Source organism: Dromaius novaehollandiae, chromosome 4, assembly GCF_036370855.1.
Source record: "Dromaius novaehollandiae isolate bDroNov1 chromosome 4, bDroNov1.hap1, whole genome shotgun sequence".
Taxonomy (NCBI): Eukaryota; Metazoa; Chordata; class Aves; order Casuariiformes; family Dromaiidae; genus Dromaius; species Dromaius novaehollandiae.
Genome location: NC_088101.1, coordinates 76,974,895 through 77,046,983, shown reverse-complemented (window position 1 = coordinate 77,046,983; position 72,089 = coordinate 76,974,895). Strand labels below are relative to the sequence as shown.

Sequence of the window (72,089 nt, the reverse complement as noted above, 5' to 3'; positions counted from 1 at the left end):
TAGAATAGGATAAAAGGGACTGAAATCCTGTGTGTGATAAATTCATGTGAAAATCAACAGCAAAAAACCCAACCAGAAAACCTTAACCAAAACAGGCAATACGCTCTAAGAGCTTATTGTAACACCTATAATAAAAGAGGTAAAACAGTATGAATTTAATGCATTTCACCAGTCTGACTACAGACCTGAAGCATGGAAGTCAGTCTCTTATAGCCTTGTTTTGCTTTTGCTGTCATTACATTAAACATAACTAAGCAAATTTTCAAGTATTTGCCACAAAACAGATACAGCAGATACAATATTTCTGCAGGATCAAACCAGCTCTTTGACAAAATATTCAAGCTCTACAGAGAATGGAATAAATTTATTTGAAAAAAAAAGAAAAAAAATTGATACCAGAAGTCCACTGTTTGTTCCTTAGTATTTTAACAATTTTGTTTTCTGCAATTCCAGTCATGGTCACTTAAGAGTTTGTTTTAATGACATGCCACAAGTATCTGATAGTTGAATTCAATAATTTACAAGCACCCATAGGCTGTAATTTGCTTGCTTGAACTATTTCATGAATTACTTATGAATAATGAATAAATTTAGGAGAAAAAAGTATCTAATATATTTATCAATTCCTCTATCTTCAAGCACTGCAATATTCAATCATTCTTAAATAGATCACAGTCTTTAAAAGTTTGCTAGATTAAGTAAAGATGTAACAAATAATCCAGTTATCTCTACCTGTAAACGATCGTTACAAGTTACTAAATAAAGGGCAAAAAACAATGTAATTGTTCTTTAATGTTACTGAAGTACTTTGGGCAAACTCTTGAAATTGAATGCACAGTCAGAATTTTCTGGGAGGCTGAATGCAACCTGTTCACTTAAAAGTAAGAGCTGATCAAATAGCAACTTCACCATCAGCAGCACTTCAATAGCCTGTTGCACAAAGATGACATACTGCACAGCTTCCCATAGACATGAGTAATGCCTGTGCTAAGTCAGTCTGGATATGGAAAAACATGACTAGCCAGTGACTAACCATAGTTTTTGTTACTGTGAATATAGTGAGGCAGAGTTTTATATCAAGTAGACGAATGTGAATCTAGATCATGTGACAAAAAACAGAGGCAGGGAGTGAAAATGGGAGCTCCCTGCTAGCTGTGATGCCAAGCAATTACATCTGCCACATGCCTCGGCCTGGATCCAGATACAAAAAGTCATGGCAACAATAAAATGACTTGTTCAGGGAAAGCTCTCTTTTTCAGCCAACTGAATGCTTAGAGAATGTGCCAGAATGACAATAACCGAAATGACTTATTTTTCTCCCAAAACAGATGTATGACAGCTCTCACACAGTGCAAGCTTACTCCCACCACCCTCCCAAGGCCTTTCAGATGGTGATGAGAAAGCTGTTACAACTAAGCAAACCAGTGACCCACCAACTTCTCTGTTCAACACCCTTTCCAGAGTCTTTGTTCAGCTGTACAAACAAGCTCAGCTCAAACGTAGTTTTGGACACTGCGAAACATTTGGCTCTGGTTGTTCCCACTCTCAGTTCACACATTTGTACATACAGACACACACAATTCTGACTGGGACCAAGTTACCTGAAATAGGAGAAGAGGTATTTCTACCACCACATAAAACTGCAGCTAGCTCTGAAGGACTGTGGGTGTCTTTTCTCTTAAGATATAAAACCTAGGTTTTAAGACAGTTTGAGAAGGTTTCTGATAAGCATCCAAACCTTGAAAGCTTATTCAAGCCCATTCTGAATCTAAGCTTACACTGCAGTATGGCAGTCTTCATGCTGGCTCACATCACTTAAACCCTGCTTTGCGACAGCAAAATATAAAAGGAGTCTAGTTGCAAGCTTTCCTTTGAAAGGACAGGCACAAAGATTTAAGACTTGGGCACTATTTAATTTTACATATTCTTTAGGAACAGCAATTCAACAGCCCACTGAGGTGAAATGAGATCTTCCTCATGCTGGATTAGTTGACAGTGTCAGATGCCACATTATTTCAATCCCTAAGTATGAGGGAATGAGCCATTCTGACACCACCATTACCGATGAAGTGCAGCCATGTGGTCTCACGCTGTCAGAGAATGAGAACTTGGGAGAATTTCTCTTCACACAAAGTAGCTGTATGAACAATTTTCCTTCTGCTTTCTGCTATGTCTGATGTATCTTTTAAAAAAATGACAAGTTCAGATAATAGATTACAAAACACATCAGATCTCTGCCTTGCTGAATATGACTTTAACACAAATATGTAGCATTTATGTCTGCATTAGTAACATCAGTAAATATCATTCTCCTAGATGGCAGTTATGCTGTTATTAATGAATAATATCTAGGAAGGAAAAAGCTCACTTTCAGGTTTTCAGAAGGTATTTAACTCCTCTTCACAATCCTCACATCACATTTGCTGAACAAAAAAGAAACAAAAAAAGATTATGAATGTTATTCTGGAATGCTTAACCTATAATTATGTTCCTGCTTCAATGGCATCTCCTCTAAGGTAGGCTCACTGAGATGTTAAACGAACCTCTTTCTTATTTAAATTTCACTCATCTACATCCCGATGACTGACTCTAATTCACAGAATTTATTCCCAGCCAGCCCATGTTTCCCCCCTTCCCCTTAAAAAAAACAGGTGATTAGAAACAAATATACAACTACTGTACTCCTGTTTTGGGGAAGCATAGGAGTTTTATTTTGTTGGTTCTTTTTTTAAATTTATAATATTTTCATTTGCAATGTGAAGAATCTTTTGTTAACAAAGACTTGCTGAATTCAGGAGAAATCGGAACAGCCTCTAATTACAGAAGAGCAGAAATAAGAACTAACAGCAAGAAGAGAGCTGGCATATCCTGGCCATTGCATATCTTGCTCCTTAGAGACCAGCTAAAACCAAGAACAAGGCCTTATCCATGTGGGTATACAAAGTCTGGTCTTAAGACTAGCATAGATGTAGTAACACTAGCTTTTTAAAGGTTTGGATCTCAAAGCATGTCTCGCATACTCACATTACAATGTGCATTCTTACCACAGCATACTTCAGAATTTAAATTCCACCTCTACTACTATTTTTTATTTCTACATCACACTCACTTTCTTGCTGTCCAGCCTACCAAGTTCTAGGAACAGCTGTAAACATCACAAAAACACCTAGGAAAACTTAATATTCTCAATTATTTAGACTTAATACCCTGGGGGAGTTCTGAAGGATCACAAATAATCTCAATAAATGCAGCAACTGAACCTTTGCACTCACAAAAACATCTAGTTTAATTTAGGTTCTTACCTTTCTTACTTCTCTGGCACCATGTTTTCAGCACTAACCACTATCAAAAGTTTAAGGCGATGTGTAAGAAACAGAATTAACAGAGTGCTCCTTTCTCTATTCTTTCCTGCTCTAGCAACAAGCAGCTTAAAAACCTCCTCGGAGGTAGCATCTCAACCCCTAAGCTAGTCACTACCATTGGATCTATTTCTTTAACTCCATTTTTAACCTAATTTTAGTTTTGGCCTCCAACAGTGCAGAATAAAAAAATAAAAGAAAGAAAATACGTATTTGCTATTGACTAAAAAGATATTTGAAGGACTCCTCTAGAACATGCTCCATCCTCTTGGCCTTTAATTCAAAAGACTTGAACTCTTCACTGAATAGAAGTGTATATTTGGGATTTATAAACACAGTATTATTTCAGTTTCACAAAATATGCAGAAATGCGTGCCCTAAATATTTGCGTGACAAGCCAATGGTAAGCAAGCCCTGTCCTTGCCTGCCATTGACTCACACCAATGCTGTGCTTCTCTGGAAGCTACAAATTATACTGTAGAAAGAACATGTTGAAAGACAGAATCAAGAGACCTCAGAATAGGCTTCAATTTTGTCCTTCTGTAAAATAAACACATGCTCCTTTACTGAAAAATTGCAGGGGCCTTTGTCTCTGAGTATATCCTTAACACGTTACATTGATGCTATACAGCACTAATGAATTAATAAGTGTAAGCAGTGTGAAAAGAAAAACATAAATAAAAGGAATAAAAAGAGCTTATTTAGGGGAGTGTCAATAAAAGGTTAGTTTTGACTCTGAGAGACACTCTACAATACACCACAAAACAGTACATAGTAAGTAGTCAGATCATGTTCTCAGCTATTTAATGATGATAGACACAGTGAGACTGGAAAAAAATCATGAGCATTAACCTGGGAAAAGGAGCACATAATGAGCACACTGCCATCATGTGCTATTTGAGTTGTTTTTAACACACTACATAACAGTGCTTCGCTGTTGGATTTGGCATCACTAACCTGACCTAGAAAATATGCTAGTGATTTCTTGGAAAAATAATGAAAGCATCTCCAATTGCTTTATTTCCCTCAGCCAAAACTCTGATAGCTAATACTGATTGAGCCAGTCTTCCAACAGTTTTGCTAATTTTTTGCTGCTAAATACAGATAACTGTTCTCTAGCACATCTATTGCTCAATAAACAATTATTTGGATTAGGACAAAAGAATTCTTACTTTCTTTAATTTCCAACCCATTTTAACATCTGCTTTAATTCAGAACAGGATATGGTGAGGGCTGGTCTTTGCACATACTGCAGGAACAAAAACTTTGTCAGGGCAGACAGAGGGAGACATCTACCCAGAGGGGAGTGGAAGGGCAAATGGCACAGCAGTAAATGCCAGATTGTGCAAATGAAGAGCAGGCAGGCAGAGGAAAGGGGAAAGGAGAGAGAGATTAGCCAAGAAAAAAAAACCCAAACCTTAAGATATACTAGTTGAATTTTTATTCTTCATCTTTCCAATTATATCACTGCATCTGAATGCTGATATGGGGACAGCGGGCAGCTAATATATGTAGTGCTCGCTCATGCTAAGGTTCTTCTATATTCCAACAGCTTGCAATGACAAAGTGCTGTAAAAAGTACTTGTGATATCAATTATCTCCACTTCAAGGTTTCTATCCACCTAGATTGAATCAAAAAGCCCTACTGTAGATCAGAATCAATATTCTGATATAGTCATTTAGCTGTTAATACTTTGTTAAGCACTTCAAAGATTAAAAGCACTGTGTAAGTGATAGGGCTACTAATGTTATTCCATAAAGGATGTTCTACTGATAGTTCAGCTTTGGGATTGTTGTTTTTCTATTCCTAATTTAAAGATTGTCCCTTAGCTAGGAAATTATCCTTGTCGATATAAACAGATTACCCTTGGAAGGCAATCCATATAACAGGGAAGTGAAGCCAATGGTTTCAGCCTGGCTGTGTGTACCACAAAGCTCATCAGTGGAGATGTCAGCCCTTGAGCATTCTGAAGTTTGTTCTTGGTTTAGAAGTACTCAGCCCCCCTTGTCATCAGGAATTACTTTTGGCTCAGTCTCTTCCAGCTTTGAAAATTTTAGAGACCTGTGAATGCAATTGTAGGCTCTGGATTATCTCTTTACTTCTCAAATAAAATAAGAATGTTCTTCAACATACTGTGAAAAGGTGGGAAGAGGAACACTGCAGAGAACCATAGGAGTGTACTACAGTGCCATTAAACCTTAAAAAGGGTGGTACAAAACACAGGCATCACATGTTTTGATGCTAATGAAAGAAACTTTTGAAAGCAAAGGAAAGCACATTGAGATCACTAGGAGTCAGGGCCATTTAGGTGCACTTTTGACTTTACATAGTCTCATGAAATCCTACAAAGACTGTTAAGCACCAATAGAACATTGCAAAAGCATCTACCTGGCTTGAAATTGCCCTGTCTGACCTTCTGCTTCCTACAAGTGATACAATTTCACCCTAAGTTTTCTACACAAGATCAAAAGTCTAGAAATAGAAAAAAAAACCAAAAAACAAAAAACAAAAAAACTAGGAATGTTGTCTTCCCCCTCAAAAGGGCAACATGCAGATCAGCTGAAGAGCATTTATACCAGAACAAAGTGAGACTGACAAAGAGGGAGTCAAAGCATGTGCTGATGTATGGAAGTGAACTGAGAAATCAAAGCATGTCTGAGGGGGCCTCCCTTTATCAGCAGAGCCTAGTGCTGTGCATATACCGTGTCACCTGAAGCCGAGAAGATGGGAGAGTCACCCATCAGCATCACAGCTGCTTCCAGGCTTGATAACAAGGCACTCAAATCCCATCTATTTTGTAATGAAGCAGGGGAGTTCTTACATTGACTTTAAAAGTGAACCGGATCAGACACTTGAAAGGCAAAAATATTACCAACTGTTCTTGAAGCCTTTGTCCATGAAATGCAAGTAATTGAGGTGGGGAAAAAAGAAAACTCTTTGCTCTCCAACCATTTCTGGCCGATACCAGCCTCTCCTCTCTGATTGCTGAAGTAGCAGCAGTAGCACTGCAGTAACTGGCAGCAGTAAAGACCCTGGCTCAGCAGAATAGCCTTCCTGTATCAGGCACGTATATGCATGTACTTGTAGATAGGTCCCATCCCTAACTGCTTTTAATTTATATTTACAAGAGGCAAACCTGGGCTAAAACACTCACAAACATAGGCAGCTGTGGAAGCAGTGGTGTAACAAACAGCAGTGATAGGGTTACCCTTTTCTTGCTATATACATATAACACTATATAATACAAAAAATATTTAATACTTTTTGAAAGTTATGTTTCAGCTCATGTTCCCTTTTCTTCAGCTTGTTTGCACTCATGGTCCAAACTGGTGAAACTATGAAGTTTCACAAGAGCTGGGTGGTCTCACAATACTGGGCTCCAAATCAGGTGTCAGAATGCCTGCTGCACTGTTATTTTGGGCAAACCCAGAATGTTGTGGGTAGCTGTTTGAGCTAATGCAGTTTTCCTGGTGTTTTAAGGCAGAATACAGGTCTACCCTTTTCACTGTTACATACTGCACAGCTTTACTGTTTTCCCCCCAGTGTTCAAGCTACTCCCTTTTAGCCAAATTTCCTTTTTGCAGAGATCACAGGTTTAAGTGTTGTCCTAGCACCCCTGTAGGACATGCACAGCCTGTGGACAGTCTGCACAGCAATATTCTCTACTTGTTTTCATTGATTCACACTTGCTTTTATATTTCAGAGCCAAACAGCTCAGAGCAGTAATTCAGGATGTACAAGTGTGATAAAATAACTACACATGCAAAATAAACCAGAGCAGTCAAAATCAGAAATGCAAAAACATCTTCTCTTCAGCCCTCTGCATCCCCCCACCCTTCTTTTCTGTAAATGTTTTGTGACAGTAACAAACATTCTCTCATTCTGAAAAATATCAGATCCATTATGGAATTTGAGCCTGTGGTGCTGGCTCTCAGCACTTTTTCTATTTTAAGCTTTCATAGAGGCACCTGTGCTTTGTCTTGCCAAGCATCAGAGACATTTATGAAGCATCTATAGGAGATTCTGCACACGCCAGGAGCAACGCAGGAAGCCTGGCAGAGGGCAGGCCAGCTCTCACACAGACAGGTGAAGTCAGTAGCTAAGACAGTGTCTTTGTCTTCTTTCCGTAGCATTCATCGTAGTGGGTTGCAGAATGGCCTTTAAGGGACTGTATCATGTATGGGCTACTAAGGGTGGCAGTTGGTGGTCAGCGACTATTGAATGTCTGCTGCCAAGCTCAGCCTTGCTGTTTCATTGCATTCAGACAAATAGAGAAATGCAACTGTTACCTCCTGTGTTTACACAGCCAATTCTGTGAGAGAAAGTAAGGGTCTTTTTGTTCTGTGTGTAGATAGCACAGTATACTAGGGACTGGTTCAATTTTTATTTCTTAGTAACCTTTCAAAGACGGCCTCAAATCACATACTTATTTTCCAGTGTGCTCTAAAGAAAGATGAAAATGAGCAATGGAACATTTTTACATTTCATTTGAAGTTCCAATCTTGCAGTCTGCAAAAAAGCTGGTAGTTTGACACTGCAGACTGCAATGAATAAGTACTTCCTTGTAATGAGAACTGATTTTCTTTAGTTTCGTTAGTGTCTCAGAAGTCCTGCAAATACTTATCTGGCACCAGACAGAGAGGATGTTGCTTTTCCCATTTTTCTGAAGCACGTGGCACCTGCCTGCTGCATCACCTGGACGTCTCTCTCCCACTCAGTTCCCTAAGCTTCTGATAACTCTGCTGCTTAACAGCACCAGGAATCAATAAGCCTTTGGTTCAGCTGTAATAATCTAAGGCTATAATGCAGGTAAGACTCAAAGGAGGTTTTTCTTCTTTTTTTTTTTTTTAACGAGACCAACCATTCTAGCCAAAGGCGAACAATATAATAAACAATAAAACAAGACTTTCAATCACACAAGCTTTTCTTCAGGCCTGAAGCAGCAGTCTTCTGGCTAAATACAAGCTAAGAACTACTGGTCTGAGTACCTGTTTACCTGTTAATACTGTTTCTTAAAGAAAGAAAGGATTCTGTTAAAAAGAACTGCTGGGGTGCTGAGGGAACTTAATCTGGAGTAATGAACAGATAAAACAGAGGAACTAGTAAAACTCTTGGCCTTACAGGCTGTAAAACATGACAGAAAATCCTAGAAGAACAAGCCAATTTTTTATTACCATATAAACAAATTCAAGACTACTCTATGAAAAAGAGACCCCTAATTAACAAAAGCAAAAAAAAAAAAAAAAAAAAAAAAAGACAAAAAGCAGATTTTTCCTCCTCCATGTTGTTGTAGGAGAGATTGACAACACCATCATAGCAAGCCTCAGGATTGGTAGTTTAGACATAGAAAAAAAAAAAAAACAGATATATTTCTGGGTCTGATTCAAGAGCTAAGAAAGAAGATAGTCTTGTATACTCATATTAACCTTACTTTTTTATAGGGAAGAAAGATGGTTTTACACCTCATTTTGTGGTTAAAATGTGTCTTCTAAACTTTTATATTCTTACCTATCCAAAGTCATGTGCAACACTGGTGCACATGCACCAACAGCAGAAAGTATATTTAAGAAGAAAGAAAAAACAACTTACATATTCATATGAGTACTATTCTCAGCCAGCAAAGACAGCAGTTACTGAATTTTGGTGGCAGCATTAAGAGCCATGGCTTTTGTAGGGATTGGCTGTGCAAGGATATTACTATATGTAAGCAAGGGTGTGAATCTATAAAGCCCCTGTTTTTTTGCCTCAGTGCCAAATACAGATAAGCCTAGGATGCATTAAGAATGACTCCAAACAAGAGAGCTCATTCCGCTTTGAAAATGAGGTAAGTGCAGACTAAATGCAAGATTGCCAAGGCCTTTAATGGGGAGAAGTTAAAGAGAAGCACCTGCGTGTTACAAAATCAGCGTGCTTGTCAAGTTTCATACGGACCCAGTGTCTAAGAGTATAAGGATGAGAAAATGGAAAAGATATAGGGGCTTAGAGTCAACTCTAGAGCCTTTCTTTGGCCTTATGGAGACTTACTCAAACTTTTCACTCCCGCTACCACAACGTCAAGAAGGGAATGCTGTTTGCATGCATCATCAGGGGCTCTAGAGACTGGTGTTCAAAATCCGTGTCCTGATGCAGGCTTCTCCAGAACAAAATAGTTACGGCTAGACTCACAAAAGTACATCCTCCATCAAGATGCTAAGAGATCACAGACAAATGGGGAGCTAGAGATTGCAGTAAGAACACCCATACCTTATCTGTGTTTTCAGAGTAGGCAGGTGCCTGTCATTCTGTTGCAGACTATGTCCTCCTGCACCTCAGTCCATGGCTGCACAGCTCACCACTTGCCCTGCGCTATGTCGGGATACTCCACCAACAGTTCCTCCATGTGTTTCATCCCAAATGCATGACTTAGTAGATGTTGTGCCAACAGACTTAAACGATCTGACTATGGAAGATGACATCTGTCTTCCCCCCAAAAGGCATGAACCCAAGTGTAGTTTGGTGGATAAATTCCTTCTTTAACTGATGAATATTCAAGGCCATGTCTGTCTTACTGAGGACATCCTAAACACTATAGTGAGAGGTTCTCTCAGTCCTTCCCTTCAAGTTTTTTTACTTTGGGTAAAAAACTAGTGGAGCCAAGCAACCACTCCTCACAGTCAGAACATACAGTCTGGGAAAGAAGTAGGAAAGGGTGGGGGGGGGGGGGGGAAGAAAAAACACTCAAGCATAGGAATTCCTATCTGACTGCAGCAAAACATTCAGCAGTAACATTAAGAACAAATTGTTCTTGTTCAGCCCTCAATTGGTGTTTCAAAAGCTGCACTAATCTAAATCCCAAAGTGTAGAACTCCCAACCAGAGGGGTATTTAAGATGGGATGTAGCCCAAGTAGCACACAATACAAAATGCTAAGGCTGGGCAACTTTGGCTCTGTTTGGCAACAGTGGATGTACTGTGTTACAGTTTCTATTATTACTGATACATCAAAGCCTCTTCTTGTGCAACAGAAAACACAATGTGGTATAAATTTACTCTGCTGGCAATAAATTTGCCCACAGTATTTGACAGGAAACTTGCCACTACAAACCTAGCATGTCAGATCTGGTGCCATGTGTCTTCCTGCTGTCAGCATGAAGCCAGCTCTGGGCTCTGGCTAATTTGATGGTCATTCTGTATTCTGAGGTCTGGGCACATAATTACTAGGATAACTCATGGACCTCAGGAAGTCTCTAGTCCAGTCTCCTGCTCAAAGCAGGATCAGCTACGAAATCAGACTGGGTTGCTCAGTGCTTTGGCCTGCTGGGGCTTGGAAGGAAATTTCCATGGAAGGAAACTGCGCAGCTTTTCTGCGCAACCTGTTCCAGACTGTCCTCACGGTGAAAAAGTTTCTGTATACTTCTGTCTACTGTCTCTCATCCTCCTGCCATGCACTGCTCTAAAGAACCTGGCTCCATCTTCTCAATAACCTCCTCATTGGAAGCCTATTATTATTTTCCCCAAAGCCTTCTCTTCTGCAGGCTGAACAAACCTAGCTCCCTCAGCCTCAAAGATCAAAGATGCTAAACATGACAGGTGGCAGGACAGACCCCTGTTGGGGTCTAAAGTCAAGGTGAGTGACATCACTGCCCTCTCCTGATCCATGCACCTAGTCATTTTGTTATAGAAGGCCATCAGGTTCGTCAGGCATGGTTTAATCTTGGTGAACGCATTCTGACTGTTCTCAATCACTTTCTCCTTGTCTCAATAACATTCGTAGCAGAAGACCCAGTGGTACAGAGATCTGGCAATGCTGATCACCGAGTTGTAATAAACAGCACTCTGCTCAGGTCATAGCCATTCTCAATTCCACCCCAAAAATTTCTAGCATTTCAAAGAAATATGACCCCTACCTCAAAGCTGTGGAGCCTACTATGCTGATTATGCCTTAGGGCATCTGGACCCTTAGTCTCTCTTTGCCTCAGTTCTCCATCCAGCGGCATTTCAGAACAGCCCATAAAGATGGACCGATGTATTCAAGGCTCTGAGGCTATCTGTTTGCAGGAGTAGTAGCCATATAAACAAGCAGAATCTTACTTCTCCCCCTCTTCCCTAACTGTAAGTGAAGACAACAATACTAAATATTTAAGTCCACTTAATTTTTAAATCCATCCATTTCACTTTCTGTTTTGGTCCCTATACACAGTTATTAATTTCTTAAATACCTAATTCTGCTTATCTTTGAAATGTATTTATTTGATAATTATTTTTATCTTCACTACAAGCCCTTGTTCAGTCACCAAAAAAACCAAAAACCAAAAAACAAAAACCATGACCAATACAAACCAAAGCAGGTAAGCTACCTGCTTGAGACTTTTGCTCTCCATTTGTCTTAAATTATTAGAAACTACGCTTCTACATGTTTGGACTTTATAAATTAGGTGACCTTTTTTCATGGATCAATCTTCAATTCCTTCATGTGGTAACTAAAAAATTAGATGAACAACAAATAAAGGGCATCAGAATATGAAAACAATTCTTTGTAGATGAAAGAAAGCAGAACATATCTTTGCAAAAGTACTTTCTGTCTATGTGGATAATGTTTAAGAATTCTTAATGCATCATATTACTCAGGAAATTAAAAAAAAAATTCAAAGCTTAAAAGTGTAAATTGGAAAATGGGAACCTCAAAGGTTTGAGAATTCCACCTGAAGCGCAGGGTGGCACCTGAAGCACACAACTGGCAGAGGGGGAGAACAGAGAAAGGCCATGAAAATACACCAGTGATTCCCAGTCCCTGTTTTTACAGAAGTCGGAGTGCATAGCCATGAGGATGTTCCAGAGCAGGGGGGCTTAAAGGCCACCTTAGACTGCAAGCATAAAAGTGTGTGTGTGCACGCACACACACGCACACACACACAAAGCCACAAAGACCTTTAAATAATGGAGTTATTGGAAGAGAAACAGAGACAAAAAAAATATCAAATAAGCTGCCTGATTTAGAGTCTGCTGTAATGTGAAAAGGGCATATGATGGTAAGCAAACAAAGAAGCTATTACAATTGTCCAGACAGGGCATGCACTGAGATTTTAAGTATGGCCTTCATTAGACAAGACTAGGTTTGTGCTATTTAACAGAAGATAAACTCACCATTATTCTCCCTTCATTAAAAAAATAATTATATATACATTTAAAAGGTGTCTACGATCTTGGCCTTCAGCTGCAGAAAAGACAAGGAGAGAGAAAAAGCCACCAAAACTTTCAGAAGCCTATCCTGCTACTGACCCGCAGAGAGCAGACCCTTTTTAATAGTTACAATTGCAACCACACTTCTGTTGCACCTAATTGTCAGATCAGATCACTGTATCTACTCAAATGGCATTAAAATAAGGGGATTTTAAAAAGCTCAGCATCAAATATGTTGTGTAGAATTATGCTTTTGCTAGTATTAACCCCTTCTGCCATTGTGAATTTTAACTTGTGTCACCTGCTTCCTTGTTACAGTTCACAAAAGAAAAACAAAAGCAGCATCCAGCCTAATGAACACTAGCTGCCAGATTATCCAATACAACAGCATGTACATGGCACATATGCTGGGGTCAAGACAGCAGTTGGGCAAAAAGTCTAGATTACATATTTTCTTAGCCAAAATAATTTCAGGCTTTAATACAATTTTTAATATTTTGAAAGCTGAAAGGGGGATCGGAGACAAGAATAACTTTTATGACTTTTTTTTTTTTTACCATAAAAAAAATGGTAAAATCATTGACCCTAAGAAGGGTCAATGGACTATTTACAGGGACAACTGCACTGCCATTTTTAGTGCTTGAACAGTGAACTCTGTACCCTCTTCTGTGAGGGATCCACAGGGGAGCTGAAGTATGAAGTGCTGCATTCTCTGTCCCAGAGCAGTCAGAAGAGCTGAGCTTGTCCTGGAAGGCTCAGGAAACAACTCATCCCTGACCAGAGTCAGCAGCAGAAGAAAGGGAGGAACCAACAAATGTGACTTAAGGGAATGCATTGTAAAGGATAATTTTTAACAAGAGGTTTATTGCTCCAGACTCTTAAAATAGTCAGTAAGGAGAGACTAGTCCCTTAAAGGGTTCAGAGCACTGAAATTACTCTTGTTCTCTGAACCACTACCCAGAGTACGCTCTCCCACCACTGACTCTAGCAAGCAGACAAATCCACAGGCTAATATTTGGATTTGCTGATACCTCTTACTGGGCGCTGTCTCCTAGCACAAGATGAGCACATCATCTACCAAAAATGGTGTGTGGGTGTCTCTACTCTTCCTCTCTCTACCCATCTTTTCTCTCCTCATTCCCAGCCATTCACTGTTGCAACTTACCTTGTGCCAGATCTGAAAACTGCAAAACTGCTGGATCCCCCTGTGAACTGATTCAGCCCAGCAGCCCAGCAGAAAAACCTGAATAATGTTCTGCTGGGTTAGAGAGCTGACCGGGTACATGAGAAGTTGTGACATGTTCTGAGGCCACTGGGAAGAAGGCAGTAGCATCACATAGCTTGAAGCAGGGGAGGCAGGAACAAGTGTTGGCAGTCAGATCAAATCAGCTAGTGGTGAAACTGTTGCCACCGTGTCATTTCCATAGCACACAGTGCAACTAGACTTCGGGAATTTCTTTCTAGGCGAGAAACAATTTAGCTTTATGTGTTTATTTTACTGTAAGCCATGAACCCTCCCTCACAACAAACACTGAGGGGCTTAGAGCAAATCTGCTTCTGCATGTCAAAGCAGAATTTTAGAGTTATTACTTAGAAGCAAGCAAAAGAAGTGCTCAGTTACATATTCCCAGTTATAGGATAGAAACAAATTACCATCTTGCAATCATCTGCAGACTGCCAGTCTTCTTTTAAAGAAACAAAACTGCAGTTGCTGTTGTGCAAAAAACAAGGTAGTCTATATCAAAAAGCACACTTTGTTCATATTTTCTCCTACTGAACTATGACAAAGCCTGTCAGACTGTACTGACAGATGATAATGAAGATAGATAGATACAAACCTTTCCCAAAGATCTCTCTAGCCTTTCATTAAAAGTATAACCTAGTAATAGTTTAACACATTCATAAAAAAAGGAAACTGCTTAAAAATGGAGCATCAACAGCTCCACCCACACCCTTTAGAGTTTTCCAGGCATCACGGCCTAACACCACTGGGAACAAGCACAAAAAAACAGGTTCTCAGAAAGTCCTACTCCTCCTGAGATGCATAAAAGGTGGGAGCAGCATTGGTTGAGTAAAGATGAAGACAAAATTTAAGAGCAGCTTCCTAAGCACTATTTCTGTTCACTACCAAAGCCAGGAAAACACAAGTGTACACACAGTCATGACACACACCGCATTCCAGTATCAAGACTGTGCTTCTTCACGCTCTTCCAGGCATGTAAATAAGAGTTTAAAGCCAATAAAACCAGGACCAAAGGGGAAGGAGTAATGCTTATTTGGGAGGGGATGAGGATGGTAAAGGGAAAATTAGGAAAGGGGAGAAGAGAATATAATGGGAAGCACAACACATGATCAGGAGGTTCTGAGGATCCCTGTGCCTGATCAGCCCAGCTGGGAGCAGGACAATTAGCTCACTGTACTCACATCCGACTTCGGCAGTCAGGAAAGGCCTAGTGTGTTATTTTCTGGAGGGTACCACCACAACATCACATCGCCTTTTCCTCTCCTGTAACAGACGCCACTCCTACAGTTGCCATTCTGGCTGCCATCACTGAAGTCTGAGTCCAGAGCACTGCTGCTAGAGGCTGGCAGCAGAACCAGCCTGTTTTCAAATAGCTGTTTCCTTTGTTTAGAAAGGTCTTCAGTGCACAAGGCTTATATAAAACTCCATTAACAGTCTGCAGGATACCGTTTCCATTATTCAGATAATACAGTCTTCTCATTCTTTCACTCCAGATATATTATCATTATTGCATAAGTGACTAATTCGCTATTGCTACAGGTTGGGAACTATTCCCTTCTCTTCCTGACACTAGTGACTTGCATGCAAACTAATTTCAAATCTCCCTTTTAAAAGAAGGCTGGCAGTCAAATCTCAGGACTGTAGCATCGGTGAACACCCACCTACTACTACTTCCTATCCTTTGAGCTGTATATGGTACTTACAGAATGATCACATTTTGCACCTCTCAAGCTCTGCATTGACTTGGTTAAGAAAGAACATGAGGCAGAGAAGCTGGCAAAATGCTTTACTTTATCACTATTAATAATAATTTTGTGGCTGAACCCAAGCTCATTTGCTCAAAGTCTCATACCAAGTCTGTGTCTAAGCAATGATTCAGGACAGGTTCCTCGCAGACAGGCATGCTCTGCTCTACAGATTCTTTCATGTGGAGCCAAAAGGAACTGATCCCTGGCAGTAATGACTGAGGTGCTGATTATGTGGAAACCAATGATGCTCTCTGATTTCCCAAGTTTTAGATAGGAAATCTCTTAATCTTCACATTCCAAAATAATACAGCTTTCTTTCTTCCATTTTTAAAGTAGAGCTGTGAGAGGAATTTTTACAATTTCAAAGCCAGAAAAGACCACTTCAACCTAGACTGTGTAAATGGACTACAGAAGTCCAAAATACAATATTTTCTGTGGCAGAAGGGGTTCTTTTGCACTTGGCGTTTACTGCATCGGATTTATTCTTACTGCCATATCCAGGTACAACCACAATGCCAGAAACTGTCCAAAGATAGAGAGCAGGGAGAATGCAAAGCATCCTGTGGCTTTATTTTTCCCTCTTGGCTTCATTATAAACATGAATCACAGTTTCGCATTGAGCCTGAAGTTTCTGCCAAAATCTGAGGGGAATTTATAGTCTGAGACCCTACTGGAAAAAACAACCAACAACATAAGAAAGAAGAGAATTATGATTATGTCTTGCAAGTGTTAGCTGTTAACTTTATTTACACAATGCATTAAATAGAAGGAACAATTAGATGGTGAACAGCATAAATATTTCTTGAAAGAGAATTGGTATCTATAACAGAGATATACTACTTACTCCATTTTGCTGTACTACAAATGAGAACTAATTAAACCAATTATTAATAAAACTTAGAGTGCTTAAATCTGTGTTTCCTTATAGGAAACAGATCTGGAAAAAAGATAGTGTTTATACAAATAAAATAAGCACACACTACACAGTAGGAGTTTTACATGCAACACATCTTCCATAACTATTTAGAAGTGCACATAAAATGTTGTGCTAATTTGCAGAGGTTTGTAGGAGAATTAGAACACCAATTACCAGGATTATAATAAACCTAGGGGCCAAAATACTATTCTACAGATAAGTCTTTAAAGCAAGAGCTACCAATAATGTTGCAGCTTAGACAAGGATCCAAAGAGAGAGAATAAAGACCTGAGAGAAGAAAGAAGCTAACCAACTCCCATTCAAGAAGCCAACTTGCCTTCGTAGCTACTGGAGACTCTCCTTCTCCAGCAGAGAGAAACACGAAGAAATTCTTCCATTTCTAGGTAAAGTCAGTAAGACAAGTACTTCAAAAGTTTGTTAAAAACAGCTTGCTTTCTAGTGCACACCAGTAGTTGGTCATGTATGTGTTTTCCTTTGTCACACAAGTTTTTCTAGTCATTCTTTGGAGATAGTCTCTGTGCTACCATCTTTTACATTTGCCCCCTTCTGTTGGTAAGTGCTACAGTTCAGCAGCAACAGGTATCTTGTGCTCACCCCAGAAATGCAACAAAGCATCATATTCAGCTATTCAGTTTATCTACCTGTCCTGCGCAAAGCCCTGCATGTAAAATCCTGATATTCTGTGCTGCTTAGACACAGAAGCAAATGGACACAGCTAGCAAGAGCTGAATTTTCTGCCCTCAAGGGCATACCAGAAGACTATCCCTTTACCTGGTGATAACTATTGGCCAAGTCGTTGAAGTACTGGCCTGACAGTTCTGGGTTAAATATAGGTTTTGCCACAAAACTCTTGAATGACGCAGGCAAGTTAACCTGAAAACCATCTACCTTCACAGTGTGCAAGTTTGGAACCTCTTGTTCTCCACTGACATCCAGGGGAACCCACTGCTTCGGTCCAAAATAAACGACATCAAATCCATCCAGAGCTAAGGAACAGAGCGCCAAAAACTCCTCAGGCAGACACTTGGGCTCCCTACAGGAAACAAAGGCAGAATTAATGCCAGATTGAACAGGACTTAGAAGATACTTATTTTACTTTCTACATCCCTCTAAGGCTCAAACTTATTTCAGACCTATGGAGGGATGCTGCCTTGTATACTTAAGGTGAATGCTGAAATGAATGGTGGTATGTACTTATATCTTTCCTATCAAAAGGAAAAATAAATTAAGATGTGAGACACCATTTCTATACCTCTCAGCCAAATTGGGGATGGGGAGGAAAGAGTCAAGATCTATTGATCCAGACAGCTATTATAAAAGGTAGCACAATTTGTTATTCTGGTGATTTAGAAAACTCCGATAATTGGAAGACATTCTGGGTTACAGCCTCTACTGCAATCATGGTGTCCAAATCTGAAATATAAAAAAGCAAAACAAAACACCAACACATCTAAACAGTCAGTAGCCGATAGGCTCATCTCTGTTATTTGAAATTTCTTCTACTGCTGCCTATAAGTGGTTCATAAACTCCTTACTCCAAATTTCCATCAAGTCCTCAATTCCAAATACTTACTATTTGAGATATGTCTAGCGACTATTAAAAGAACTGACAGTTTTGTAAGAACATGTCACTTTTGACAGCATTTGATGGAGAAACTGAAAGTGATTATAGATGAACTCCATTTTCACTTTTATTGTAATTAGAACTGGTTGGAAATTTTCTGATGAAAGTTTTTTACTACCGCTTGTTAAAGCTGAAATCAGAAATAGGATCCACAGGACCAAAGCCTGTTTCTTCCAGGCAACCCAGCAATGAGTCACTACCAAGCTCAGACCCTGCAAGTTGCAGCAGCCAGGGCTGTGAAGTATCCAGCAAGGCAGAAGGACTAATCCGGAGCTCAGAAATGCATGGAAAGACTGAATTAAACAACAAAAACCAAAACCATTTGGAGTTTAAGGGAAAAGAAAACTTGTAGTTCCTTCATTCCACTGAAGACTTCCAAACTGCAAGTATTCAGATAGGCTTTTGAAGGCTTTAAAAGGCTTTTCAAAATCAGTTTCCAACAGAACAAGATTCTGATCAGCCACAACTGTATTCTGATACCATAAAAATGAAGCTGCTGTTAATTCAGAGTTTTTCCGATAGGAATGCTGAGACACCCTGTTGTCCCAAGTTTTCACAGTTTAAAGGGCTGGAAACTCCAAGCTAAAATGTTGCATAGACACTCACGGACGAAGTGTTTGTTAAGAAAATTAACCAACCTATGGGTATTTTAGCACAGGGTAATGCTAGGGAGTGGAATCAGACTCTTGAACAGGATGGCTGGTTGCTGCCCAGATGGCAACAGGAGTCTCTGTTGCAAGGGTCTTTGACTGGACTGGGTGAGGCTTCCTGAACCACCAACTTCTTATAACCCGGTTGGCCCATTGTCCTATGTGACCCCCGCAGCCAATCTATAAGCAATAGATCCAGCGTAACTGCATGCGAGAGGACTGTTCATTCTACATGACCATTTTTGCATCTGCAGGAAAAGTTTCTGTTGACCATTTACAAACATCTTATAATTTGACCAATTTTGCAGCAGGAACCCCTAGCAGGGTCTCTGGAAGGAAGGGACAGATTCTCCACCTGGGGTGTTAATCAATACTTTTAAGCACAGGAATTGATCTAGGCACAGCTAGCAGGAGCTCCCTGGAAAGAGTCTTCAAGGTGATTTGGAAATTCCCACCTGGAGTGTCTTTGCACCAATTAATCAAACACTGTGTTGAGAAAGTGGCTATCTGTCTAGTCAACTACCTAGTTTTAAGTTGGTCTGTTGTCTCAAACCGCCCTATTATCTCATCTACACTTATAAGAAGCCCGGAGTTTTGGGGCCACCAAAGGAATTAACAACTTAAGTGCACTGAAGATGCACACAGGCACTGCCTTGACACCCAGCTACTCCTCAGTTATAACCAAAAGGCAAACCTGAGCTTTACACTTAAAACTCACTTAAGTTCCCTAGCTCCTGCCACAGAAAGAAATTCCATTTCCTCATGAATCCTGCTATTTAGGCAAGAAGACAATCATGTACCGTTTCTATACCCTACATGGGCTATACAGATCAAAAAGCTTTGCAAACTACTTCTGTTACCACCAAAAATGAATTCTGGTTCATGATCAAAGGCTTATCTCTGCACTTCTGTAAACAACCCAAGAACTGTATTTCTTATCAAGAATCTCTGCTTGCAGTGCATTGAAAGTACTCTAGGAAGGAACTGCAGCCAATTGATACTGGAGGCCAGCTCAACACCTTTCAGATATGTTGTGCACTTTGCCTGGGAACAAACATAATCTCTGGCTTTGAATATTAGCCCTCACATAATATTCTTTTTCATATTTGCGACAAGCAAAAAGTGATGCACACTTAAGAAGAACATTAACCACATGGAAATAATTGACCTAATTGTTTCTATCACACATGCCACACTAATCATGTATTTATTAAAGACTAAAACTATTTTTTTTAACAGGTAAATGCACCTGCTACATCAGCAGCTAGATTAAAATGGACCAGCAGTTAAATGATTTCACAAGACAGGCTAGAGTAATAAATACCTTAGTTCCTGTATATCAAAAGCAAGTTTGACTGTTCCCCATGTACATGACTTGATGAATACCAGGAAATTTCTTTTGAAAGGCTAAGAGTGCTCTAGTTCTAATTACCTGCTGTAATTTTTGCTTGTCACACTCAGAGGTAGCTTCACATTCATTGCCTCATGCAAAAATACAGTGGAGATACAGAACAACAGGCTTCCAGTAGATGCTGCACTTGCCCCCCTCTGATATTGATAACACATGGTAGATATGGCCTTGTGTGGGGCAATTACATCATTTAAACAGAACTGGTCAGAATGATCAGCAGAGCTGTCAGAAAACTAGCTGCAACATGGGTTTGGAATAGTGACGGGGACGCTCTCAGGCACAGGTCACTTGCCTAGACAGACCTTTGACCAGACACACTGATCAATGGCTTAGGACACACCCAGTGTTTACACCAGTCCTCCAAAACCTGGTTGTTCCCCAGTCACCCACTTCTCCTCCCTACTCTCTGCTTCAGAGGCCAGAGCTCTGATTCAAGATGTAGACAAAATGAGTTCAACCTCAGCATCTGCCCAAGGAGATTCAAACTCGTGCTTCCTGCCTTCCAGGAGACTTCCCTAAACATTTGGGTAGAGATTATTCTTGTTACCCTCCATGCAGCTGAAGTTATACTACCGTACAGATAACCAAGTGGGATCCCACACAATCCCAACTACAACCCAGTGAGTGGGGCAATATAGCAGGAGACCTGACTTCTACTCTCTGCTCCAGCCACTAGAGGAAAAATAAATCACCAGAAGTGGGGAAGTGAACTATTTTCCACTACTGGAAGGAAAGTTTTGGCCATCTTCATGCCATGAATTACAAACGGAGGGAGAACCTGGAGGTACAGTTAGATTAGACATCTCAGAGACAGGCTTCAGTCTGTTGCCCTGCCATTAGCACTTGCTACAGGCATGCTAAAATGGCTCCAACCTATTCTGTGCTACCTAACTTTGCTCACATGCTATATTGAGAGTAAAGGCATCAAGCCAGCAATGCCCAAATGCCAAGCGCCTGCATGATCCCAAGGACATACTATGCAAAAAAACAGCAATCCGACAATCTTATTTTGTGCAAGCTGCTCCTCTCTCCAGCTCAGCCACATCTTCTTAGCTTTATATAACACCCGCCAACACCCAAAACCCATGAAGAGGTGGGACATCAGAGTAGCACTCTGTTTTACAGACCTAATTTTGACTGCAGCCCAGGGAGGACTGGATACAGCTGCACCACTGTGGAGGCAATGTGGCCATGGGACTGCTGTTGCATAACAGGCTGCACCCTTTGCAAGGCAGTACTGCTGTAAACCTTCCTGTAAATCCACTCCTCCTCATTTCAGATGGCATAAGTTGCTACTAGAGAAAGTGAGTAGGAAGCCATGCAATTATTTCTCACCCCTAGCACTTTAAAGTCAGAGCTGCAGGATGCAGTAAGCGAAGATCAGTCCTGCTGCTTATGATCAAAGGATGTTTAATCTTTTCTCCAGATGACTGCACGCTCTCTCTTCTTCCTCCCTCCCTTTGAATAGCCAGCCTCATTCCCAAGCTCAAGAGAATCTGAGATAGAAATATTTATGTATTTATATGTCCATTCTGAGTGTGCTTATATGGCTATCTTCCCCAAATATTTAAGTAAGCAAAAAAATCCTGTCTTTTAGGAATACTCACAACAAGCAAAAAAAACCAATAAAAGGCAAATAGCAACATTAAGTCTACAGTGAATCCCATATCACATTAGCTGATTGGCTACCCAGTTATCCACAGGAATTAGGACACTCAGAAACTCACATATTATCATGTTTAATTCACAGTAGTTAAATAAACACTGGTTCAGGTGGCTCTTCATTGCTCCTACTTTATATATATTAATAAGCATGCTCAGATTGTGATGGGTTTGCCATGCAATGAAAGATGGGCTAAATTGACATTCACTGCCTTTTCAGTTTGCATTTCCTATAGTATTCTCCAGTCTTCCTCGAGTTAGCAATAAATCACTAGTCTCATTAAAATGCAGGCCAATTTATTATTAGTTCTAACAGACATTTTATTCATGTGTAAATGACAGGATAATAGAAAAGTTGTTTGACAGCTTGCTGAGAAAATTATAGCTTTCATCATCTTATATGATAAATTTTTCCTAAAATAAAGTGAACACCCATGTAAAAAAACAGGAATTAGGGTTTTAGACAGAGAAAAGAATGTGACAATTATGCTACTTAACTGAGTCAGTTTCTATGATCTCACAAGAGGCAAATATACTTTGGTTCAGAACAAACCAAATTCAGAAATCATTTGCCAAGCTAAATATCAGAAGGGGGCAAAATACTTTGAGAATTTAACAGGAAAAAAAATAATGAACTCATTTTCTTAAAACATTTTTTTACATGACAACAAGCAATCATATACTTTTTTTGTTGTCTGCATGTTTCAGAAATCTGATAGATCTGCTCTTTTTGGCAGCTTGATTGCAAAAACCTATTGAGGCTCTTAAGTGACATCTTGTATTTTTTACAGGATTCCAAGTCTTGAATCTGAGGAGGAATACTTTTTACTTTTTAAGTTATACAGGTGGTTTTAAATATTTTTAATAGAGAGGATGAGGAAATGCCAAGACTTCCCAGAGAATTTGAAAAATAAATTCCTACTCAACATGGGAAGTACAAGCTTCATTTTGTGGAAGCAACATTATTGGCAAGTTCTCTTTTCACATGTCAGTCTTGGCATGGAGAAAAGAAAACAACTATTTTTACAGCTGCCAAAAACAAGTTTAGGACTGAATTATTTTGTTCACAGAAAAAAAAATTGTTTAGTTTGAGCTTAAGTAAATCATTACATTTCAAAACAAATGCTCATTTTGCATTTAAATAGAGTAAGCTATGAGAAAGAATAGAATTTCCCAAGCAGAAGCATTGCTCCAAATCAATATGAGTTCAGCCTGCTCAACTTTTCATTTTGCAGAGGTGTAGCTCAGAATCCTTAAAATACCCAGTGCTTTAACCAGTTTTAGGAACTGAACTGTTGCCAGAAAAATGACAATCAGCTTTTTCTTTCCCCAGGCTTTATCCCCAAATGCTACTATATGGGAAAATGGGAAGTTTCCTAAACTTGGCAAAATTTAAAACTTCTTCAAGATTCATTAAGGGACTAACGTAGACACCAAACACTGAATCTACGGAAGAATATTAAGCAAACTATTTTACAATGATTGTATTTTGGTTTAGCATATTTATTTTGGTTATCATTAATTAAGGAATAATTGTTGATTAAAGAATATTATTTCATAAAAGTTCAGTTCAAATCTAGGACCCCCAAACCCATACTCAGTGGTTGCCTAGCCATCTGCCTTTTTGACTCTCTCAGTTCTCTTGGTGTCTGAATTTCCATATTGGACACTGCCCTGGAGTCGGACCTACTCAGAATCTATGCAGAGGAGGACCTAGGGCATGAGAAAGGTCCCATTTGTCAGACTTGGCACAGAGATAATCAGACCCTTCAGAAAAAGCAGTCACCATTGCTTTCTTTTTAAAACATGAAAATAGGAGGCATCTTCTGTTAATAGTCTGATAAAGAATCCCAGCCATGTCACATAGGAAAAAGGGGTTTTAGACCTGCTTAGTTTAAATGAGATCAAGCTTCCATCATTATATTTTTGCCAGTTGACATCTAGACCAGACTCAAAATTTGATCAAAACACAGAGGTTATCTGAAAAAATATCTCTGTGACATTTTGTATCTGTTGCTGAATTTCAAAGTTTCATTCCAGTTCAGAATTTTGAAGAAGCTGAAGTTTCAGGTTCCCACAGAACAGAAATTCCCAGAGAGCTGTCTGAGAAATAATATAGAACTTTATTAGTAACTTTACCTTCAACACTTTTCTACTTCAAGAAAGAATCAAAAAAAAAAAAAAAAAAGTGGCATTAATCAAGTGAGCAAATTCAGAGAGAATAAACTGATTGGACAATTCTGGCAAAGAATAAGGAATATTTCCCTCCTGCCCCCCCCCCCCCCCAACCACTGGAATTTCCTGTCTTACTTGGGAATGTGAACACATTATCTGTCATGTCCAGTTTTGTTCTTTATCCTGTTGGCTTTGCTAAATAAGAATCTTGCCTATTTTAAACAGTGGTTATTTCTTCAACCTGTTAATTATTTCTGACTTGCAGATGGTCTATTATAGAAGCCAATTTCAGTATCTGCTAATGTTTCAAATTCAGCGCTATAATGAATCTTGTCTGGCAGGCCAAGAGACTTACTGAAATACTGCATGCGTTTGTTTGTTTATTTTAACTATTAACAACCTACCCACTTGTCTTCAAATCTGAAATGTCTCAGCCTAAACACACATTTTGGAAGACATCTCTGTGGTTGTTAAATCACATTCCAAGATGTGAGAGAGTATATTGATGTCTTTTTTCCCCCTGTTGTCCTAGAATTAACAATCCAATTAAAACCATCCCAGAAAATAATGCTGTTGTAGCTGCAGCTTCAACTATGGACAAATGATCTTTCCAAAAGAAACAGCCTGGAGATACAAGATTGGAACTTTTCTCCTCCTACAGTAAACAGGAGCCTTCACCTTGAGCTGACTTGAGAGCTCTCTGAACTGCAAGCTAGGTAACAGTATGACATTGCTACCTGCAGTACAGTAACACTTTGGAACCCTGATAGATTCTATACAGAAAAATATTGAAACAGTCTCCAACCTAATTAATTTTGGAGGCTAAACAAACAGGTCTTACTAAAGACAAAGGGGGTAGATAGTAGCTGAAGGCTGTGACAGTCCTTGGCCATAGAAATCTTAATCACGTAGCTCATTAAAATTAACTGGGATTCAACTCAGATGAAACATATTCAAGTGCAGAAGAACGATATCCAGGTGTGATGGCACGTCACTGCCAAAGGTGCCACTGTCCCAGTCACACGCTATGGTTAACCATGTTGCAGTTTTAATGGAAAATCGGAGGTGCAAACAGCCAAAGGAGACATACTCAAAAATGTAACACACGTTTTTGTTCACTGACTCAAGTGACAAGAGATTCTCCATAATGAGTATTAATACAAGTAGGCCACTGTTCAAAAAGCCTTTTCAAATCAAAGCACAGCTCCAGAACTATTTAACCTCAAAAACTCATAAATAAATTTACTCAGCTACAATCTATTTTCTTTGAACAGGAATTGTGCGAGAGTTTAAGGGACACAGTTACAGACAACTTTGAAATAAAGGTTGCAACCATTTTAATTTAGCAACAGATAAAAGTATTAGCATGAAATCTGGATTAATCTAATTTGAGTTATTTTAGCTCAAAAATAATTAGCTTCCCTCAGAAACTATCAGTAAGAAAATTATGCAATAGCAAGAGAAGAAAAACAATTACTATAGTAGCTGTGACCATTTTGGGGTGGAGTGGGGAAGAGGGGAATCTGCAGATCTGGAGGTCTGAAACAGCACTTCCATAATGGAATTTGGTTTCAAAGGGAAGCTATGACTGGCTCTTTAAGACTTCGAAATGAATTAGCTTACATGATGAGTAGCTCCATTTCAGAAAACAGAGAAGCAAAACAGGAAAAGATATTAATGTATACGTAAAGAAGTGCCCTATGTCTTGACTGAAAAATTTGCTGGGACATGGCAAATACCTGAATTTGAAGTATACTATGCTTGACTCTGATAGTACATCTGAAGCACTGCCACCTCAAAATCATGGCTGATTTACCACAGCAATCCAATATCCTCACTCTTGCCCTATTCCTCCCATACACACAATTATGCCCCAGGTAGGCAATTATTAGGGTGGCCAATTTATTGCCTACCTGGAACATAACTGTGTATATGGAAGGAATAGGGCAAGAGCAATCACATACAGTTATATGTGATCACTCTGATCACACAAGGTTATGCTTTAGTGCAAAAGTACACTTTTTTGTTCCTTGTGCTTTCTTAGTACCCACAAAGGCTATCTGTGCACATGTAAACAGAAATGTCACAATGATTAGGAATCTGAAGACAGAGCACCGACATTAACGGCTGGAGGATATCTGTGTGCAAGTCAACAGCAGCCCGAGGAAGAAACTACCTTGATTTGATAGAGTCCTTCAAGATAGGGCAGATGGTGTCCCTCATGGTTGATATCCTTCTCTCTCCCCTAAGAGATACTGTTTGTGCTTTCATGGTCTCAAAATTAGGATCTGAACTATCATGCTAAAGTCACCAGGGCTTACATCTCAGTCTTCTGTTAGGGTCCATTAGTTTGACAGCAGACTTGCTTCTTAGAAGAGGCAATAAATACCAATGTTCACTTACACTGAAAATAAACCTACACTTACACTGTCATTCACCAGCCTTTAAGTGAAATGCCACCTTAGATTATACTAAGTATTTCTTAGATAGTTTCAATACAGTATTTTCAATATCATGAAACTTATAGCAATATGGTTAAAAATCTACATGTATGTCACAGAATCACAGGCCAGGAAGGCGAGGTGGTGCAGTTGCTCTTTCTGTGAGAGAGCAACTGCAATGTACTAAGCTCTGCCTAGTGGTGGATGAAGAGCGAATCGAGAACTTATGGGTAAGGATTGAAGGTCAGGAAACATGGGTGACACTGTTGTGGGTGTTTACTACAGGCCACTGTAGTAAAATACTGTCAGTGTAGTAAACCACTGCCAACTCCATACTTTGAAAGGGGGTGGGCAGAGATCCCTAGATCAGTACTACTGGATTTTTTTCCTCCTCCAACTGAATGGCTAAGCAGAGTTCCTTCCACAGCCCTTCTCATCACCAGCTGGTTTGTGATTCCATCTGCCAGATTCAAACAAGTCTTGATAACTCACATTTTATCTCTGAATGAGGACATAAGAAGTTCCTCTGTTTCCCGAATGGGGAGGGGAGAGAGGGGGTACATTACAGAAGGACCAGTTGTCATACAACTGCTACTGTCTCTCGCACATGCAGATGATCAGGCAGACCATGTCAGGGGACTGACAGAAATAAGGCCAAGGCTGAGCAGCTACATGAAGCGCGCAAGGACACAGGTATGATGAAACTTCAAATAAGCGGAAGCTGGGACTGAACTAAGACCATGGGCAAGTCTGAGCAATGTTGTAATAACTCAAACTTGTTATACTTTTGCTATGGGAAACAGTCTAGCTACTTTCCCTGTTTTCTAGCCAAAACTATTAGGGGAGTTTAAGAGAGCATATGGATACTCCAGAGACCCAGAAAAACAGCTGGCTGTCTAGAAAGAAAGCAAAGCAAAAGTGTTGGCAGATTTAAAGAGGCTTCCAGTTCAGAAAGAAGAGAGCATAAGAAAGATTCTGACTCAAGGAGATCAATCACAGAGCAGCATCCAAGATTAAAAAAGCTCCTCCTAAAGAGACAGATGTGCACTGCTGCTTGGCTAGCAGACAGGTGGAATCTTCTTCTTAAGGCTGATATCTAGATAGACTTGCACTGTTCTTTTGATTAAAAATGAGAGGCAGATCAAGAAATACTGCACCAACATGACTGTGGCACTCACTGTCTAGGTCAGTGGGAAAGCCTGACCAGCCTTCCGTGAGAAACAAGCACATGAGAACTATTAATATGCGTAGCCACGTCAGCCTGCAAACACACTGGAGCTTGTCCATCCCCTGATGAACTGCTCTTGTTATAGCATAAACAACTGCTATACAGATTTATCTATTTGTTTATTTTAAAATGAAGACATCATACTGTCTAACTCAGTGACACCGTGGTGGCACAAGAAGTGATGTATGTGTTGACATACACCCCCTACATACACCTTTAAGTATTTGCCAGCAGAGACTACTATGGAAAGATGCTTTTGGAGACACCAGCACTCCCCTTACCAGGCATCTTCAGTGACAGTATCCTTCACATTTACAGCTGAACCTTGAGCTGCAAGCAGGAAATTCTAAAAAAGGTTTTGAGGCTCCCTCATTTCAGAGAGTCAGTTCTGATTTTCTGATAGTACCTGACCCATATGGTTGAGATTCGCTTAAAAGAAACTCCAGAGTATCGTAGCCACTAAAGGCCTGCTCTAGCCAGGAACAGATGCAGAAAGTGTGGTCTAAACACGTGTGAGGTATGTTGAAGTCCTTAGCTCCCCTCCATTATCTACAATCTTACAGTCCATCCCTGTGATGCTGAACTGATGTTATAGCACTCTAAAAACAAAAGTAATAATATGAGTAGAGGCCTAATCATTAGGAATTTGGTTGATTTTGAACCACTATTTGAAATACCCTTAGGAAAAGCTTACTATAATTGCCTTTCCTCCTCCTTCATGAGCTAGGGGATACAACCTAAGGTGAAGACAGTATAAAACCACTGCTGTTCTGACAAAACACAATTGTTATCTGTTAGTTGAACAGAAAGCTAGAGAAGACCCTTTCTATTGAGAACAGTAGGAGATGTTTATACTGACTGTGCGTTGTTCTTCGATAGTATATTTACACAAAGGAAACTACCTGGTGTGCCATGACATACGCAAAATTCTAGTTAGAAGAGTAGCTCAGCCTCTTCCAGAAATTACAATAGCATGTTTATATAAACAAAAAATAAAATGTTTTTTTCTTCCCTACTATCACTGCTATAAAAAAGTCTGACAGAAGTTGGGGAAAATTGAGCTTTCCTGCCTAATAAAAAGATTCTTAGTTTTGCGGATGAGCTGCAAGCATCCATAAAATACTAAGTATCTGAGATACTGTGGTATAAAGAGGCTCCCATTTCAAACTCATAAACAAGCAAACAAAAGCCCTAAAGAACACAGAATCAAGTCTCAGAGCTAGATAGTGATGTTTATATTAAACAAATGTATTATTGAATAATGTACTTTAAAGCAGCTTTGAAGCTTTTCCCAGCCTCTCATCCATCTGAGCAATTCTTCCCATGTCAAAGTATGACTTTAGCCATATAGTTCTTGATCACATACAGTATGCATTTACACTGAAATCACGTAAGTACAAGCCACGCTCTTTAAATGATGCTGTACAGCATACTAAAACCAAAGCTTTTCTTCAAGAGAAAGCCATGGCACATAAGACAGTCTTAAGCAGTCTCCCTCTCTTCTATACTCACCATCAGCTAATAGTTATGTAAGTTTTTGCTTCTGATATATAAAACTGATAAATACCCTGGAAGGGTATCACAATTTAAAATCCCCTGTGCTTTGCAGGTACTTACTGGGTAACAGACACAGTAATTCTGGCTTAAATTCCAGGTTTTCACTAGAGCATGTTTTCTCATTGAAACTCTCCTCCTCTCCTAAATCTCCTTTCCTTCTGTACTCTACCTTTTTCCACTCCATGTTCTCTTTGCTGCATCATTCAAACTGGGGTGGTGCTTTCTCTTTCTTCTCCCCACAAGAGAGGTGACAGGGAGAGAAAACAGTGGTCCTTTTACAGATAAGGAACTTTTCGAAATGTGGCAGTCCCTCCCTGAATACTTTGGTTGACTCCACTCTTCATAACGAACTCTGACTTCTAAAGGTTATCAACATGCTTGCTGTAACTAAGAAGAGCCTTTAACAAGTTCTAGCTCTGTTCTTAGGTAAAAGCTAATGAAATTTCTATGCTCAGTCCTCTGTTCTGGTGCCAAGTGATGGCATTAACAGAAATGAACAATTACAGACCTGTCTGGACCCTATAGACTCAGCTTAAACTATGTAGTCAGGCCAGCCCATGAGAGCTGTATGGAGATAAAGAGATATGCTCAGCTGAGGTTAAATCAATGGATATAAATGCTGCTGCTCTCTACTGACCTGCAGAAACTGTTCTGCTTCTCCTTAAGGAGGGCAAGGCAGCAGCATAAATTCTGTTAACTTGGCCATACTTCAGCAGATTTTCATGAGAAAACAAGAGGTTCGTCTTTGCAACGCCCCCCCATCAAAGTTTCCTGCACCAAGTGATAAAAGAATTAAGCCATCTTAACAAACTGGCAACAATATTTATACTGTGGGATATATTAGCAATGCAGAGCACTCCATCACACCAGCCAAGCAGCACAGAGTAGCTGCACGCTATAGTTGGCCCTTTTCTTGGGTAGGCTGTCTGTAACCACACTATCACACCAGTGTGGAAGAAATCCTAACTGGGAACATAGCCTAGATACTGTTGTACATAACTGTCTGCATGCCAGTCTAGCACAAGATGGACATATCAGGCATAGCACATGTTTTCTGCCTCTCTAAAATTCATGATCATAACCACGCTCAAAAGAAGAGGCCAGGCCTATAATTTCCCCAAGAGAAAGACACAGAAGACTCTCTGAAGCTCTCCAAAGGGAAATGCTGCTCACCACCACCGTCTGGGAATTCAAACTGGTAGAGAAGTTCTCATCTCCCTCTGTTGCCTTGCCATTTGAGTCATCACCAGTCAGTGGACAGCCAAGACTTGTATTAGTCAGATGATGACGGAGGTCTGAGCAGCCAACATTCAAATCATTGTTGTACCACCACTATGCCCCCTTTTCTGTGCGAGTATCAGCTGATCTAAGGCCTGAGAGCTGTTCTGCATTTTACAGATGCCTCTTATCCTGTTGCTAGCATTGGCTGTGCAGCTATATCCAAATAGCCAAAAGCACACAAACATCTTTCAGTCAGATTCTGAATGATTTTGATGGTGCACAGTCAGCCAGCTAACTGGAAGGGGGCAAACAGCAGGAGATGGGCTGCAATGCCAGCATTTCCAATGCTCCCTCCTCTTGCTGGAAGTATAGGCTAGGCCCCAAACTCAGGGATTTGTTATTGGACCGCAGCAGCTTTGCACAACTTCACAGCTGCAAACATGCCAAGCTACACCAGACCTATGCTTGGTATTGCTCAGCTTCAGAGACACAGCCTGTATTTTCTTGCATTTGAAGCAACATTGTTCAGTGTTGCACATTTAAAATGAAAAGCAAAGCCGCCAGGTCACCTTCTGTCAGATTACCTAGCTGGTTTTCACTGATCAAAGTCCATATAGTCCTGAGCGAGGTCCCAGGATAAAGAAATAAGCACATTTTTGGACCTCAGCAGCCAAGAAGCCTGATAGGATAAGAAGATTTTGCTAGGTAGAAGCCAAATTCAGCATTAGCCTATACAGACCAACTCTGTGAAAGGTCTCTAGGGAGGGGGAAAAAAATCACACAAACTACTCCTAGAGTTTCTCTGGGAAAGAAATGCTTGATTTTTTTTTTTTTTTTTTTTCAGCTGGAGTCCAGGAATGACCTGGTATTCAGGCAGCTGGCCTGAAAACCAGACGTAGATACAAATTGGGATTAAACAGGAATGCTGCAGACAATTGACTTTATAGGACTGTATAACATACACTGTTCTGGCCATTTCACAGAACTAGCTAAAAGCTAAAAGTCTCCCTTTCCTTACCTGAACTAGAATTCCGCCAGGAATACTCCCAATATCAGGATAAGAATTCTTGCTCAGCTTGTTAGGAATTTATCCCTTACATGAGCTAACAATATTACAATTGAAATTGGTAGACAACCGGTTCTGCATAAAAAGGATGAAATGCTGGACTAAGCTTCCTTCTTTAGTCTCACCTCTTTTATAACACCTTTAAAGCAGAGATGCCAGAAACTCTTCCACCAGTCCATCACAGTGTTTCAGTGACTTACCAGTAAGCTCAAGAAAGAAAGGAAAGGAAAATACACACTGATCTTTCTTCCTACAATTTGAACCCATTAAAAAAGTTATCTTATGCATTGCAGACATGAACAGATTCACAACATCTATTAGAAGACCTGTTACCTTCAGTACTCTTTAGGAGCAGCCCAATTTCCTTAATTTCTCCTTAAAGGTAAAGTTTTCCAAACCAATGTTCACTCCAGTTTCTTTCCTCTGGAAGCTCTCTATGTAATCCATATTTTCTCTGAAGTATGCCCAAAACCAGGCATATCACTACAGATCAGGCCTTGATAATGCTGAGGAGAATGGAAATACATTCTGTATTTCGCAGGCAATACTGAAGTTTATCTATTGATATGACGTTTGCTTCCTTGCCCTGCCAAAATAAACAAAAAAGTAGCATGATATTTTTGATTCATTTCACATCTCAAAGATTCCCCATGTCCTTTTCCAGGAAGCTTTCTCAGCCACATAGTATTTCCCATCATATATTTGTCCCATTGATTGTCCCATCTGAATTATAACTCCTTAAAGTTTAGCACGTTAGCACCTGACCCCCCAATAAAATCTGCTTTTATATCTTGATTATATCCTGACTTTATCAAGATTGAAGGACTACCTTAGTATTAAAACCAATTTCTTTGCTACCAGCTTGCTGTTAAAACTGTAGATATAGGCTAACTCACTATTCCATCATCCAAACCCTGCAAAACCCTATTTGATATCTTTGTTGGGCTAGATATCAGATTAATTTTCTGGGCTTGATTATCCACTTGTCTGGCATTTCACCCTGCAATTTCATTTACATGCATACTCACAAAAGTATCATGCAAGGCAGTAGCAAAAGTTCTACTGATCCCCAAACATGACATCCAATGCTTCTTTATCCACTGGCAAGTTACTCTGTCGCAGAAGGGAACCAAGTTAAACAAATGAACCATGTTGGCTGCTATTCAGTCTCTTTGAGGATTTTCCAGGAGCTTACAGATGGTTTGATTTTTTTCCTTCCCAGAATTATTTTTCTCATAATTGAAGTTAATCTGACAAGTCAATAATTCCACAAATTCCCTTTCCCCTAAACTTGCCTTTCCTCTCATACTCCAGTTTTATATGCTTTCTCAAAGACATGCATTTAGAGCTCTGAGAATAGAAACTTAGAGAACCAGCTGAAATAAAGATTAAGTTCCTGTGAAACCCTGTGGTCCGTGCCTATATGAGCTGTACATTCCTCTTGGCTCCACAAGGGCTGCTCCAAGAACAGAGCCAGGAGCTACTGTCCTCTTGTCAATAACTGGTGGTTCCTTTCAGTCAGGGAAAGCAAGTGCAGAAACCACCTGTCTCCTTATTGGATTCTGCCATCAGGCCAGGTGGCAGGGTCAGCACTGGTGATTGTCTTCCAGTGGGCTGGTCCAATCCCTCTTTCTGGTCCACTCAGCATATGATGCTGAGATCCAAAATGAGTTTGCCCTTCAGATCCCCCAATATTATAAGGCACCATTATGCACAAAAGGTGCAGTGGAGTCCTTCTGGCCAAATAGCCATGAACTCAGAATAACCTACAGAAGTTTGCGAAGATGAACACAATCAGCAATTGTCATCCCATGTCTAGAGATGTATCACTGAGGAGTGGGTTGCTCATTCCAGCCCTGAGAAGCCCACCAGCTATAAGCGAAGAGGAAGGTACTGGTAGAGACAAAAGTACCCTGGCTCCCGGGTCACTGAGGCTGTCGTGCCTCAATCCTATCCACAGCTCCTAGTTGCATATTAATCTGTTCATATTTGAAACCTATCAAATAGAGGTCTTTGTATGTGGAGTTGCTCTGATCCATCCCCAGCTGTCTGGGCCAGGGCTAGCTCCTACAGGACAGAAGGATGACAGGGATCATGCTAATAAATTGAACAGTACTGATGATTGTGATCCAGTGCTTATACCTGTGTCATGGCCTTGTGTTATTTAGTAGTATAGACATTGCCTGTGAGTGCCTCACTATTCAACAAGACAATACACTACCTAGGAAGCTGTCAATTAGGGGATAGACCGAGTCTTTCTGCCAAAAACAACTTAATTCCAGAAACAGTGAATTATCTTCTGCAGAACAACTTAAGCTGACACTTAGAAAATCAATTTTTGATATTGAAATGATGCACTAGTTTAATTAATAAATCTTATTTAATAGGACACGCATATCAACATCTAAATAGAGATAATTTCCAAAGCAAGAAGAGAAATTTTCTAGCAAATAAAGTGATAAAGTTGGAAAAGCTTTATTTAAAAAAACTGGAAGCGATCAACTATGTTAGACCACATGCAAAAATTCCCAGGTAGAATGTACCAGCAAGCACCATGTTTAAGAGTTCATGGCATAAGTAGAAAAAACAAGGCCATGAAAAGTATTAACTGGACTCTTTTCTTGACTTCCATGCTGAGTCACAACTGTAAATGCTATACCACAGTAATTAAAAAAACTGAATACAGATATGGAAAGTTAGAGTGTAAGCAGTCATGCTTTAACAAGCATATCTGATACACACTGGGCCCACTGACTGTCTGCATACTTATTTCTTATATCATTCACAATCACTGTGTAAACAAAAACAGATACATGGAAGAACTGGAAGAATCTCCATTTCCACAGCACAGGAGATTCCCTGGCAGCATCTTTTCAGTCAAGCCCAAGTTAAACTACTTGAACTGTCAGAAGGTTTTGCATTATCATAACCTGAGTGCCTTGTAAAGCAGAGATCTTGACCATTAACTGTGGAGGACCTTAGTGTCAACAGTATAGAGGTTCTACCCATCAGTTGTAGTACCCATATGGGCAGGGTTCAAGTTATTTTCACTTTCTCTTAATTATTTTTAAAAACCCAAAAGACTTTTATCCACATCAAACTGCTACTAAGTATCAGCTATACAGACTTGCGCATTCTTACTGGTGCTTCTGTGATAGAAGAGACCCATATATTAGTGTCTATTCATAATAAATAATGGAGTTTTTGCCATGGAGACATAAAGAAGGGCTGTTACGGGAACCAAGGAGCCTTTCTACCTGAGCATCTCTTGCAATGAACGGTAACAGCAGTCATTACACCCCTTGGTATAAGCCATCACAGAGCAGGTGTGGCATGCCATAGACTAACAACTGTACGGTCAGACAGAGCATGCTGAGAATCTCCTTTGCCAAACTTTGAGGGACAGTTTATCTAATACAGTCTTTAGCTTAGGTTGTACATTTCCAGCACAGCTAATCCTACGGAATGCTTGAAATGTTGAAATATCTTTGTCAGCTGTTAAACAAGTGAAAAACTTAATGACGGAACTAACTTCACTAAGGGATGAATGCTAAGCTTTCACTATCATTTCCACTAGAGCCAGCAGAAGCACACATTCTTAGTATATGCCTTCCGTTGAACTAAGGCTGAAAGGTGGTCAGTTGTGTGAGAATTTCCATTTTTTCATAGATAATCCAACTAGTGTCATGTTTTAACATTTTTTCAAAATGAAGGGTTCCAGTTTTTTTTCAAAATAAACCTAGTTATTTGTCATTCATCAAAACAATTCTATGCGTAAAATGCATTATTTTCAGTGAGCCAGAAAAAAGCCACACTTAATTGTCCTGCAGAGAATCCTGATGTTTTATTTTTGCTGGGATGCAGAATGAAGCCAAATTTTTCCCTCCCCACCAAAATACATCCAAAAAAATCCATCCAAACAAACTGCCATCCTTTGCAGATCTCCATGCTTGGTGTATGTAGCACTCCTGAGAGTGGCCCGACAGCAGATGGTCTTGTGTGGAAGGACTGAGCACAAAGACAGTCAAATTCCCTAAAAGAGCATGTAGAAAGTACGCTGTTGTGATGAAGCATATACAGACAAAACAAGATTTTTTTCTTTTTGTGGGTGAAGCAGAACTCAAAGTATATTCCTTCCAGGGCCTACTGGTTCTTGAAGGTGCTTGCATGCAGGATATGAGCTCAACCTACTTCATTCCCGATTGAACAGTCTCCCATGGCAGCTCAACCAAGTCTTTCCGTAGCTCACATGCTCCATATGCATGATCTTACAGGGTTGATTTCCATGAAGTGCTCTTTGTAGCTTAGATGGGCAGACTGTCAGACACCTGGGCTTCACTAAAGCTTTTCTAATATTTCCAGGATATCTAAAAAGACTATGAGTTGTTCCACCAGCAGGTGCAATCAAGACTATATGAACATAATATTGCCTGTTCACAAGAACTGCTTCTCAGGAGAAACAGATATTCTCCTTGTAAGACAAAAACTGTCTGAGCTAATTCTTGCCTGAAGACCCCCAGTGGACACTTCACTCTACTAAAATACCTTAAAACCTTTGTAGATGAAGTCATCCTCAGTTAGAGTTGCCTGCAGAGCAATTTTGTTGCTCAGAATTGGCTTGTTTTGAGTGTGATAATCCATTTCCTTTTAAAGCTTCATTCATTTTTACATACACTAAGATTTCATTATGCTCATCAGCTACTTATAATCTAACGGGAAGTCAAAAATATCTTCCTTCCCATACTTCTGCTACTTTCAATAGTGTTAGCTTTTGTAAAAGGCTAAACAAGAAAAAGCAAGTGTTCACGTTTCTAATATGTTCTATCCCAAGAAGGGGAAAACAGAGTGGATGGAATCAAAGACCATTTAGATGCCTACCCATTTTTGTTATATTTGTGGTTTGTTTATTGATATAAATCTTACCAACTCCAGCATCCTAAAGGAAAAAGATTAAGAGCCAAACACAAGAATTCAAATAATTTCTCATTTCTCTCCCCAAAGGGCTTTTGATGCTGAGTAATTTAGCTTTTGGAATAACCTCAGCTTTTTGGTTTTGTGAGAGAGGGGTAAGGTTTGGGTTTTGTTTTCTTTTCTTTTTTGTCTCATAAGAGTCTTGTCTTCTTGGTTCAGCTTTGCAGACACAGCTTGTCAAATTTTTGCTATGCTAGAAGAGCCCTTTAGTGCCAGATATATTCTTTTCATAAAGGCAGTTATACCCAGATCACCTCTTAAGACTGATTAAAACCACAGACAGCACTCCAGTGCTCCTCAAAAGGCCACTTTTTCCAGTCCTTGAAACATTTTATAGTTCTTTTCTGACCTACTCAAATTTCTGACACATTTACAAAGCAGCAAGACCCACAGAGATAATGAAATACTACTTTATACTTCACAAACAGATCTTGTTAGTATTTGAACACTCCTTACCCATTATTTTGGTTCTTAAATACAGGGACAACATAAAAAAAGCTAGCAAGAGTTATAAGGAGCATTCTTTAGCTTTCAATTTGCTATTTTATATTTAGAGGCACTCTTTTTCAGCACTTCTATTTAGGCAATTAATGCTGAGGCTTCCATAATATGAACACAATTTAAGAAGTTTTAATCTTATACTGCAAAGCTTATCAGCAGCGGGAACAGAACTAGAATCTCCCAAACAGCCTTGCATTCTTTTCAATGAGAAAGAAACATAGGATGTATCCTATATTAGAGGGCCAGGCGCAGTATAAGCAGTCAGCTCCTGATATGACATAGACAGTGTTATTTCCTACAGCCAGTTTCCAAAGAGGGAAGCAGGATCTTTTTAGCCTGATCCAAGACTTACTGTTCTGGCTTCATTACTTCCAAGAAAAACAAGGGAAGAATCAGCTACAGAATCCCATCCCAGGCACCAACATACAAAACTGGAGTCTCTCCTCTCAAAGGAAAGTACATATTTTTCTTCTCTTGACAGAGACTTTCCCAGAAACTGGTTGCCTGGTTAAGGTTGAAGGGATATTTATTCTCCTAGCCATCAGGCTTCTTGCTTGCTCCGAGACAAATTATGATGAGGCAAGTTCCCTGAGATTAAAGGTTGTTGTGTCAAGGAGAAGACTACCCATTAGAGCAGTTTTTAAATACTTAAAATATAGACTTTAACCACTATTATGGAAATAGAAATTTACATTTACTGTAATTTATATTTCTGATAAGTGCTACAGAAGTGAAAACACAACTTAAACACTTAAGTCAGTAAAAATAGCAAGGACTCCAAAATGAGTGTTAAATGATAGTTAAAAGTAACTTTCGATGGCAGTGTGGAAGTAAATATTTCTTTAAAGAAGGCTCAAACACCAATTTGAAGTAGTGTTTGTTCCAAACATTAATCTCTTATGCTACCTGTCAGCATTAATACTGGCAAGAAATATACTTCCATATTTTTCATTCCAATTGACTTGAATTCCCACAATGTTCTTTTGAGCTGCAGAATTATTTAAATGAGTGTTCTGCTTCATGAAGATGTAGAAAGTCCATCTGACAAAATAAGCAGGCAAGTTGCTGTGACCACACGAGACATTATCTCCCACTCTTTCTTATCATTTTTGATTTAACTTCAAAGTTCTTAGAACACGAAGTTACAGCAAACAAAATCTGCAGATACTGGCACACCACAACAGATAATTGAAATGGATTGGATTTGAAATTCTAATTCTGCTAAATCATTTGCTGCTTACACCTATTTTATTTAAAATTGAAGCACTTATCCTCCCTTCATTTCTCCTAGCAAATCAATGTAGACAGCTGCTCTTATTATTCCACTGAACATATCAGGCATACAAGAAATATGTGGAGTAAGCATTTTGGAGGATTATACAGGTCAATATATTTTGCCTTTTGCAACATGACTCTGAATCATAGGCAACAGGTTTTAGATTAAGAAATATGCAATGAGTATGCCTCATGCATTTCTGATTAATCCTAGATATCTGTTTATTCAGTTAAGAAGTAATAAAAGCCAAATGATATTTCATAACTTATTTACAGATGCCATAGCTGGAGACTTTTTTGTCTATTAAATTCTTAAAATCAGTAGACTGTAAGAGCTAATGATCAAAGCCAACACAGCATCCCATACTCTAAAGGTTCATTAACTTTGTCATTAGAATCGTTCAGTGTTCCAACTGTGTTTTTTTTTTAAACCCTGTTGCCACAAGAACATACAATAATTTCCCACACATCATTTATATTTAAAGTGATTACCTTACTGGTCAGACAGACAGGATATCAATATTAAGTCTAATTGAACAAGACAAATTATAGGTCAGACCTGCTGACCTTTGTAATCTGATGTTTCTGCTGGCATCTATCTTCGTAAATAGCAAGACATACCAAAACTAGCGAAAAACATCCTGCAAACCAAGGAGGTCTACCTTTCAATCTGCTGGGCCCAGTCTTGAGACAAAGCAGTACAGCAACAAAATACACACATGAAAAAGAGTACTGGAAACAATTTTTAGTCTTACAGAACTCATCTATTAGCACCAGTCTCTTTATGCTTACAACTCTTTACTTAAATAGTTCGAGCCAGTCAATCAGAAGTGATGATGGCACATGGTAACAATGTATGACTGTCAAGAAACCTATGCTGAACTCTCTTTCTCATCTTGAACTACTCACATTTGAGTTGTCTAACTAAACTGGTGTGGTTCATGTCATGTTGCACTGAACTCTTCTTCCACTTGCAAAAGTCTTAGGTTGATCCCAGTGAAGAACAGGATTGTGTTTTCGTTTTAGTATTTAAATTTTAAATGAAAGGAAAATATTCTGCTCAGGTCCTAGAAATAAACAAACAAATAATTTCTACTAAGCCTAGGAGCATAACTCTTGTAGAAGGGGACTGGCATTCAGGTGCAAATAAAAAGCTATAAGAGACAAAGATAAGAGATACAAAGATAAGAGAAAGCTGGACAAGAGGTAGTTCAGAAGTACTTGGCTGTTCACTACTTAGAGCCTGAGGTCACCGAGGGACATATTCTAATATATGGGATATTACCTAAGTAGACCAAGTCAACTCCTTGCTTCAGCATGTATGAAATCAAGGTAGAAACCATGTTGTAGGAACTGGGATACTTTCGCATTGAGGAAGAATAACTGCTAGATTTTTTCAATACCTAATTACATCCAAGTAAACCTAAGTAATTACAAAGGAATGCATCGCTGACCGGATACTGGACTTAATTGAACAGAATTCTGAAGTTATATGTTTCCGGAGTAATGGGGAGTGGAGAAAGTGCAAGATGTACCCTTTTTTGTCAATTGATATGCAGGTTGCCAATTAAAATGTGACTCCATCAAAAAAAAACAAACAAAACAACCAACTCATAATCACCTCATTGCTAATTCATAGCATGCATTCAATAAGTCTGGTGATCTCCCGCAGCAGCCCAGTAGGTATGTGTGCCAGCTGAAATACTGTGACCAGCAAACCTGCCAGCCCTTACCCCAAAGTCACTACATCCTGAAGCAGTGCAGAGTTCCTCCTCAGCACGTTCACTTGCTGTTTCAATACCACCTCTGCTGTGATCCTCAACAAATAGTTCCTTAAGCAGCATAATTAAAAATGCCTCAGGTATCACACTGCGGCCTCTCTAGGATTGGAGCTGAGCAGCTTTTCCTACCACATGAGTAGAGAAGATTCCTCTTTACCTAGCTTTTTATATTAATGACATCTGTAGAATTTGATATCCTAGATAGCACTAAGAATTTAACAGGTGCACCTCAGCTGGATGTTCCTTGAAAGAGGTAGGGGGTGTGAAGGCCAGGCAGCCAAGCAAGCAGCATTTGCGTGAACTCACAAGAAAATGAAGAGTTTCTGCTGAAAAAAAATACTGAAATAAACTGCCTGAAATTAATAATGACATAATTAAGTCACTGCACATCTTGAATACATTATTTGTGTGTTAGAATTAGGCAGATAACATATACCAATATTTCATATATCATATGATTTTTTTTCCCCTAATGCACTTTACCCTAGGTTAAAAGCTTAAATTACTTTTTATTAAAAAGTTTATTATTTGGAGAAAAAGCAAATATAGAAAATCAAACATATTCATGAAAGAACTAACTGTCTATAATCATGCCTCGTCAAATACACAGCAGTTAACTATACATCACTTCACTGATTTCTTTTCTTTGATGCAAATAAGCAAGCAGCTTTCCAACAGGTAATCATTTATCTGTACAATACCTAATCCAGAGTGAGGTTTTTGGAAACAGTTCAGTAGGAGTGTAGTTAGACTAGTGAAAAGCACTTTTGAATACTCCATAGTAAGCATTCATTTCTAAAACTTTCTGAGCGCACAGATTGAATGGAGATTGATGGTGAATAACTCCACTCTCTTTAATGGTCCTAGAGGCTGCAATTATTTAAAGTCAGTAAGGATAACACTGTTTTGATCTCTTGAACCTTGTCTGTAAAAGACTAGTTAAAGAGCCCTTTACATGTGCCTCGCTCTCACCGGAACACTGCTGAGATACACGATACAGGCCATGTGGGGCTGCTGGATTATAGCTTATTCCTCAGGCAAGTACTTGTTAGTAACAAAGAGGAAAACAAAAGCTTGAAAACAAAGCTGTTTTGTTCAGCAGTCCCCAACACATCCTTGAAAGTCTCACATGTATCCAGGCTCTTCAGCTGCTGAAGCTTAGCCTAGTGCCAGACTTTCAGCTTGCTTTGTATCTCCTCAAAGTACAACAACAACAAAGGACAGAAGAAGAGCTGGATTTAATCTAGGGCGGGTTCATCAATGACTAACATAACAGGATCAGACTTGGACTGGAAATTCCCTAGAGTAGCTGAGAAGGAAAATGAACTGTTCTCTGTAAATAATCACCGTATTTATTGTAGTCTCCCTTAAACTTCTGTCTGTCATTCCATGGAGACAGACCAGTCTAATGCATAGCATTGTGGTCAAGTCTAAATCAACATTATTGCCTGAAGCAGACTTACAGGTGAGTCTGTTGGGCCTGAGCCCACAACTAGCATAATGAAGAGAATTCATGTACTAGACAGAGGCTGCAAGATGCCAACTGCAAGCTGTGTATGATAATGCCTCAGATAATGGAGAGCTCCACAATTCCATTTTAAAGTCACTATCTACAGCACGTTTTACTATTTATTCCCAAATATATTTGTTAAAACACAGTTTCTCTATGTATGGTAAGTTGAACAAAGTCCTAATATCTCTGCAGATACGGTTATTTAGTAAATATCCACCAATTTGTTTAGACTAGTTTGATTTACATGATGTTCCAGCTCTTTGCACAGTGTGATCTGGTCAATATAAATCACTAGTTGACTAATAAATATATACCAATCCCCCCCAACAGTAGCATTTTTTAATTAAAATGTTCCATGAATAATATTTCAATGCATACCAAATACTCACCTATAGGGTCATCAATAATTAATACTGTGGTGAATCATAATGCCCTTAAACAGCATTCAGACACATGAAAACATTCATAAATAAATATTCTCTTTATTTAACCGGCTCTATTCAAAGCCATGCAAACTTACTCTGGACCTGAAAGTCAAGTTCCAACTCTTAAAGAAGAATCAAGTAGAACACCTACATCCCACTTACAAAACTGAAGTTAGCAATTCTGCAAATTATGCACAACTTCATGCATTCACAAGCACATTGACTTCACAGCACAGGGAACTGTAGGGAAAAAAAATCCAAACACACACATTCATATCTCTCAAAGAAGAACTTGGCCTAACAAACAATCTTACCAAGGATGCACAAGACATTTTATTTCTGTTCAGGAGGCCCTATACAAATCTAAAGATAGGAAACAGCTGCAAAAAGCAGTTCTTGAAGAGAAGCTCTGAGAGTCAAGCTTGTGATCTACGCAGGTCAATACCATGACATTACATAAGAGAAACATCATGCTGGGATGCATAAACAGGAACATACTCCGTGATCATTTTGTTGATTCAAGTTTTTGCCAGTGCAAAACTGGAGTATAGTTCAGCATCATTCTGTATATGTGAACACCAGTGGGGTAGAGTCCACAGCACTGCATGATCAGAGGTCTAGAAAGTGTAAGACATGCACAGAAGTTTGCTCTTATGCAGCATTAGAAGAGAAGACCAGGGAAGCACATAGCAGTATTCCAATAAGTAAGAAGCAGCCACAAATAAAGGAGCCAAACTCCTCCTCAGGCAGCTGCTATTGCCCACTGTCGATAAGCTTAAAACACACACACACACACACACACACACACACACACACACACACACACACTTAAACATTTGGAAACTCTTCCAGTGAGCATAACAAGAAAAAAAAAATCCACAGAGTAGGCAGATAATACTTCTATAACCTCCCGTAAGGACAATTCTATAGCCAATCAGAAGCAACACAGGTACAGTTATTCTTGTTTTGTATGGCAGAGGGACCAAGTCTCTCAAAAGACTTTTAGAGTCTCTTAAGAAACAGCTTGAAATAGCTCACGGGACAAAACAGTTTTAGAAGACAGATCTCACCTGCAAATTGTATGTTCACCTTTCTCTGTAGTCAGCTTCCATGCTCTGAGAATCATCAATGTATGTTCCAGGGTAAGCTATAGGCAGTACAAGGTAAAATTTAAAGAGAAATTGATTGGCAAATAATGTCTCACCAAATAATAGGCAAGTCCAACCTACTTGTGATTCAGGTTTAAATTCAATTACAGAAAAGAAATTGAACGACTGGAAAGAATAAACTCAGTTTCTAAACATTCCCAATATTTTTAGGAACTTTATAAATCATTATGGGTGCATTTACCAGGAAAAAGGCACACTGAGAACTACATCTTCCCCACTCCCCATGAGTATTCCAGCTAATAGAATCTTATAGATTTCCTTTGACCTGTTATATTCTAGTTACAAAACCAAAAGAACAACAAGCCACAACACATTTTTCTAAAACATGACAGAAAATGAGCCATCTTGGCATATCCATTAGCCCAGTAATTTGGGGATGTGTATTTATGCTTCTTCCAAGATGAATTTGAAGAGGGAAGGGATTTGACTTCACCTCTGGTGGCTTAAGTAACATCCTTAAAAACTGAGGTCCAGAGAAAAAAAGAAAGGCAATACTGCTTCCATCTATTTTGTGAAAGGGTCTAATTTCCCCTGTGAATCCAGCCTTTTGTTTCCAAGTTCTTTGTGCATTCATTTAAACCAGTGATCGAAAAGAATATGAGCTATTTCATCACAGGTTTTGTATAACAGTCTCCTCATATAAAAGATAAGATACTCTTCTCATTCTTTTTGGTTCAGATTCCAAGAAAATACATATAAGCCCTTGTATAACCTTATTCTTCATACTGTCCAGCTTGCTTTCACATTCAAATTTCTTCTCTTCCTTCCATTGCAACACAGTTTTGCAGGCTGCAATTTACACCAAATCAAAATACTATTTTAATAAAAGAAAGCTGGGGATTCTAGTTCTTACTATGTTTACTTCTATTGCAGTAAGCCCATAAGTCCCATTTCCATTTTTATTCAGCTGTTCCATTGGCTCCTTGTGAGCTTGTACATGGTGGCTTAACTTTATACAAAAGAGTTTAGACACTCAAGAAGTGAAAGCTAGTACTGTCCCATTTCCCAGAATGATATGCTTAAACAGCCTGTCTCAATGTACCCAAAGTTTAATAAAAGCAACCTTCACTTTACCCACAGTTTTGGCTGTTAGTCTCATGTTATGTCTCTTCAAAGCCAGAATCAAATGATAGTTTAGCAGTCCTAGATAAACTAATTTAAATATTATTATATATTGATATTACTTTGGCATTGCCCGACAGCATCTTTACCACCCCTGTTAGAAATGCAGTTTGTCAGTGGCTTTCACTTTCCACAAAGACACCAGAGATGACCTGAAAGAGGCGACATGCTTGTAAGCTCCTATAAGCATACCCGACTGAAACTATCGCCAACAGGGCTCAGACTGTTTGCAGCAGTTCAGTCCTGCCGGTGGCATTAAAGTTATTGCAGGTTGTTATCTGTGATTAGAAAGCCACAGAAATGCACATAACATGGTAAAGGCAGAGTGCTAAGTAAGGAGTACCTACCCTGCTACGTAAGTCCAGTAGGAGGCTGGGAGGGGAGGAAGGCCATCTTGCATAAGATACTGCCGGATTTGAGGATTCGGGACCAGTGCATTGTTTGGATTACATTACAGTCAGACAACACGGAAACAGCTTACTATCAGCCACAAGGCAAGTGTCATGATTAAGTATTTCTACAGGCATACGCTCAAATACCGGGAGGGAAGTATGCAGCTACCTCCTTCTTACCTCCGTGCTCTCCCCTCTGTGAACTAAAAAAGGTCCTGGCCTCCTGAAACCCCTACGTCAAACAGTTTTCCAGCTTCCCAGAAGTTCTTGTCCAAAAGGGAGAATAAAATAAAGGAACAGCAAGAAAGAAAGCAAAAATCCTGAAGCCGTTGATGGTGATTCAGTCACAGAGCATGGTGATATGAAGAAAGGAGGATGGGGGAAAAAAAAAAGCTTTTGTTAAAAAAAAAAAAAATGTTTAAAAAAGTAACTGGTAAGTGTAAAAAGTGATTATCCTACAAGAACAAAGTCTACTTTTTTTTTTTAAAAAAAGGATGTTTCCTTTATCTACCCAGCTATAATAAAGCATAAAAGAAAACTATACACAAATAAATCATGCTGGAATACCTATCAAGTCCTCTTTTGAAATAAGTCTGTAAGAACTACAAAGTACTAACTAATGCCAAAAAAAAATCTCTGTAAAGATTAATTACTAACTGAAAGAACAAATGCAAGAAGTCCAAGTTCTCACTGCATAGTCAGCACTGCACCTTTTGACATTTGAACTGACACACAGTACCTAGCACAGGCTCAACAAGCTAGCATTGGAATGAACGGGATAGCAGTAAATGCCTAAGACAGACTGCTTTTTAAAAGAGACATCCCATGTTATTGCAGGCAAAAGAGTACCGAGTTTGGGGAAAATTGGGTAAAATTTACCTAGTTTATTGCCAATCGACATACTTCTGCTGATTTGGATATGAAGGACATGCCCAGTTGAACAGACACTGACACGAACACCTATCCACCCCTTCCTGAGGCTGAATTTCTCTTATTTTCCCCCCGGGTTAGGCTCAGGCCCTCCAAACCCCTGAGGCGAGGTGACGTGCAGCAAAGGATGCTGAGGTGGCGCCTGCGGCCATTTCCCTGCGGCGTCCCGGTCCCGGGCTGCCCTCTGCTCAGGGGAGTCCCTCCGAGGCTGTCTTCCCCTCAGGGACATCCATACCCTCCTTGGGCCGGGAGCACCTTCCCCAGCTGCTCATCACCAGCCCCTTGGCCACGAGTTTCTCCCTCAGACATGCCGAGGCAGGATGCACCCTCTCAGGGGCTGCAGCACTGCCGCCCCCTCCCTTGCTGGCCGCCATGTCAGAGCCGGCTGGAACCAGCCGTGACCGGCGCGGGGCAGCTCACCGCCTCCTGCCACACACGCAGCTCCCTGTCCGCCACAGAAACTGCCTCGCTCCTGCCCCTTGCGCCCCTGCTGCTGCCGACTTTAATCAGATTTTATGCAGAGACCCAAAGGCTCCTCCGTCGCCACTGTACATCCAGCTGATGGAGGATTAAAAGTGTTAATGTTCTTACAAGGGAGCTCTTCAGACAGCGACGAAATAGGGTGGAACACTAAAAAGCTGATATTCCCACAACAGAAAGATTTCGCTGTGCCAGTAATCTTTTAATTCGGTAAAGCACAAAGCCACTTTCCTTTGTGCAGGAAGCCTCCTCAAGCGTTTTCAAATTGGAAATGCTGCATACAACAGACTAGACCAAAAGCGATTCATCTTCCAGAGGTTGTAACAACTGCTCTGTGTTCGTATAGTAACTTTGACAGGTATTGGATGTCTGTACTACCCCATGTGATAGGGAAAAAAAATCCAAAAATTCAATTTACTATTTGAAAATATAATTTATGTGAAAGAGAGCTCAGTGATAAATTCAGAGTAAATATAACTAAGAAAATTGAATATTTCCAAGCATTGCCAGTCTTTTCATGAAGCTTTCGTGCTTTGGTGACAGCAAGCCCATTGCTAAGCATGGGGTAAGCTTGTTTTGGCCCACCAGCTGGTGTAATCAGGGCTGGTTAGGATATGGACAGCCAGTATCATTTAATAAATATGACTGATGCTTTGTTCGTTCCTCCTTTTGTTCGTTCAACATTCACTTCAGGTGTTGAATAAAGAGTTTTTCTTAGGTCAGAAGCAGGGCAAGCCCGTTACAGGCAAGCACCTCAGTCGTTAGGCTGTTAGGTTATTTGAAGAATATGTTTACTAATAAAGAAAATTCTCGTCCATCTCAGTTACGATGTTCTCCCTGCTCTGTTAAAAGCTCCACTTACCAGCTCGGGGCTCAGCACAGTGCATGAGCCTCTCCGCATACCTGAAGCCATCACGCTTCTCTCCCCCATACCTATCTCAGGCAGCTTCCTGAACTGATTTGTCCATCACAGGTATGAAAGCATCTCCCATCATCTCTCACCTGAGGAAAGGCTGTGTCTCCAGAAGAAAGGGGTGTCTGCAGTTTGCCCTGGAGTGGGAGGGCGAAGGGAAGGCCAGCGGCTGCTACGCCACTCTCCAGCTCCAGTGGTACCCGTCAGCAATGCACCTTGGGGAGGGGCATGAACAGATGCAATTGCAGCTCTTCCAGAAACTCTGCAAAAAGCCAATTACTTCCACTGGTTAACACTAAATGGGATTCTTATCCATACATAATATTCATATAATCTGTGAAACCAAAAGTTATTTGAAGGCATGATAATATTTAAGATTGTCAACATATTTATCAAATTCTCGTCTCTGCATGCGCAACTGTAACTGCTGATAAACAGACACTTCTAAACAACATTGTTCTTTGTATTGTTTGCTTGAGCTCTGTTTTTAATGTTTTCTTATTATCCCCTCACTTTGCTTCATGGCACTTCTCTCCCTGCCTGTCCTCTCTCCCATTAACTGGAATTATTGGGTGCATTTTACTCATTTGCTTGCAGGGCTTGGCTCCTCTGCTTCTGTCTGCATACTTTAATTGGCTTGGAGGGCTACCATGCACCTGGGTTACCATGGCAAAGAAACATGTGTTTGTGTCCCTAGAAAGTTGCAGGTAATGCTGCTGAGAATTTCATTCATTTTGTTATATAGATTTTTGTGCAGAAGAATCTTCCCTCCCTCTCCTTTCCCCTCTGTGCTGTTTCACATGCCCTTCAGTTTTATTTTAGTTTCCAGAAAATGCCCACTATCTCATCAAAAACAGGTTAGAAAACAGCATATTGCCTCCTCGGCGGGTAGTTATAGCACAACAGTTTTACACAGTCACTGGGCAGCAATAACCAGAAAGGTTCATCGATATTTCTTTACATCCAAGTGCTGTTGAGAATGCCTACACATATATTTCTATGCTTCCAAAGAATCAAAGTTACAGAAGATCAAGAGCAGAGAATATAGGTCTCAGAAATCATCCTGTTATTTTATCACTTCAGACAACTCATATTACAACTTTTTTCTCTGGTTTCTTCCCACCCCTTTCCATAGTTCATCTCTTTGCACTAAGCTTCATGGTAAAAGGCATGGTCCAAATATAAGGAAAAACTCTGATACTGAGTTCCAGCATCAGCTGAGGCTTTCAGGCACATGTAGCAAATAAACAAGGACACTCACCAGGAAAGGCTTCTCTGTAGGGAAGGAAGCCAGTCAGACAAACAAGCTATCTAAAACCATTCCACCGTTGAATTAAACTACAAATGGTTTCACAGCAGAAGTGAAACCATTATCAAGTACGTTCATGCATTAAATGACTAATATATATATATAATATTAAAAACACCAGACTCACAAAACTGGACAGAACCTGGAATCCATCTGCAGTATTATTGCTCAGTTCCCTGCTCCCCTTCAGATAAAAGTTTATGGGATTTGAGGTAGAGCAACCTCTAGGTTGCTCTGAGGTGGAGATTGGAACAGTTCATGTAATTACTGGGTTAAAAACAGCTGTGAAATAACAAGAAAGGAAATAGGAGCACTGAAACATGGTTTTCAGAACAGACCAATTTACACAGACCACATGTCCCATTCTCCCATTACCCACTCAAAACACCACCCCCTCTCCCAGTCCTGAGTAAAGAGTTAGTAGGTCAAAGCTCAGTCCAATCCCTTAGAAGAAAAGTCTTTTGTTAGGGAGATGCTCCTGGAGTTCTACTCCTCTAGCAGGGAAGAGATTCATCAGCCAAATTAGGGAAGAGAAATAGCAGGTTAATAAAACCACTCACATTAGTCACAGTACCTTTTTTTGCTTCCTGTGATGGTCTCTGACAACAGTTTAGGCAGGTGAGACCAGGCAGACACTGGCTGGTAGCTAGATGGGAGGAAGGGGAGGCTAGTCTAGTGGATAAGAGACCTGGCTTCACTTTTTCCTCACAAGAACTCTTGCTTGAACTTTGGCAAGCCAATGCATGTTTTGATTCCTCAACTGAAAGACAGGGCTTGTACTGCAACACTAACCCACAAGAGGACTGGAGAATTGGATAGGACAGTGAACTCCCCATATGGTAGCAAGAGGCATGTAAGTACCTTATATGGAGTAATTCATTCACATACATAGTCTTATCCTGCCAGACACCAAGTCTTCACCCCCTGTGCCCCTCCATGAAATGGAAGTAACCAGCCAGAGCTCAGTGCACTAATCAGGTACTGACCTGCTTTTGCTTAGAGTGCCCACACCTGGGCAATACCCAAGAGGAGCTGCCTGACTGGAACATCTCCATCCTCAGCTACTACAACAGGAGCCCAATTATACTTTATCTGTTTTGGTTTTAACATTTGCAGATACCACATGCTGCTTTATTACAGTCATTAGCCGAATTCCTGGAAAATAATTTTTGTGTTCCAAGTACAAGCCTATGCCAAACACAAGTCTCTTTTCCCAAGGTATGCTTACACTATTATTTATAGTTTATCCTGTTAATCTCCTGCCTTTTCCATTCCTACCCTTCAGCAAATTATCTGGATGCAGGACTACCTAGCCTTACAAAATCCTAAGAGATGGTCTTATCATCACATCTTGAAACAAGACAAATTTAGGGAAGGAACTTGGCATCAAAGACTTTTTAATTTGGCTGCAGTCATTGCAAAATGACTACACACAGGGGCCGTGCTCTGCTAACTACTAGAGACTTGCTACCTCTGCACTACAAAATGCACTGCTGTGCAAAGAGCTAAGCTCTACTACCAGTTTGAGTCAGTCCTCAGAGCACAACAAAACAGCCTTTGTCAGGTCCCTGGGCTGCCTTATATCTACACAAGCGTATACTGAGCATGCTGTATGCAAATGATCTCAGAAAACTCCACGCTTCAGGGTTAGTCCTCTCTGACCCAGTTCAGATGTGTGTGTCCACAGAACAGGCATTACTTTCCTCAGCTCTCCCCTGTTTCAATGAAGGAAGGGCTGAAGGATGGCTGTCAGCATCTTACAGGCCCAGGCCCATTGAAACACAGCTTCCTTAGCACTGTTAGATTGTCAGTCTGATAATTATAACCACAAGGATTTTTTTTTTAAGTAAAGGTTTAAAAAAGTGACACTGTTGCTGAGAACTGCAGCATCTTTGGGAACAAGTTAATAACTGAAAGCAGATTTCCAGAGATCCCAGCTTGAGTCATGAAGTGTCATATCTTGTTCTTTAGATCTGACTGTGGGTCAGCACAGAGCTTCCTTTGCTTCCAATTCTAGCCTGGCTACAAATGGAAATGCTGAACACCAGGCACTATGCAGAAATAATGCCATCAGGAGCACACACAGGAAAGTTGTGATGTTTCTCTACAATAGATCCAGTAGAGTAAAAAATTACTTTTATGGAAACTAAGCAGTAATTAATCCTGGAAAAATACAGAGCATGGTCTTTAAACCAGTCAAGTACCTTTTTATTTTGGGCTCCACTTCACTTTCTATTAATTTCTGCTAAATTCACATCCAATGTCTATTCCAAAGCTCTCTGCTTATAGTTCAATAACAATCGAGTCTGACTGTACTTATTTTATATTAGTCAGGAGCTGTCCTGGATTCTTTCAGATACCTCCTTTCTATCCACAGGACTTTGGCCTTGTTAAACAAACATGCAATAGCAACAGTATACAGTATGAATTAAAATGCAATTTTGAAAGAGGTAGTTGTGCTCTCATCAGCACAGTCTGAACTGTACTGTGGTGAAGCACACAGTAACCTCTGCAGTTACTTACCAGGTTTCCTTCAGCCCTTCAGGATTTACCCAATGCCTTGATGACCCACTTTGGAAATATTTTGAACATGGTGAAAAAGATCATATCATTCTCCGTTCCTCTCACAGAGGAAGGCATCTATCATTTCTTGCATGACTTCTAATGGAAATCTTTCCTTGAAGTAAAAAGATGCATACATCAGTCATATATGGCAATGCTCCACTTTGTTGTTCAATTTACATTAATCAGAAAAAGAACAGAGCAACATATGTCACCACTGGGCAGGCTCAGATCAATGCAGTCTTGTGCATTACCTATGAGCTCCCTATTTGCTTTTATCTCACACTCCTGTTTGCACTGCAAATGTGTGATACCATGGCACCTCTTCTTCTCTGTGACCCCACATGCAACTCCTGACCAGCTAGAGCTGACATTCAGTTTCATTGCAACCAGGGGAAGGAAAAAACCAAAAACCCACCCAAAAAAACTCACCCAAAAAAACTCACCCAAAGCAAACACCACAAAGCAAACAACCACCACCCCACATGAGCCTGCAGCACCCCAACAATAGAGCTCTTTCCGTTTCAGCAATGCCCTCTGCTCAGAGTTGTCCAAAGGAGATGTATTTCCCTGCAAACTAGGGAAATAATCCCCCCAAACACCCTCCTTTTGATGTCAGAAGAAGGGATGACTCAGTCCCAAATCCTTTACTATTTCTAGGACAGAAAAGGAAAAATAACACAAAGCACAGAGAAGAGTGTCACCACTTTTGAACTCTCTAGTCTTTGGCTAAAACTGTAAAACAAGAGCAACATTCTTCCCATGAGTCACCACTACAGACATTTCACTCTGAGCTCAATAGATTCTCCCTTCCTTTCTCCCTCCAAATTCTTGACTCAAACCATTTCCTGACTTGACTTTTTCCATGAAGAAACAAAAATGACTTTTATCGTGTGATGAGAGTTTCACCTGAAAAGGAGTTTGTTTTTTAAAGCTGCTGTGGCCTGATGAAGAAGACCGAGACCTCTGTCATAGGATCATCTTGGCTGTGGCTCTTGGTAGCACTGGAATCTATTAGTCACACAGAGCTGAATACTTTAGATAGCTTTCAGCACATCATACTGGGATTTACTCTTTGAAAGATAGGCCTTTGAAGGAAGGTATTAAAGGTTTTTCACCTAGGAATAGTGACATGTCATGTTAGACAGCACTGAAGTCCCATGCTAGAGTTCCCTTCAGTCAAACCAAGGCAGTCTATCATATCTGAGTAGCCACATGCACCCCCATGATCACAGAGAAATTAAGATATATACTGCTTCTGCAGAGGTTCTGGGAAGCACCACAGTGTGTTACCAGAAGAGCTATCCAAAAAAAAGCATAGGAGGGAGAGGCCATTCCACTGCTTTTGAGTGGGTTTGGATCAGGCCCCACTGTGGAATCAGACCACCAAGCCTGCAGCAAGGAACCCTCAGAAAAATTCTAAAAAATTCTGTCATGAAATACAAGAACTTTAACCTCCTGAGCCAATCTGAGGGGCAAAAATAGCCTCACTCTAACCCTAACATATCCAGAATAACAATACTGAAACTGTTTTCATTGTAGATCTTTATCTGCAAGGAAAAAATCTGCCAACAGCACAGAGAACTCCAAAGCTTTCTTAGTCTTTTCTTGAATAGCCAAAAAATAATGGGCCCTGAACCTGTGATCTTCTGAGAACTGCTGAACTGTACTCATATGGGTCAATAACTTCGGAGTCAATTACTTTACATACTGCGAGTGATTCTAGATATGTGCTAAAGTGCTTATATGCTCAAAGTCTAAATTAAGACAAAGTACTTTGGCACTGAGCATAAGGTCCCAACTGAACTACGGTACAGTGTGACTAATTGTTTGTTTTACATTTGGCCCCAGAGAGAAAGGAGAATTGAAGCACAACCTGTTACTCTGATCTTCACTTCTTGTTCTTTATCTTTGAAAACCTAAGCAATGAAGAGCAACATCCAGAAGATATAAATCTAAATACTCAAAGTCATGCAAGTCTATACACAGTTATATTTAAAGGGAAGTAACAGGGGTGATAAAACTTCCATCTGAAAGCAACTATTTAAAAACACACATAGAAGGCACTCATACAATGAGCCACCAGCCTGATGTGGTATCACCTGCTGTTAATGGCATTAGACCATATAACAGACAAGCGCACACTGCAGTCACCAGGATAGGAAAGACAGTCTTTACCTAGCAAACCCTCAGGCCTTCCACATCAGCATAAAAAAAAATCCACAATACATTCACAACAGAATCCCCCTCTCCCTCTTCTTCGGTTAAGATACCAAATCTCATTAGGAAGGATTCTAGCTTTCTTACGTGATTTAAATCCACTTAAACCAGAATTATTGGATCAAATTCCATAGTAAAATATAACAATTCCTTTATACAGTGTTTTTACCTTAATAAAGTCAAACACCAGCTTCCTTAAATGACTATTAACCCCCTCTATGTTTCGACATCAAGAGAGAATACTACATCCTTGTTTGCCTTTATTTTAAAAGTCTGACTTTTGCAAGGCCCTGCTGCACTTGATTGCTTCAGCTTGGTTCAGCTGGCTCAGCTAGGGCTCTGCATCATTTGCTGTGATTTTACCCTCTTGTTGTTCAACTAGGAAAGACCTTTTACCAGGAAATCTCTTGTGGTTAGTTTGTAAATATTCCTCCTTCACAGACAGGAACTTCAGCTAGAAGAACTTTTTTCTGCATTTGTATTATTCAATACATGACTGTAGCAATAGATAAATGCATCACCTTCCAACAGAGTTCTGATTTTAGCTCCACTTTGAGTAAAGGAGTGTCACTACCTGCTATTACCTTTGTAGGATTTAGCAGCTGTGTGATTTTTGGGAATCCTGTCCTTCAGAGAGCTCAGTAACAACTCTGAGAATCTGTTGATATGCAGCTTCTCTCAAATGAATTAATATACTCCCCAAATGTTGTCCTCCTTCCTTCTTTCACCATGCTTTAATTAGTTCTTGGGGTTTTTTGCCTGTTAAAATTTTATTTAATTTGCTTTCACTTGCTGGTGGCTGTTTAACGATTGGGTCTCCAGGTACGTTTCCTATTGTTCTAGTGTCACTTTGCAAGGATTATCTTTATGGTTTTCTGCCCAATTTGTCTAAAATTTGTGATTTTTTTATGCATGTTGACTAGGCTGAAGAAAGGTTAAGAAGATTCTCTTGGCATGCTGAGGAACGTAGCCCTCTCCTTTAACAGCACGGAGATAGGATCAGGAGCAGGGACTGAGGAGCTTGGGGAGAGGAATGCCTGGGAGGAATACAGCCTGACAAAGTCTTTGCTGGATTTTCTTGTCTCTCAGTTCAAATAATATAGCAAAATTCTGAAAGGAGGGTGAGCTTGGACTCTGTCATATAAACTTAATTTTAGAGTAAAGCAAGGATGAGACCGTCTGCTATGTTTGCAACAAATTGGACACAGAATAAGAAAGCTAGCAATAGGATATAGTTCCTTAGAGATATCCTGTCAGAGTGTCTTCAGCGTTTCAACCTCACTAACTTTTGCAGTGGATTGCTAAAGCTGCTGTTAAACAACTGGTGCAGTGGAGCAGTAGTCTGTGGTATATTAGTGGTATCAATAGGGACCAATTCAAGACGCATTCCTGATTTGGGTTTTGTGCAGGAGACAGAAAAGAAGAAATCCTTCCATGTAAGCAATGTGGAAGCACCTAAGATGCATGGTGGGAGGGTATAACTGAATAGCTAAATGTAAGTTATTAATATGCTTTAATAAAAAAACCCGGAGAATACAGAGCTACTTAGATATGTTGCTTCTTTTTTTTTTCCCCCTGAAGCAGCTGTTTAAATGCATAACTAAGTATCTACTACTTGCACTGCTCTGGTCTTTAATTCTGTGTAATTGTCAGAAAAAATCTAATGAAAAGATAATAACATTTGGGCTAAAGGAATGAGTAAGCACACTCCTTCAAGAACAGACTTCTAATGTTTAGGTGCCTAAATACCTCAAAAATCTGCTGCTTCACAGCCTACCTCACAGATGCCTAATGGTTCAGCAAGAAGAAAAACAGTTTATAATTGAACGGAGAATTGTCCTTGTATATATTGTTCTTGTTTTAAAATATGTAGTATGTAGTCTGTACCATTATTTTTCTACTTTTATGTATTTTGACTTCTACCCATTTTATTATTTAAATGAGTCTCTTAAATCTTTCTGTACTGCAGAAATCTTTCTGCATTTTTTGCCATTCTGATGGGCAAATTCAGGTCTGTTACGCCAGTAGATAATACTTTTCCTCAGCTATGTTGAGATCAAACTTCATTTTCATTCTAACACAGAGAGACAAGGGACAACAGATAAATCTTAAATTATTGATGTACTAGTGTCCCATTTAAATTTATTTCAGTAAAGAAATAAACTTATATCATGTGAAGGATTTTTCTCAGACCATTGTTACCACCTCATATAGGGCAAGGACAAAAAAAAAAAACAATTTCCAAGGAATGTTTTGTTCTTGTAACCTTCATCTACAGCTATTTAATATCTCTTAAACTAAAAATTATGTCCCACTGAGAAAATGGAATATGATTCTACAAAAGTTTTAGCCTGCCTTTCTAAGAAAATTAAGTTATACTATTCTACCATCTTTCAGGTCTATCTCCAGCCCCCAAGAAAAAGGGTTGGGGGGATGTTTAAATAGGCTGGCCAAGTTCAGTATGTTTTAACTGAGCGCTAGCAGACTCAGAGGTTCTAATTTTCTCCAGATTTCATTTAAGTAGGCAGTTAAATAAAGGGGGAAAAAAACTGTTATAATTTCTACTGAGTGAAAGAATGCAGCATAAACTCTTTCCTTAGTATACATCAAAGAAACTATATTTGGGATTTTCCAACAACAGAAAAATCTTTAATTTGCACTATGTTAGATACTGAGACTCCAATCTCAAGATACAAATCCACATGAAACCAAAGTTTATTAATTCTGTTGTTTTAGAAGTCTTAGGAAGAGTTCCCTTATACCCAGCACAAGAGCTCTGGGACAGAGAATTTCAGAACAAGTCAGAAGCAGAGAGGAGTTGCCATTCAAGCAATTACTTGAAGCTGAGCTGGAGACCATATCTTGTTTTGGGCTGAGTGGTATGGGTACTGGACAGGAATAGTTTTCTCATCTGATTCCAAAAATTATGCCAAAAAAAAAAAAAATGCTTCTCAGAACTAAATGTAAACTCTCAAAAATTCATAACCACTTCCTCCCTTCATTTCATTCTGTCCCAGTTTCAGGAATCTGTGTTTAAAGCAAAAAAGACTTCTTAATCACACTAAAGTTTCAATAAGCAGAAATTCAGCATGTTAAGAAATGCTCTGTTGAATTGGAGCCCTTATCCTTCAACACCTACGGACTGCTGATATACCAAAACACTTAAGAAACTGATAGATTAACAGCAGCTATTTTGTAAATCATCTATTTTCCTCTTTGCTTTTTGAATCTTAACTGATAAACTTAATTGTTACTACATATTTTTAAATTTAATTGCTTAAATCGATTGCACTTCTGCATTTTACAAGGAATTTGCTGCCCTCTATTGATCAGTTATATTAAATATGACACATGAAACAGTTCCATTTCCATCTTGAAGAAGAACTTTCCTATAGGTATGTATAGGTGCTTGGAAGTTTATTTCTGAAGGTTTGAACCTCTACAGTGCAGCTCACCTAATATCGTACATCTTGTATCTCAATAATATAAGCTAAAGAGGAGAGACTACTGTTACTATAGTTGCAAAAACCTTGGAATGGTGAACACCATATTATTTGTTATTGTCTGTTTATCTAAAACAATGGAATGTGTTATGTGTTTGGGAACAATGTATAGTGTTATTCATTCTGTCTGTGTGATGTTTCATACAGCAGCACTCTATTTATATGGAGCTTATGCAATAAGAATGGCAAATAACATTGTTTTGAACTAATGGTATGTAGTTTTAGCATATTAAAAAGTATGTGTGAACACACTCACCCTTGGTATTTGCTTTCTATAAACTGGGAAGCAAAATCATGTAGCAAAGAGCTTCTTAGAAATAATTTCCGTACATAATACAGCATGCTATTTCTAGGTTAGCTAGTCTTTTGGGTGGTGGGTAAATGCTCTGCCCTAACTTTGAATTTTTTTCACTTTATTTTGCAAAGTTAATCCAAACAAAGACTCTTCTTGGCTTTGGGTAGGGATCTGAATAAGATTCTCCTACATGTGGTTGATCATCCAGAGAGGAGGTTTAAAGTAGCTTCTTTGTCATGTGAAGACCGGTGAAAATTCGGGGGCTTCAGAGGGGCAGAGAAACTAAGCCTCTAAGATGCCTTCAGAGTGCCTATGACTTTGTTTCTCTCCTTTGCACACTTGGATTATGTGCTGAGAGATTCTAGAATTTGTGAAAGCAATATCGCTGGTCTGTAGTTAAACAGGAATGTTCCTCTCTGGGCAGGTCAAACTTACCTTTTTAATTGCTCAGAAAGAGTTAGTTTCATTTCTTTTTAAAAAGCTGTGTCACCTACAAATTGCTTTTTTTTCCCTGAAGTCTTTAAACAAGTGTCATTGAAACCTGTCCCGGTCACAAGTTTGTAATTCTGCAGAGAGCAAAAGGCTAGAACAAACCTTTTTTTAAAATATTCTACAAGTTGATTTCCAAACACAAGAGAAAAATCAAAGTAAGGAGAATTGAGACATCTAAAATAATTTTAAGCCAAATGTTCTGTCTGCTCATTAGCGGTGCAGCCATATTTTCCTATAGTGAGAAGAAACAGTATGAAAATTGTCGTTTGTCTGGTGCAAAGTTCATGTGCCTGGGTCCAGCATCAATCAATGCTACTTAAAGCAGCAATAATCCAAAGAATTTCCATTGAATTTATTGAGCAAAGCACCCTTGGCCACAGCTCCTTCAGCTCTTTATTCCCCGCACTCCACAAATGACTGTGTGCCGTCCCATGAAAGGATGTTCTAGGATATCTTGGATGAGACAGTGCCGAACACCGAGGGCTCTTTGCTCAACCATAGAAAACAATTCTGTCAGCATAAAGTACCTACTTTTTAGAGTAGGCCCAGATGTGGGCATAACTGGCCCTGTTCTAATCATGCAAGGTGCAAGATGAGATACAGTTACTGGAGGATCACCATCAGTGGCACTCTTTAGGCATTTCTATGCCATGTACATTAACCTCTCCCCAGTTTGGATATGAAAACAGGATCATGTCTGTGTAAGATCTGAAGCAGATAAGGTCTGCTTCAGACCCAAGGCCTTACCCAGTTGACTTTGAAGCTAGACTGAAGACTCTGCACTGTTTCATTTCATGATGTAATCATGAAGTAGTTCATCTTGTGTATTATTGTTTCATCCTAAGAAATGTGATGTCATTTTTAAAAGAAGACCAGAGAGAAACGTGTCTTGTATGTGTGTTAAAGTACAATGAAAGTGTTCTATTGTAACCTTGAATTTAAATGTATGCAATGGCAGCACAAGGTAGAAAAAAAGGAAAACCAGACGATGTGAAGACCTTGTGCTTTCTAAGCCACACTGGAGCCACGAACAGCGCTTGTACCAATTATTTGCCCATTGCGCAGAGCAGGTGAATATGTCAGCCATAAAGAACACAGCTTGGCTGATCTGTAAGTCTTGGCCACAAAAGTAGGTTCACATACTAAAACGTTGACTGCGTGGGAAGCTGCAACATGTCCTAGAGATTTAGTGTTTGTCAATTTAGCCAAAAAAAGTCTTTAATTTTACTTGGAATGTCTTTTCATTTGTTGTCCGAGTAAGCTATTCTTAATGTATTGTAAATCCAAGTTTCAAAAGCATGCCAGTGAGGAAGGACAAGAAAATGTGCCAGGGAAAAACATTTTCATTACTGTTACCTGAGTAGTACAAGATGCTGTCTTTGAATTCTGCTAATTTTTTAATGTTCTGTTAAACACAAGGCACTGATTTCTGGTTTATTATTGTACCTTATAGCAAAGAGTGTTAGGAAAAGGCATTCTAGTAATTTATGGGTCACAGTTTTACATACTTTTAATGATTTTTTTTTGCAAGATTCTGTTAACATGTACCATCTTTTGCTGGTTCATTTATGGAAGCAACTAGGGTGTTAAAACCTGATTTGCCCCATCACATTGCTGCAGCTTCTGCAGTGAACTCCCTCCACCTTTTGGATTGCTAATGCGCAGCTGTCTGCCTGATTGATTAAGGTTCTTACAGTCCTCATCAATAAATGAACTGAGCTGAGTCAGTTTGGGCTCTAAAGCCCTTCTTGAAAATGAACTCTTTTTAAGGATATATATTTAGTAAATTGTAAGTATAGTGTAAGCAACCAGAAAGTGCACCAGCTAAACTCTGGAGATGAACTCAGACTAGCAATAACGGTAGTAATAAATACCCATCTTCTTGTCATGCAGGGTAGCAAGTGTGAGGAGATATGATGTGGGAGTTGTCCCTATGTAATGTATTTGATGTATCAGCTGTTATTTTTGTGTGATTACCAGAGAATTGGCTATTGCACTAAAAGCTTTGGATACAACTTCCTAAATTCTCCTTACCTCCCACCATCTGAGTCTTAATATATTGTGTATAAGCAAATTGTTTCAAAATAATTTGGTAATAATTCATTTTGACTTGATCTAATGGTAGGACGACAGTTATTGGATGAGAAAGAAGCAGTAGATGTGATATCTCTTGCCTATAGTGAACTTTGGTGGAAATATTACATGATATGTTTCTAAAAAAGCTAAGGAAACTTAGCATTGATAAAACTCCTGTGGATAGATATAAAACTTGTCAATAAAAATATCTGAGAAGTAGATCTCAGGAGTTTACTGTCAAAATGTAAGAGCTACCTCCTGTGTCCTGCTCTGTTCAATGTCTGTTATATTTTGTAGACCACACAAAATTTATAGTTCTTCAGAAAGCTGGAGGACAGGATTAGATTTCAGTGTGATCTCAGCAAAGCAGAGAGCAACAGTATGGAAAATGACCAGATGGAATATAGTGTAGGAATACTCAACAGCCCGTATGCAGTGTGGGTAACGCTGGCTGGAAAAGTATATATGGGATCACAGCATACCACTGGATGAACCTGAGTTAACAATGTCCTGCTTCATCAACAATATGTCAAGATGTGTAAACAGTCTAGCCTGAAATCTATGGGTTATGCTTCTTTGCTTGGTGCTTTTTTCAGTTTTAGATGATGAATGTGGCCTAATTGAAAACAGTCTGGGTGAAAGCAATGAGAATACTCAGTCGTGGAAACAGACTCATGGAAAGGCTGGAAGATCTGAAGTTAGCTAGCCTGAAGGAAAGAAAATTAAGAGAAGGACTGAGACACACATGTCTTCAAATATGTAAAAGGCCACTGCCAAAGCAAAGGGAATAGTCTGTTCTCCATGTCTGTTACTGGCAGGGCAAGTAATGGGCCAAAATCACAACAAGAATTTAGGAGAAGATCTCTACTCATATAGGTGCCCCTACACAAACCTGGAGTCATCCTATAACACCAAATGGATGTCACTAAATAAATGGTCATAATCCAAAAGTTGATTCCAAGCATAACGTGTCTTTCTTTTGTTACACAGATTGCAGCGCCACTCACCTGAGTGCTGATTCCTGTCTAGCCTAGTCTGCAAGACCTGTCTTTAAATGTAGCAGTAAGGTACAGTTTGTGCAAGACTGAAGTATATTACTTAAACTCCAATTCCTTTTTTGCCTGGGGCTCATCTAGTCCAATCACTTTTTCCTCCTTTTTTCTCTCTAGTCTAAAAATAATTCCATTTCTACTCATACGCTCATCGATTAATTAAAAAATATTCTTCTCACACTTTGATTAGAGAACTGGGCAAAGCTTCTGCCAGTAAGTGCATTTTGAAGTGCTTGGGGGTACAGAAGAAAGCCAAGAGTATAAATCTAACTAAGTGACAACCTGCAGAAGACCTGAGGCACAACTTGTTCATGGCCAAAGAACCCTAGAGACAGTTGCTACTGCTGGGTACTTACTGCTGTAGAGAAATCCTGATATGGCTATGTTGGTTGTTTGAAAGCAGCAGTACCTTCTAGTTGGAAATTCCCTGTTTACTCCTTACCTAAGGTCACGTAACAAGAGGAACTTGCTGTGAGCATTTAAATGATGATGGGAAGTCTAAGAGCAATTCCAGCTCAGCAGTTTGCAAGTTGCTGTACGTGAGCCAATGACTGATGAGCTTAATGTTCCACTGTTTTACTTTACAACAATTTATTAGGGAATGGTACATGAACCGATAAAGCTTGAGAGTTGTTTTTCTCCATTCGTCACCAGTTAGGGTAGCAATCATTGCTTCATTGGTCACATTAGGTGGTGCTACTAGTCTCTCAGGGTTCAAAATCAAACGGCAGTTTTTGAATCTCTTCACTCAAAGAATCACCATATTTTAAAATCATGCTTTCTTTTTCTTTTGTGGATATATGTTCCTTTTTCAAATGCTTCAGAAGGAAATGGTTTTGAATCTCAGCTGATATGTGCTTTTTCTTCAAGAATTTATTCTGGCTACTGATTTTAGCATAGCTATTCATTGGAGCTGCTTCACACAAAAAATTAACAAAGTGATCTGAAATAGCTGGCATATTCGCTATCATTTACAGTAGAGTCCAGCTGAAGCTAAGGTTTTCTACTTCATGGAAAAATCTGATTGTTTTAAATGTTCCTTTCTTCCCAACTGAGAATGTAAAGTCAATATGCCTGACAAATGGAAATTCCAGAAAAAGTGGAAGTAGCACTATCACAGTTTTCCTCCTAGCATTGCGACATTTGGAAATTATGTGATATACAGTGTTTCAAATTATTTTAGGGTCAAATCTGATGAAACTGATTCACTCTCAGTCACTGATTTCAGTCAAAGCAGTGTCCCAAGGCAACCTAATCTATCAGAAAATTTTGAGCCAGTATAGTTGGTAGCATGAAAGGATTGCCCCATTACTTCCTTTCTCTTCCCCTCATATTTTTAACTGTCTATCCATCTGTCTCTTGTCTTACATACTCTTACATATCCTGTAGCAAAGATAGGGCAAGACAGATGGTCTTTTGAGGGGGATGCCAAATGAAGAGAATTATGTCCGAGCTCTAGCATTTCTGTTGATGGTTCTAGGATGGCTGTGGATGCAGTGCAATAAGCAAGAGGAACCACTGGGAGGATGCGCTCCAGAGACCAAGCTCTTACTTGGACTCAGTGACTTGGGTCAGCCTCTCGTTGTTGGCAGAGCACCTACCATGTCCTAGTCCATGGCTGGGCCTCCCATGTGCTACTTCTCTAAAAATAACAAGAAATTCCACAAGGAGAGGTAAGGAAATAATTTCCCACTGTAAATTAGGAAGGAAGTAAAAGGATGTTTGGATAGAATAGCAAAAATAAATTAGATGAGTTCCACTTGAATCACAGCAAAAGAGAAAGGAGGGCTTCAGTCCAAGCCACTGGACCTTGTATTCCCGCCCCCCCCCCCCACCCATCTTTACTTACCACAGCATCACACTTGAGTCACTGCCTAGGGCTGACAGAGGGAGAAGAGGTGCTTTGCAGTACCTCTTTAGACCTTTAGTACCTCAGTAGGGTAATTCTAAGTGAAGCAAACATCTCCCCTGTGATGAGATGATTCATCTCCCCTCTCATTTTTACTTTCCATGCCCCTCTCCCCTTGGAGCTCCTAGAACTTTCCTAGAAAATTTGGATTTCAGCTTGATTTCAGCTGGATGGTCCAAGTTTTCACTTCATTCTTTTCTTGTTTTTGTGGGAATCAAGTTATGCTTCAATAGACAATTTTTTATCATTGTGAGATTGTACCACTTGGTCTTGAATGAGGAAATTGCACTGTCTCAGACTCTATGTATTTTTTCATCCTCATAGATTATGAGCTTCTTTGACATTAAGGGTCTGGTAATGAAACACATACTGTGAAATTTTGCATGGTAACTGCAGTTTTGGGAGACTTGTTGTGGCTACGTCTGTGTAGCAAACTGCTGTGAAAGCATTTCTTAATTCATGAAGAAGTTCCTACAAATATTTGGTGGAATAAGATAGCATAAATATTTTCGATAACTTTTTAAATGATCTGAATTAGCCGCTAGATGTCATTGCTGTTCTAGTGAAAGGGGAATGGTTCAGCACAACAGCAATGCTATGGGACACCCCCACCAGCCCAGACCTTGCTGTAAAGGACTTTTCTCTGGTTACCACTCTCAACAGCAATAGATTAGCATATAGGGACCATATGAAATCTGTGAATAAAAGCATTTCTGTTATTTTATGAATGATATCAGAAGTTGTATCTGAGAGGTTAAATGGAAACCACAATTAAGGTGTGAAAATACATGACAGTCTAATAAATATATTCACAGTTAATTGCCTATTTTTTCATTTAAAAAAAAAAATCTAAGTATAAGAATGAATGTAAAGCACCAGACAAATATCTTTTCTATCAGGAATTTGTTATTCTGCTGTTAGTTAATAAGTACATCAAACATTTTCGGATTAATTCCCATAATGTTTTCATTTGTCTGACAGCCATTATGTCTGGTACATACCAATAAGCACATAGGCAACTTGTGAAATGTCCATTATCTATAAATCCATGGATTCTTTAAAGTGATGACAAACCTGCCACTGATGGTAAAGGAGCTTAGATTTGTGTTTCTAGATTTGAATAGTAGCAAGTATTTGGAGGGACAATGGACAACATTTACTTATGCGAAAATGGGAAAATATGCATTTTCAGCCTCTTAAGGACTGGACTACCTATTATATTTGAGTTTTAGTAAACCTTAACCTCTTTCCAGCTCTACCTGTAATGAGCTTCACCGTGGTTCCATAGGAATGACATATACAGAGCTTGAGCCCAAGGCTGAGTCTTCCCTAAGCTTTGCTAAAAGTAAGGCTTGTCCGTCAGCGCTGTGCTAAGGTTTGGAGATGCTTAGTTTTTCAAGAAAAATGCCATCTTCTGCAAGGTTCTGAATGTTCTCAATAGGAAATTGAGGACACTGGAGAGTCTTCAGTTCCTTAGAAGCCCACCTCGACTGTGCAGAGAGCCAGGTTCTCTTTCACAGGAAATGTTTGAACAGTGACACATAAGAGGACCCCCACTCCTCACAAAGAGCATGTATCTCTAAGCCAGAGGTGTGTTGTGGCTGTGTGCACTCACCTACAGGGAAGAACATCTTGGCGTTAGGAAATTATACCCCAGCATGCAATTCCTCTCTTCAAATGGTTAATTATATGGCCATAAGTCCATAAGTCCTTTGCAAATGTTATAGGAGCTTCATAGTTCATCAAAATTGTAGTGTTCTCCTTAGAACAAGAACCTGTGTTTAAAAAACACAAATCGGTAGAAATGAGTTGGGAAAAAAAATCCCTTTGCAAAAACTGCTATAAAGAAGAGAGGAAAAAAAACCCACATTTTTCTTCTGGTAATTCAGTCAATAAAAGCTCAGAAAAAAATGAAAATAAGAAGGTGTTTGCATAAAACATCCTCTTTTTGAAAAATAAATCAAAAAATCAAACCTAGAGTGGCAATAAAAATCACAGAATAAATAGAAGTTACAGAGATAGACATTTTGTGCTGGTAAGCATCAATTCACACTAGTCAGGAGACTGCAGATGACTCAGTTGTTCAGCTGTAATGGATTGGTCACAGCTAAATATGCCCTTAATCCATTGTTAAGAGTCCCTGGAATGCAGTGAGGTCAAGATTTAAAAAAAAATGGATGGGTGCCCAAAGTTAACAGTGCTCAGGGCAAGATTTTCAGAGGCACAGATGGACAGTTTGGGTCTTTAGGAGTTTAGTATCTTATACTTTAGATATTCTTTGGGCTAGGCCAATATTTTCTGCCCTAATCTGTAAATACTAGAGAGCACACAGGGACATCCCTGATGTTAGCAGGTCTTTACTGGTGTCTCAGCACTTAGAAGTCAGGCTGTTTAGGTAGGGGTCTTAATATTTGTTTATGTCTCCACGTAATTTATTTTTATTCTACATCCCTTCCCTATAATCCCATGGAGCTGAGTGTGGCACTGGCTGTTCCTTTCTAGAATCAGTCAGAAAAATATCATCCACTTTCATCTTTACCATACCAGCTGCCTAGCGCCAACTCCTTTCCATGCTCGTTAGCTTCAGGTGTGTGTGCACAGTTAGAAATCATATTTCAGTGATTCTTGTAAAAATTGGGGTGGCATTTCCACAGTGCATAAATATTCTATAATGATTTGTAATTTACAGTGTATCTAATTAGAATTAAACCATGTATGCAATGCAAGAATGGCTTTTATGAGTAGTCTTAGTATTTTTGTTCCCTAGATCATTGGCCATGACAAGCTGAATTTGTCAGTGATAGCAAATTAGGCTTTGCCAGATTTTTCACCCAGATACTCAGTGAAATTCTCCCCATAGCTTTCCCTGCTGCTTTCTTATAGAAAAGTAGCAGGCAAGCCCTGCCTAGGGTTTAGGACAGTAAGGTGCACAAATAACTCCTTTTGCACACAGTTTTTGATGATTTTGTGTTGCATGGAATGAAAGTCCTACTGGCCTAAGGAAAGCCAGCAACACGCCATTCTCCCAAGTATTTACACAGTTATCTGCAAAGTTACCCATGTGCACACGTTTCGTGCAGCAGTGGGGAACACAGCATCAACTCAGGGAGTTCTGAAACCGCGGGGGGATTTTCCTTCCTCACACTCTCCACAGCCCAGTGACTCCATGCTGCGCTCTATTACGCTGCTACCCTGGGAGGCCAGTGTTTGCAAGCACAGTCATGACAGTGATCTATTCTTACTGCATTTTCCTTGACAAAAGTGTCATGTTGCCCTTTCCATTCTTCTCAACTCTGCAGGCCTCACTTGATTTTCCTCTGGCTTTGGATCTATCCTATTTCTATCAACTCCCCCAGAAGCATGAATATTTGCAGTTACAGGGTTCATATTTCCTCTCAGAAAGATTCATTGTGATGGCAATGGCAGCCTTGCTTTTAGGCATAAACCTTTTCCCTCTGTCAAATTCCCATCTTGCTACCTGATGTCACTTTTGTCTGTGTCAAGTCATATTGCTTCTCTCCAAAAAAACTGTCCTCACATGAGCCTATGGGTTTGACGAAACGAAGTCATTTTTCTCATTTTATTACCATATGAGAAAAAGACTGTCATTCCGGCTCAGAGGACAGAGATAAAAATCTGGGGAAAAAATTTTAAATTAAAAACCTGATTAAAAAACTTTTTGTTTGCTTGTTTTTCTTCCGAGGGAAACAATAGCTTAAATAATTCCTGAAGAAATTAAGGCAGAATTTAAATGATGCTAGATGATGATAGCTGCTTTTGAAAACCTTGTTCGTAGTCTTTTAATATGAAAATCCATGACTGCAAACATATCCTGTTTCTGTAATACAATACTAATACACTCTTGTATTATTAGATAATTTTGTAGATTATGATTAATACAACTAAAGAGATAAGATACATGAAGATACCTATCCTAAGCAAGAGAACATGACCGCTCTTGTTATGAGCTGCCTTTTGGATTAAGCTCTTGTAAGCGTACATATAAGGAGACACTCATACGTGTACATTAAGACCAAGAGTGAAATAATACATTTGACATTGTCACCTACTTTCAGTGATCTGCAATCATTTGTGCACTTGTAAAATGTCGAAGTTGTCCTTCTGCATTGGTCTGACAAAAGTGGAGAAACAATTGGGAATTGTGCACCAGGCATGAATGTCACTCCATGGATGTCCCGATGGGATCCACCGTCTGGCTGGTTTGTGCACTGTCTGCAGTGCCCCTCACAAATGAAATTACAGATGATGCTGTGACTTCTATTTGCTTAAATGTCTTATGTCCTGAGCAGGAAATTTTCTGGATGCGACCTTGAACGTTACTCCATATGAAATCTAATAAAGCATTTAACCAAAAGACTAAAAGATAATTGTTTTGCCTCTGATGCCTAGCTGTACTGAGATAGGAGTTATTGCAAAAGTCCATTTAACAATAGATACATGGGATTCGATTTTGGTATATTTAATGCTGTAGGGTAGTCAATGATACTGCTTAGCAACTCTAGTACTGCAACATGTGTAAAAGTGTAGCTGTTACGTATTTCTTTGCCTTATTATTTTACTATAAGCAACTTGGATGTTGTTGTTTGCCCAGCCTACCAATGACAATATGTTTCCCCAACATAACCCGTAGTATGTAACTGCTTCTTTTCCATCATTCAAAGCATCTGAGAGACAAAATGTGCTTTTTTTCATTTACATATGGTCAGTGAAGCACTGCAACTGCAAGGACCAGATTTCAAGAAGAATCTGGCATCAACTCTTGTAGAAATCATTGACTGATATGTTTCATTATAATGGTAAAAGTCCAGGTATGAGATATGTTTAAATGGTGTATTAATGGTGAAAACTCCATTACTTCACTTCCATGTGCTTTACCAAAGCACAATAATGCTTTTTCTCTGAAAAGCCACCATAAAAAAGATATCTTTGCATTTAACAAATCCATTCTTCTATGTTGACTGTTGGAGCGGATGTACAGTGGGAGAAATACAGATAACTTAAGCTGAACTCAAGTGCACAGCTCCTAAACTATACAGGCACCTCATTTTCAACATCAAAATTCCCTAAACAGTTGAACTTCTGTATCTGTGCTCAGCCAGATTCATGTCAGTCTTCACAGGACTGGGCTTCTTAGCTTATACCTAAATCCAGTCGTGGACAGTCAAATAGCTTTTCCTCCGCCTATCCACGCACAAAGGGTTCAATCTAGTCAGGCACAGCAGAGCATGAAGTGGAGTGCACACACTGGTAGTTAATAGAAAACATGGCTCTCATGCTGGAAGGAGAACTAGATCCCTTTCCTTCCTGCTTGAGGAAATTCAGATTACATTTCTTCCCTTGCCAATGGATACCTAACCATAGTCCATAGGTTGTTCTCGGTACCAGCAGAAATTACAGAACAGCTCCATAAAACAAATGGTGACAAATCTCAAGGACAGCCATGGTTCCGCCAAGAGTCCCAAAGAAATTTAGATTTGAAACTCCTAAATCATTTATTGAAATCAGCTTTATCACTAGAGGAAGAGAAAGTGGCTAATGTAACGCCAAGTTTTTAAAGGTTTTGGTGCACTCCTCAAGAACCAAAGATCAGTAAGTCTGATTTCTGTTTTGGGCAGATTGGTAAAAATAGAGTAGATAAGGCTTTCATACAGAGAAGTGATATAATCTCTTCACAATCACAAGTGTGGCCCCTAGGTATAGCAAAGTTCTTCAAAGCAGAAAATGAGCTAGTGGATAAAGGTCACATACTTGATGTAATGTTCTAAGATTTCTAAAAAGCTTTTGATGAGGTCAGTTATCAAAACCACTTAAAGTAGATAGGGTTTAATGGAGTAAGAGGGAAGATCCTCCTGTGGATTAATAACTGCTCAAAAGATATGTAACAAAAAGTAGTGATAAATGGTAGAAGACTAATGAAGTCCCACAGGCATCCAGATGTTCAACATATCTGTGAATGGTCTGGAAAGGAGGTAAGTAGTGAGGTCACAGGTTTTCTTAACGGTACAAAATTGTCTAGTCAGAATTAAAACCATCCATGAAATGTTTCAGAAGGATCTCGTGATACAGAATGACTGGAATAGATAATGGCAAATTAGGTCTGATAATGAAGAATACAAAGTCATGCACATGGACAACGATGAATCTCTCTGTATATACACATATAAAAATAAAGGCATATCTATATGTTTATAATGTCAGTGCTGGGCTCTAACCCAGCTATTACCATTCTGGAAAGGAATGGTGGAGTCACCTTGCATAAATCTTATATTATTATATTATCATTATGTTATGCTAGAAAAGATACATAAAAGATCAACACAGACTGTCAGAGGGGCAGAATGACTCCTGTGTGAGGAGAGATTAGAAAACAAGAACTCTTGCATTCACAGGTGGGAGATTACAGTGACTGACTAGAGACATCACCCTATTGGGGGGAGTAGGTGAGAGTAGGACGTAGCAGAAGATGTTGTATAGGAAGTCATGCTCACAGTTCTGGATTACATTTTAAATCTGAGATACTAAATCAGGAAGATCTAGTTTCAATCTAAGCTAGAGTTTGTACAGTAGCAAATTAACAGTGAGAAGGAAAATCTTTTGACAAAATTGAGCATGTGTTTGGTAGGAAAACTACAGTACCTTTGCAAATTTTGTGTCATACATTTTTCACATACGTATTTTTTTTAAAAAATAAGTTTCACCTTGTTAAGAGACAGACCATATAGAGCACCCCAATTTGTTTCTGGTATCCCGTAATCATCCCATGCTGAGCTTCTTGCAAATAAATATACCCAGACCTTCATGTAAAAGGGAAGTCATAGGTTTCTGTAGAGACCGATGGCAGTGTAATATAGGCGCCTTGCAGCTATAGCTGCATCCCTGGAGTTTTCCAGGCTCAAACAGAAGGGCAGCAGTATGTACATATTTACTCCTGCTAAGGAGACAAGACAGGAGACATGGCATGTTCTGGCTCATCATCATCAGCTTCTGGTTGTGAGAGGTTTATGTCAGTAGTACCACAACTCCCCCAAATCTCTTAATGCTATTGAAATTCCTTCTGTTAGCGGGATCCAATCGCTCTGACTACAGGGCAAACTGGTATACCAAAAAGTGAACCTTAACAAATCTGGTGGAAAAAGAATGACTAGTTTTCTGAAAGGATATAAACAAAGACAGAAAAGGGTAAAGTTGGTGGATTTATCGGTTATGCCAATGAGTGAGTAGAAACTATAAATCCAAACTTAAAAAAATCTGTATCAATAAAATCATGCCAAGCAAAGTGGCCTGAAGAGGACAGCCAGTTTCCTCTTCCTCGCACACACACACAGCCCATATATTTCCCCGCTATTTAAAAAATTCAGTGAGAGGTAGTGAGATTTTTTTTAAAAAGGTTTAAATGAACTCAGACATGTTTCACACTTTCAGAAAACAGTTTTATTCAATTGAATTTTCTTAGAAACAGGAGCGATGACAGGAAAGAGAAAATATAACACTCACTATCATTACATTAAATGTCTTGCTCAGTAACCTATCTGAAACAAGAAAGGGAAGCAGGATGGGAAGGATGAAATCCTCGTTACAGAATTCAATAACAAATTGATATGGAGCTGAAAGTCTATTCGCAAGTTAGGGCCCACTGCTGATTGATTTGGCTGATCCGAGGTATTATTGCAAGGTTTACAGCCTGACTTTCAATGATCTCTAGGGGAGTTGACAGCCATTGAATATCAAAGAAATCTAAATCCCTTAACTTCCTTTGCCTCCTTACAAAACGTTGACCTACATTTACAGTGCTGTGAGCTAAAGGAGAACTTCAGAAGAGTTTTCGGGGGGGTATCTTCGTGCATGTGTGTTTTTGTTACCTGCTGATAGTGTGATAGCTGCCTGGCTGCTTCCAGCTACGTGGGAGCAAAGGATTCCCAGCAGTAGTAGTGGTGGTAGTGTTGCTGCTGCTAATTATTATAACAATTGCAATTAACTACGTAGTGGTTATTGTTATTTCTAAAACATTTCCAGTAGCTGGATTGTGACTTCAGGATCTGCCCGGAGGCTGTAGCTACTTCATTCCAGAAATCATTTGGTCATTTGCAGTAATCCTCATTGTATATAAAGATATCCAACATGTTCTGTTTTCCCTGACAAAACTGCTCCTTTTCCTTTGTGTCAAGTAAAATTCAGACCAAAGTTTTAAGCAGCACATCACAGGGCTGTCTGAAAATGGGAAATACTGGGCAAACAGTCTTCAATGCCAGTTCTCCCCGAGGTTTCTTGTTGTTAAAGCACCTCCATGGCATCCAAGGTCAGATTTATTTTTGCCTCAGCTAGTCCCACTAAAACCTAATCCTGGCCTAACATAGTTGTGACCCCGAGTAAGAGAGACTTTACCTCTCTGTCAAATATCAAAAGCCAGGTGTAAGTATTACCAAGCCGATTCTGAATTTTCTCCTTAGGATCTGAACAACAAGCTCGTTCTCATGCTGGAATTTTCTTCAGATCATGATGCGGAAATCAAGGAAAGGCTTGAAAGGCAAAGTGTAGCTTATGAGAATAAAGATATCAAAATAGAAGTCAAGATATCATCAAAATCCAGACCCCCATGAATTACCTAGGCAGAAGTACAGCACAGATCAAAGCAAAAAAACACGTTGCATTTTTTTTCTAAGCCCGGGTTTTGAAGATATTTGTATTTCTGTGTGGAGTTTAGACTCTGGCACACTGCTCAGCTGGGGTGGGGGTGTGACGGTTGCCACGGGGGGACCTGCAAAGCGGCTGTTCACTCAGGAGCTGGAATCTGCTCCCCAGAGACTTGCCAGCCTCTGAGCACGTTAGTGTCTCCGTACCAGTCAGACCAGTCTGACAAATGCTGTAGGACAGGATCAGGCCCTGAGCAATTCTGTAATCCTATCTTATAGATTTCAGTGAGGAAAATCCATATTATCTAGTTGCCTAATACCATTCATGGGATACAACAAATCAGCTTAAAAAAATCCTCTGTAGGATAAATACAAAATATTCCATTTGCTTTTAAGTTAGAATATTATTGATTGGGAGAGAGAGGGGAGAAGGAAGAAAAGGATTGCTATCTGAAGTCAATGCAATTTGATCATATGATGATTATATAAGTTGGTTAATTTACCAGATACTACTCCAGTCAGTAAAAGACTGTATGAAGTAAACTTCATACTTGAACTTCTAATTTTACGTATTTTTTTGCATTAAGAAAGGAGATGCCCTTTCTTTTAGAAAAAAACGTATGCCTGGATGTGTCTTTTTTCCTGCCATTGATTGATTATGATTGTCTGGTATATCTTCAATAATAAAATCATAAGCAGAGACTTCAGTGAAATCCTGGCCTCACTGCAATCAATGGGAGCATTACTGTGGCCCGCACTAGAAACACATTACACGAGTAATACAATCTAATTGAGATACAGTTTTAGTAGCCTTCAAAATCATAGGGTGTATTTTTCACTGTGCACTGTGGTGCAGTGGATGTCCCTGCTATAATTCCCCGGGTACTAAGCAAATCTGAAATAAAACCTGTCTGCTAGTCCTAACCCCAGGAGCACTTTACTAACTCCCAGCCTGTGCAGAATACAGGCAAGGCTCTGGGCAGAGCTTTGCAGGCTTAAGCATGAAAGATTAGAAACTGCCTCTCAACCTGGGCTGGTTTAACAAATAAGCACAATATGTTACAGCT

At 39.5% G+C, this 72,089-nt stretch overlaps 1 long non-coding RNA gene across 2 annotated transcripts; it reads right to left on the bottom strand.

Annotated features, from left to right (window-relative positions):
• Positions 1 to 17,340: 17,340 nt before the first annotated feature.
• On the bottom strand, positions 17,341 to 45,028 carry LOC112996509 (uncharacterized). 2 transcript variants are annotated; one of them, XR_003262467.2, is made up of 3 exons: positions 44,586 to 45,028; positions 43,018 to 43,094; positions 17,341 to 17,479 (listed from the first exon to the last, which is right to left on the bottom strand). It is a non-coding gene; the product is annotated as an uncharacterized LOC112996509 (long non-coding RNA). The 2 variants fall into 2 exon arrangements; XR_010389241.1 differs by lacking the exon at positions 17,341 to 17,479 and adding an exon at positions 39,240 to 39,295.
• Between the last annotated feature and the right edge of the window lie 27,061 nt (positions 45,029 to 72,089).